The sequence below is a fragment of the Hyla sarda genome, chromosome 4, assembly GCF_029499605.1.
Source record: "Hyla sarda isolate aHylSar1 chromosome 4, aHylSar1.hap1, whole genome shotgun sequence".
In the NCBI taxonomy this organism is placed as follows: Eukaryota; Metazoa; Chordata; class Amphibia; order Anura; family Hylidae; genus Hyla; species Hyla sarda.
The window spans coordinates 22,218,588-22,290,676 of record NC_079192.1 but is presented as its reverse complement, the minus strand read 5'-3'; the positions used below and the strand labels follow the sequence as shown (position 1 = coordinate 22,290,676).

Here is a 72,089-nt window from a genome sequence, read left to right as displayed (position 1 = left end):
CACTTTGCACACTATTCTTGTACTGTGACGTCACTGTGCACACTATCTTTGTACTGTGACATCACTGTGCACACTATCCTTGTACTGTGACATCACGGTGCACACTATCTTTGTACCATGACATGACTGTGCACACTATCTTTGTACTGTGAGATCACTGTGCACAATATCCTTTTACTGTGACATCACTGTGCACGCTATCCTTGTACTGTGCCATCACTGTGCACACTATCCTTGTACTGTGAGATCACTGTGCACAATATCCTTGTACTGGGACATCACTGTGCACAATATACTTGTACTGTGACATCACCGTGCACACTATCATTGTACTGTTACTACTTTGTGCACACAAAATCTACAATTACTCTGTACTATGACATGACTATGTGCTGTCACGATTCGGCTTACGGGTTGTGGATCCGCTGTGTCAGCGAGGGATTGGCGTGGACCGTGCTAGTGGACCGGTTCTAAGAGGCTACTGGTTTTCACCAGAGCCCGCCGCAAAGCGGGATGGTCTTGCTGCGGCAGTAGCAACCAGGTCGTATCCACTAGCAACGGCTCAACCTCGCTGACTGCTGAGAAGGCGTGGGACAGAAGGACTAGGCAGAGGCTAGGTCAGACGTAGCAGAAGGTCGGGGGCAGGCGGCAAGGTTCGTAGTCAGGATGGATAGCAGAAGTTCAGGTACACAGGCTTTGGACACACTAAACGCTTTCACTGGCACAAGGCAACAAGATCCGGCAAGGGAGTGCAAGGGAGGAGATCAGATATAGCCAGGGAGCAGGTGGGAGCCAATTAAGCTGATTGGGCCAGGCACCAATCATTGGTGCGCTGGCCCTTTAAGTCGCAGAGAGCTGGCGCGCGCGCGCCCTAGAGAGCGGAGCCGCGCGCGCCAGCAAATGACAGCAGGGGACCGGGACGGGTAAGTGACCTGGGATGCGATTCGCGAGCGGGCGCGTCCCGCTGTGCGAATCGCATCCCCGACGGCCATAACAGTGCAGCGCTCCCGGTCAGCGGGACTGACCGGGGCGCTGCGGGGAGAGAGACGCCGTGAGCGCTCCGGGGAGGAGCGGGGACCCGGAGCGCTAGGCGTAACATGTGCATTATTCCTTTGCATAAGGTAGAAAGTAATCATATTGGGGGAGATTTATCAAAACATGTCCATGTCCAGAGAAAAAGTTGCTGTGTTGCCCAAAGCAACCAATCAGATTGCTTCTTTCATTTTTTAGAGGCCTTTTCAAAAATTAAAGAATGCACGCGCTCTGCCTGCGGTCAGCGCTCTGCATGCGGTCAGCGCTCCGGTTTTACAGATCAGCGGACATCAGATGACCACACAGCCAATCATCGGCCCCAGTAATCATGCTCTGTGGAGACATAACTCTTATTTTTCTATTCACAGACCCATATGAGGCTTGTTTTTTGCATGACCAACTGTACTTTGTAATGACATCACTCATTTTACCATAAAATTTACCAGGAAAAACTGCAATTTCACAACTTCTGACAACAGATCACAGCATCTGCGGCAATGCGGTCGTTAAAGTGCATAATTGGATCGCCCGCGGCACTGCCGCGGGGATCTGATCATCCGGCATAGAAGCCCTCCGGAGGTCCCCTTATCTGCTCTGGCCGTCATCCCGGGGTCTTCTCCTCTGGTCTAAAATCGAGCAGACCAGAGAAGAAGATCGCCGATAATACTGAACAATTCTATGCCTATAAAAAGTACAGATCACGGCACACAAAATGAGCCCTCATACAGCTCCGTATACGGAAAAATTTGAAAGTTATCGGTGGTCAAAATAGAGTGATTTTATACTTACTAATTTTGTTTAAAAAGTTTGAGATTTTTTTTAAAGCCACACAAAAATAGAAAAGCATAAAACGTGAGTATAATTTTAATTGTATTGAGCCACAGAATAAAGAAAACATGCTATTTTTACCCCCAAGTGTACAGCGTGAAAAGAAACCTTCCAAAATTAGCTAAATTGTGATTTTCTATTCAATTTCCACACACAAATAAAATGTTTTTGGTTGACCCATACATTTTATGGTAAAATGATTGATGTCATTATGAAGGAAAATTGGCTGCACAAAAAACAAGCCCTGACATGGGTATGTGGATGAAAATATAAGTGTTATGATTTTTAGAAGGCGAGGAGGAAAAAACAAAAATCCAAAAATAAAATTTGCTGTGTCCTTAAGACCAATATGGGCCGTGTCCTTAAAGGGCTTGTACTTTTTGATCAAAAATGTATACTAACAACCTGTTAGTTTTTGATATTATGCTGAGAAGCAATCAGATCATTATGCAAGATTGTAGATGTGCACCATGTCTGTTTTCTACCCGAATTCACCTTAAAGGGGTACTCCACTGGCCAGCGTTGGGAACATTTAGTTCCGAACGCTGTGTGTGCGCTGCAGGGGGGCAGCCACGCCCCCTCAATGCAAGTCTCCCATAGACTTTCATTGAGGGGCATGGCATGAGGGGGCGTGGCCGACCCCCCTGTAGCATGCACACAGTGTTCAGAACTAAATGTTCCGAATGCTGGCCAGTGGAGTACCCCTTTAAGGGGTTAAAAATAGCAAATACCTAGTAAATACAATCTAATGATTGCATATAAAAGTCCCCTATTGGGACTTGGAAATAAAAAATAAAAATTTTTTAAGTATGTTTGTAAAATTATATAAAACCCCCTCCCCTAAAAAATGAAATTACCCTTATATTCCCATTTTTCAAAAAAAAATTACATATTTGGTATTGCCGCATGCGTATTTGTCTATACGCATGCGATGTTTATGATCCCGCACGGTGAACAGCGTAAATGTGAAAAAATACCAAACACCAAAAATACAGATTATTAATCACATCAAATATCAGAAAAAACTAATAAAAAGCTATTTAACCCCTTAAGGACGCAGGGTTTTTCAGTTTTAGCATTTTCGTTTTTTCCTCATCACCTTCTAAAAATCATAACACCTTCAATTTTGCGCCTACAGACCCATATGAGGGCCTATTTTTTGCGCAACCAATTGTACTTTATATTGACATCAATCATTTCACCACAAAATTTACGGCGAGACCAGAAAATAATTGTGGGCAAAATTGAAAAAAAGAAACGCCATTTTGGAGCTTCCAATTCTATGGACACCATATATTTATTCTGTAGGTCCATACGGTTACAATGTATATAGATTTTATTTTACTACTTGAAAAAAATTATAACTACATGCACCAAAATTCGTATGTGTAAAATTGTCATCTTCTGACCCCTATAACTTTTTTATTTTTCCGTATACAGGATATATGAGGGCTCATGTTTTGCACCATGATCAGAAGTTTTTATCGGTGCCATTTCTTTTTTGATGGGACCTTTTAATCGACTTTTATAAAAAAAAATTTAGGGTATATAAAGTGACCAAAAAGACGCAATTTTGGACTTTGGAATTTTTTTACGTGTACGCCATTGACTGTGCGGTTTAATTAACATTGTATTTTCATAGTTCGGACATTTACGCATGCGGCGATACTGCATGTTTATTTTTATTTACATTTTTTTTTTTATGGGAAAAGGGGGGTAATTCAAACTTTTATTAGGGAAGGGGTTAAATCACATTTATTAATTTTTATTTTACACTTTTTTTTGGACTATAACTTCCAATACATTGATTGCAGACACTGGTCTGTACCAAGCCATAGCATTGTATTGATCAGTGTTATCGGTGCTCTGCTTCTCCAGCCTGGATCTCGGGCACGGAGCAGCAGAGTGACAATTGGACGGCAGGAGACAAGGTAAGAAGCCCCCTGTTGTCCTCTCAGCTGTTCGGGATGCCGCGATTTCCGTGCGGCGGTCCAGAACAGCCCACTGAGCTAACCGGCAAGGATTTTCTCCCATTTTAGATGCCGCGGTCAACTTTGATTGCGGCGTCTAAAGGGTCAATACCGGACATCAGCTCGATCGGCAATGTCCGGTATTAGCCGCAGGTCCTGGCTGCTGATAGTTACCCGGACCTGCCGGGTATGAAGCGCGCTCAGCTCCTGAGCGTGCTTCACATAACGGGAGCTGTCCACGAGCGTAAGTTTACGCTCGTGGTCGTTAGGGGGTTAAAAGTCCCATCAAAACAGAACTAGTATGGATAAAAACTAAAGATCATGATATTTTTCAAAATAAAAAATTTATAGGGGTCAGAAAAAGACAATTTTATGCATACCAATTTTGTAAAAAAAAAAAAAGTTTTCATTTTTTAAAGTACAGGGTGGGCCATTTATATGGATACACCTTAATAAAATAGGAATGGTTGGTGATATTATCTTCCTGTTTGTGGCACATTAGTATATGTGAGGGGGGAAACTTTTCAAGATGGGTGGTGACCATGGCCGCCATTTTGAAGTCGGCCATTCTGAATCCAACTTTTGTTTTTTTCAAAAGGAACAGGGTCATGTGACACATCAAACTTATTGGGAATTTCACAAGAAAAACAATGATGTGCTTGGTTTTAGAGTAACTTTATTCTTTCATGAGTTATTTACAAGTTTCTGACCACTTATAAAATGTGTTCAGTGTGCTGCCCATTGTGTTGGATTGTCAATGCAACCCTCTTCTCCCACTCCTCACACACTGATAGCAACACCGCAGGAGAAATGCTAGCACAGGCTTCCAGTATCCGTAGTTTCTGGTGCTGCAGAATGGGCAAAACAAAAATTGGAACAGGACCCTCAGTTTACGCAGAAGATTTTGTACAGTGATGAGGAAACTTTTATGTGAATGGTGAAGTTAACAAACAAAACCACCGCTATTGGTCTGACACTAACCCACATTGGATAGATCCCTCCAAGACTGTTGGAAACACAAAAATTGATGGTATGGTGTGGTATATGGGGTACAAAGATAGTGGGGCCATTCTTCATCAATGGAAACCTCAAGGCCACTGAATATGCAAAATTGCTCCATGATGATGTGTTTTCCTCTCTATTCACTGAAGCTGCACGTTCCCTGAGTTTTTCCAGCAAGATGGTGACCACCACATTATGGGTGTCAGGTCCGAGCATTCCTAGATGAACAGTTTCCTGTAAAGTGGATTGGTCGTCGTGGGCCAGTTGAATGGCCCCCAAGGTCTCCTGATCTGACCCCCTTAGACTTTTATCTTTGGGGTCATCTGAAGGTAATTGTCTATGCTGTGAAGATACGAGATGTGCAGCACCTGAAACTACAGATACTGGAAGCCTGTGCTAGCATTTCTCCTGCGGTGTATATAGTAGTATATAGCAGTGTATACGGATACTGGAAGCCTGTGCTAGCATTTCTCCTGCGGTGTTGCTATCAGTGTGTGAAGAGTGGGAGAAGAGGGTTGCATTGACAATCCAACACAATGGGCAGCACATTGAACACATTTTATAAGTGGTCGGAAACTTGTAAATAACTCATGAAAGAATAAAGTTATGTTAAAACCAAGCACATCATTGTTTTTCTTGTGAAATTCCCAATAAGTTTGATGTGTCACATGACCCTCTTCCTATTGAAAAAACTAAAGTTGGATTCAAAATGTCCGACTTCAAAATGGCCGCCATGGTCGCCACCCATCTTGAAAAGTCCCCCCCCCCCACATATACTAATGTGCCACAAACAGGAAGTTAATATCACCAACCATTCCCATTTTATTAAGGTGTATCCATATAAATGGCCCACCCTGTAGTACATTAATAAGCAAAACTATTTAAATTGGCTATCGTTTTAGTTGCATTGATCCACAGAATAAAGATAATGTGTCAAAACATACCCACTAAACAATTTTTTGTTAAACAGATTTGTAAATTACTTCTATTTAAAAATCTTAATCCTTCCAATACTTATCAACTTTCTTTCTGGAATTCTTTTCAGTCTGACCACAGTGGATAGCACTGAACCCTCTGTCCATGTAAGGAACTGTCCAGAGTAGAAGCAAATCCTCACCTCTACTGCACTGGACAGTACCTGATATGGACAGAGGTGTCAGCAGAGAGCACTGTGGTCACAAACTTTCTGGCACCAGTTGATTTAAAAAAAAATTCCCACCGGAGTACCCCTTTAACCCCTTAACGACGCAGGACGTATATTTACGTCCTGCGCCGGCTCCCGCGATATGAAGCGGGATCGCGCCGCGATCCCGCATCATATCGCGTGGGTCCCGGCGCTAATCAACGGCCGGGACCCGCGGCTAATACCACACATCGGCGATCGCTGCGATGTGCGGTATTAACCCTTTAGAAGCGGCGGTCAAAGCTGACCGCCGCTTCTAAAGTGAAACTGAAAGTATCCCGGCTGCTCAGTCGGGCTGTTCGGGACCGCCGCGGTGAAATCGCGGCGTCCCGAACAGCTGATCGGACACCGGGAGGGCTCTTACCTGCCTCCTCGGTGTCCGATCGACGAATGACTGCTCCGTGCCTGAGATCCAGGCAGGAGCAGTCAAGCGCCGATAATGCTGATCACAGGCGTGTTAATACACGCCTGTGATCAGGATGAGAGATCAGTGTGTGCAGTGTTATAGGTCCCTATGGGACCTATAACACTGCAAAAAAAAAGTAAAAAAAAAGTGTTAATAAAGGTCATTTAACCCCTTCCCTAATAAAAGTTTGAATCACCCCCCTTTTCCCATAAGAAAAATAAAACAGTGTAAAAAAAAAAAATATAAACATATGTGGTATCGCCGCGTGCGTAAATGTCCGAACTATAAAAATATATCATTTATTAAGCCGTACGGTCAATGGCGTACGCGCAAAAAAATTCCAAAGTCCAAAAAAGCGTATTTTGGTAACTTTTTATAACATTAAAAAATGAATAAAAAGTGATCAAAAAGTCAGATCAAAACAAAAATCATACCAATAAAAACTTCAGATCACGGCGCAAAAAATGAGCCCTCATACCGCCCCGTACGTGGAAAAATAAAAAAGTTATAGGGGTCAGAAGATGACATTTTTAAACGTATACATTTTCCTGCATGTAGTTATGATTTTTTCCAGAAGTGCGACAAAATCAAACCTATATAAGTAGGGTATCATTTTAACCGTATGGACCTACAGAATAATAAGGTGTAATTTTTACCGAAATATGCACTGCGTAGAAACGGAAGCCCCCAAAAGTTACAAAATGGCGTTTTTTTTCGATTTTGTCGCACAATGATTTTTTTTTCCGTTTCGACGTGCATTTTTGGTTAAAATGACTAATGTCACTGCAAAGTAGAATTGGCGACGCAAAAAATAAGCCATAATATGGATTTTTTGGTGGAAAATTGAAAGGGTTATGATTTTTTAAAGGTAAGGAGGAAAAAACGAAAGTGCAAAAACGGAAAAACCCTGAGTCCTTAAGGGGTTAACTAAATCTAAAATTGCCCTTTTCTGATCCATATAACTTTTTTATGTTTCTATATACAGTGCTGTAATAGGGCTCGTTATTTGCAACGTGAGTACTCAGTTCTGTTTTTGTTTTGATGGGACTTTTTATTGCCTTTTGTTCATGTTGTACATGTTGTACATTTATGCCTTAACATCAATGACGTAAATTTACACCTGATGTCCTTAATAGATTAAAAAAAATTATTGACCCCGACGTGATTTGAACACGCAACCTTCTGATCTGGAGTCAGACGCGCTACCGTTGCGCCACGAGGTCTTTTGGCATAGTTGACCCACAGTGGTAGCTATGCCTCTTAATTTGTTAGAGCAATCATATTTATGACTATATAGACATAATGTATCAACAAACAAAAAAAGCAAAAATGTTTATGGAAAAAAAAAAAAGTGGGAGTAATCAGGATTTGAACCCTGGATCTCTTGCACCTAAAGCATAAATCAAACCTCTACACCAACAAGCACCATGACTAACCTGATTTTGTTTTCATGTGGCGGATGCAACAAAATTAAGCCATAAAAAATTTCTTAAAAAAAAATATATATATATATTAGAGAATATGAGAGATATAATATATATGAGAAAAAAATTATATATAATTTTACAGAAATTACAGTAATTAACATTTAAATAACCTTCCTTTTCCCATTTTTCAAATAAGAGTCTAAATAAAAAATAAACAAAAAACATTTGGTATAGTCTGCGCACATATCTTAACTATTAAAATATAAAATTATTGATTCCAGTACAAATGAGCATCTCCAGAGCACTTAAGCCCGTTAATTTATCATTACCTGGTCCTTAAATGGAACCTGTCATTAGTAAAAAAAATTAAAAAAAATGTATATGTCATAGATGAGCCTATTTGAATTACCTTTGTAATATACTTTTAAAAATATTTTGTGATAAACACTTTTTGTGTTTGGCCACCAGGGGTCCTCCTTCTGGTCCTTCCTACAGTCCTGCTCACAAATTGTTTCCTGCAACAGCCTGGCAGGGACAAAATTCAGGAAATGCAGCTGGGACCTAAACTCAGCACAGTGTATAGAGCTAAATATTTCAATGGGCATGGTCAGAACTAAAAACTTTTTATATGTTGCAACTGATGAAAATTAAAGACCTTTTGAAATATGATTGTATAAAAATGTTCATTATTTAATTATGAAAATGACCCCTGAAAATCCCAACACTAGGGTGTTCCCATACCTACTGGGACACTAACCAGAAACCTACACTCTCCCACAGGAACCAATATAACAACAGGTAGAAGCAAAACACAAGAGTGGGATGGGCACTGCAAACACCTATATACTGAGATTAACAAAATGAGCCAGGCAAGGCTATTGATAATTTCTGGGTGTAGTAGAAATCTTGGGGTGCTAGACAATAATAGCAAGCAAGTATATAGATATCTTTATGCAAGAAGAAAAAATGTCTGCACTCACCAATATGCTTCAAAGGAAAATCGGACTTTATTCAGCATTGCAGCAATGCCCATAGAAAAATAAAATACATACACCCAGGTGAGCAGGGAGGGGGAGCAGCTTGCGGCTCTGCGGCCGTAGTGTTCCTTAACAACCCATTCAATATAAACCTATAAGTGCTACCTGAAATAATTACAATTCCAGTATGGTCCAAAAATATATACAATCTTTATTTAACAAATATCAAAAAAGACATAGACAGTATACCTAACCCACAAAAAAACATACACCCCAAGATAAGAGCACAAGGTATACCCATATGAATAAGTCTTTAATGGAATAGTTATGACCTTAGTACGACTCCAGCAGGAGTAGTTAAACTGACCTCACAGTGTTATAAAGAGCATAGGAATACAATAGTATGATATGAGACCTGTACCTGGATCACCTCCCACCACCACAAGGAGGGACATGCCCCCTCACCACACACCAATCACCTCACACCATCACAAGGGAGGGAAATGCCCCCTTCCCCTGAGAGGATTTCTAACACTGTGCGCTAATGAAAAGAGGTATTTGTATAATAAATATAGGGGATGGAGGCATACAAATTAGATGTACATGGTCAGGATTAGGTACTGAGTAACATTTTTTTTTGGGGGGGGGGGGGGGAATCTAACAGGTACGCTTTCAGCTCCCTTTCCATTTGAGCTGAGCTAGACTGTAGAATCATGATGCCTTAGGTGCATTGTGCTGAATATTGTGCTGAATATTTTAGCTCCCTTTGCAAGCTGCTGGACAGCACTGAGCACACAGTAGAGTTCAGAGCTGAGGTGTGTGTGCGGTCTCAGCCCATTACAGCTTATCTGACACTGAACTTCTCTTGACTGTGTGTAGCAGAGTGAGAGAGGAAGTTCTCCCTTGCAGGACTTCAGATGATATCACACCTGTTGGGTAATGCCCCCTCCCAGTCTGTCAAGCTCATTGATACTGAACAGAAGATACAGGACAATAATAAGGTAGAAAACAAAAAAATAATAAAATTAAAGGCAAGTGGTGGTTAATAGTGTTGCTCACGAATATTCGCAATTCGAATATTATTCGCGAATATCGCATATTCGCGAATTCGCGAATTTCGCGAATATAGCGCTATATATTCGTAATTACGAATATTCGTTTAATTTTTTTTTTTTTTTTCACAGTACACATCACAGTGATCACCCCTCTCTGCTTCCAGCTTGTGTGGTGTAAAGAAGGCTGTAATACTACTGTGTGAGACTGGCGTGCGAATATTCGCATATGCGAATATTCGTGTATGCTAATTTTCGTATATGCGAAAATTCCCGTATGTTAATTTTGTGTATGCTAATATTCACATATGTTAATTTTCGCATATGCGAATGTTCGCATATGCGAAAATAAAACGAGAATATAACGAGTATGCGAATATTCGCGAATATATGACGAATATTCGTCCATATATTCGCGAATATTCGCGAATATGGCCTATGCCGCTCAACACTAGTGGTTAATCATGATGCAACCAAAACAGTACCAGTCTTATAGATAGGCATGCAGTTCTTCTGCGCTGCATCCCTCATCTGCTAGGAGTGTGTAAACTGCCTATATATAGCTGGGTGAGGCTAGCTTTACATTAAAGGGGTACTCCGGTGCTAAGACATCTTATCCCCTATCCAAAGAATAGGGGATAAGAAGTCTGATCGCGGGGGTCGTCACGCCCCCTCCTATAGACTTGCATTGAGCGGACGGGTAGTGACATCACACAGGGATGGAGTCGTGAGTTTTCAGACTCGGAGCCTCCAGTGCTGCATACAGCTCACACAGGTGGGTGCAGTATGAGAGATTGCGGGGGTCCCCAGCAGCGTATAGGGGATAAGATGTCTTAGGGCCGGAGTACTCCTTTAAGTAGTGTCCATGGACACGCATATTAAGGGAGTTCCAGACATGAATGTCTGACATATGTCGGATGGCACTCAGTGTAGGGTCCCATATATGTCCTTTTGCTCCACCCAGAATTCTGCCCTTTTCCAACTAGCAGGCCCCACTGTATACATCCTGAAAGGAGGATGAATTGACACACTTCATTGGGTTTGTATTTCCTACACACAAGTCTGTGGCCTTATAAATAAACAAAATGCATCTGCTGAAGAGGGGATTCAAACCCACACATGCCGAGCAAAATGGATTAGCAATCCCTCACCTTAACCACTCTGCCACCTCATCCCTACAGCATGCTTGAGATGATGTCAAGACTATTCGAGTAAGTTAATTAGGTGCCATTTTGGTTAGGGCCTATACAGGGTCAAAGGATGGCCCTCTTCAAAGTATAGGCATTGGGGTGTGTTTATTTGAATGAACAGGTAGTAACCCAATCAGTTGTCTGATAAATCAAACCAAATTTATCTACTCTGCTAATAAGCAGATGAAAGGTTGGCACACAGACCGCTAATAATCTGCCTTGTAACACATTAGTATACTATGTATACTAGTATATGTCAACTCTCCCTAAGCTAGTTTGGGTGAGATCTCAGTGTGGTTACCGCCGCAGACTATACTCTTTATTATCAGTGAGGTTAATCCTTACCTGTTTCTCTTGGAGAAACAGATGTGATGAATGTAGGAGGCTGAGTGTGTGATTACATCAATTCTCTGCACCACCCTGTATGATAACTTGGGGTGTGTGACATTCTGAAATAGAATTTGCTGACAATGATGAAACTGTTAAATAGAAAAAAAAAGGTTTTGATGCCTTTAGTGTTAAATGGATTACGGTTAAGTTCAATATGTAAAAACAAAAGTTCTCAAAATTCTGCTTTTCCTTTCAAATTCCTGCCACAACTAATATTTATTTTCATTCCCCGATACATCTATGGTAAAATGGAAGGTGTCAACACAAAGTCCAATTTGTTGTGTAAAAAAACAAAAACCCTCATATAGGTCTGTGGATGGAAAAATAAAATATTTACGGCACTTAGAAGGTGAAGAGAAAAGAACAAAAATGTAAAAATGAACATTTTCTGTGTCCTCAAGACCAAAAACGTTGTGTGTCCTTGAGGGGATAAACATGATATAAACAGTGAAATAACAAAATATGAGGCATGGCTAAAACTAGATGAAGTCCAAGACTGAATGGTAAAGTAAAATAGGTTATCCAGTGACCTTGTGGCGCAACGGTAGCGCGTCTGACTCCAGATCAGAAGGTTGCGTGTTCAAATCACGTCAGGGTCATAGATTTTTTTGAATGTTGTTTTAAAAAATTTTTTACCATGTAAAATTCATTTCTTTTTAAACACATTTAAAACTAGAGTTTTTTTGTTAAGTAATATTCAAATGTAAATTCTAGTATATTCAAGGACATAACAATGGTGGAACCCTACAGCTCCCTTTGGGTTCTGTCTTGTCTGTAGATGAATAAGAAAGTTATAGGGATCAGAATAAGGTGATTTAAAGCATTTTTTTTTTTTTTTTAATTTTGTAAGTATTAAAACATAACAAAAATTATCTGACTTGGATATCGCACTGATCTGCAGAATAAAGATAACATGCCAGTTTTACTGTAAAGTGAACGTCGCAAAAACTAAATATCTGAAAGGTGCTTAAAAACAAAACAAAACACAACAAACTTCAAGTTATAGATCACGGGTGTCCGAGCGCTGGAACCCCCCGGGATCTCCTGGACGGGGCAGCGGCAGTCTGCAGGAAGTGGAGTTTTGTCCCAAGCAGAAAGCCGCGGCAGACACGCCCCCTCCATGTATCTCTATGGGGTATATGGGTATAGGGAGGGGGCGTGTCGGCCGCCGCGCCTTGGGAGGGTCGGAATGCCCCCCTTTCCAGAATATTTCTGCTGCCCCGTCCAGGAGATCCCGGGGGCCCCAGCGCTCGGACTCCCGTGATCTATAACTTATCCCCTATCCTTCGGATAGGGGATAAGTTATATTACATTACAGATGTCCTTTAAATAAACCAGAGAGCCGCCATCATTATGTACCTATAAAGTAGAGATATATCTTTGTATAGGGCCTCCTCCAGTAGAGATAACAGGGCATTTATCTATGGTTGCTGATTATGTACAGTATTTCTGCAGAATTTATGCAGAATTTTCTCGCACTCAACACAAAGATCCTGGTCAGAATTCAGTCTCATTGACTTCAATGGGAATCCACCATGGAATTTCGCAAAACTTAAAGACAGGTTCAGTGTTTTAGCAGAATCTGAAATGCGGAATTTCCAAAGCGGGACAGTGGAATCCCCATTCAATTCAATGTGCAGTGAATTTCCAAGCAAACCATCCTCCAAACCTTACAGGACAGCGGGCAGGTAGCCCTGTTTATCTGCACGTAGCAGAACTTGCAGCTTATTTTTTGAAGCGTGAAATACACTGCAGATGTGTTACGTGTGACCCTACCCTTACAAAAAAAAAATTCTTAACCCTTCTTAATTTAAGTTAAACATTTTTTAACTTACTATAAAATTTAAAAAGTGTGAAAAGTATCACAATTATAAAACCCAACAATAAGAGAACAATTACTGAACTCTCATAAATAACAGGCATATAAAACATCGACATATAGCTGTAGAGTATAGGACACATAATCCAAAGAGCTGATAGATATGTAGCCGCTACAAAATGTTGCGTTGTCTGTGGCTAAGTTGTGCACCCACTAGTTCAGTTTTGCCTTCCAGCCCTTGTGAATGGTCACTTCAAACTTCATGTGAAAATTCTTTAGAGCTTCCTCATTACTCAGCTGAACCCCCCTTCATGTACTGGATGACCAGAGAGAAATTTGGTTTTGACAGTCCAGTCCCTTTCATGAGGCGGACCATATTGAGGAGGGAAAGAAAACTTGATATGCTTAAAACATAACATTTATTGTAGACTATTAAAATAAATGCCGAATAGTAACCTCAAACGAATATAGATGTGAAGGTGATGGTTACAGTGCTCTAATTACTAGAGTCCACGAGGACCCTATGGTAGCTAAATGGACACTGAGCTCCCAATATGGTCAAATAATGACCACTGTACAGGCACATATAGCACCAACAAATATGCTCACAATAGTACCCCCACAACACCCAACGCGTTTCTGTCACACTTTAATTTATGACTTCTTCAGGGGTGAAACCGCTGGGGGGGTGAGCCGTAAAGGGTAATAAATGATAAAAAAAGTATCTGATTTATAATATCTTAATGTAAGTAGAGCTATGTATTGCATTAGTTATACCCCCAATTAACTCCTACAGAGTAGTAAGTGAAACTGTGTAAGCATCACAGGGGACCGATCCTGGTCACACCTAGCCTAGTGCACCTAATTTGTCAGGTGCCTGGTGCCCATATCCAGACGGTCGCCAACCTGTGCAATAAAGGGAAAGCAAAAACATAGACAGGTGCCCTTGTTGGCACGTCTCTGGGCGGCAGAGTATGCCCGCTGCTGTTGCTCCCACACATTTTCGTTGGAGGTATAATGATCCGCTCCACCCTGCTGCAATGGTCAGCCTTTTCACACAGCCATCAAAACCTATCAAACTTGAATTCATTGTGCGGCCACTTGTGCTGTATAGACTTGCAAAAAATCTGACGTCAGGATGAAGTCATACATGGACAAGAATGTGTCTATTATCCACTTGGAAAAGCTGTCTCGTCTCTCAGATCGTAATGTTACTGTGTCAATCTCCAATGCCAAGGACATAGGTTGCCACGCAATACCCTATGCAGGAGAGGGTGAACTCCTCCACAGCATGCTGTACAGTCTATCCAGGGTATTTTTTCCTTAACCAATTGAATGTCATTAAACTGCTTCTTCAATAAAAGCTAAAGTGATTTTTGTGCCACTGTCGAAAAGCAGCCATATAAAATCATCCTGAGGTCCTGGCCTTCTTATTTCCACAACTGGTCCATATATCCTCACACAAGTCATCACCACTCTTAAAGGTGATCCCATATTCACTTCCACTGTGTATATCGATGTTGTATTGGCCTTCGCTGCACCCATACACCCGTATCATGCTTAATAGCATTAATACACCTTTTTATATGCCAAAGTGATTTTGTTGTTTCACAATTTTTTTTGCTGTGCATCACATTTTTTCTTTCACTAATCTTCTTCCCGCCCTTTTTCCTTTCCCGCTTTCCATCTGCCCCCCCCCTTTCTTTCCCTGAGCTACACCTCACATTTTTTCACTTTGCATGTACTATATCACTGATTTTCACATTCAGTTTAATCACTGACTTCTAATTGGTACTTTTTGTTCCATCCCTCCCCTTTTTCACTTGTGCCTCCACAATCAAAAATATATATTTTTATTTCACTGTTGTCACTTCACTCTCACACTCACACACTCATATACTGTGTAGGACACATCCATGTTCTATTCACCATCCAATTCTTCTAGTGTAAGATTATCACCCGCTGGCCACGCATCTGCACATGCGCGCCCGGCGATTTTTCTTATTAACAGTCACACTAATTGTTTATATACTATATACAAATTTCCTGCATACACATTCATTAACTCTTGTATTTTTTTTACTTTTTTCCACTGGCCGTGCATCTGCGCATGCCCGCCCAGTCATCTACCTCAGTCTCCATGTCAGTTTTCACTCTCTGGGCCTTAGTGCCAGAAGAGTAAGATCTCAGAAGAAAATATAACTTACAACTTTCACAGAAAGTTTTGAACTTTTTCCGGTTACCCGAAAAACGATCCGAGACACTAACTTGCGGCTCCATGGGAGCGGAGACAGGAATAGATGAGACCTGGGACTCTAGCTCCTGGAATTCCTGAATTAACTGTTCCTGGGCTTGCAGCCTCTGAGTCAAGGTCTGGACTAAACCTGATTGAGACTAAGAAGACTCATATTGCTGAAGTCTCTCAGCTAAGTCTTGGACCTGCTGCCCATTTGCTGCACCAGAGCAGACATAGCTTTCATGTTATAGGAGAAAGGCAAATGCAGGTATTTTGGGCCTTAAAAAAAGGCATGTCTGGGCAAGGAAAGAGTGCAGCCCTGAACTCCCCCACAGCCTCTGTCCCTGCCTACTTACGTATCCGCCCCAAGGCAGTAGGTTGGTATCCATGGTGCCGGTCCCTTCCTATATAAGTGATGTCCAAAGCAGTCAACACAAAAAACTACAAAAAACAGACACAGAGCGGGAAGAGCCAGGAGGCACAAAAACTAACAGAAATAATACTAATAAAACACACAAAGTCAAAGCCAACTAGCCGAGTCTGCAACAGGAAATGTCGACATACCAAGATGCAAATACAGTAGACAAGTCAGAAAGACAAGCCGAGATCAAATAAATATTGGAATCACAATGCTAGTTACTGGAGACAAACTATTTCATAGGCAAAGCCTGGATGTGAAAGGCTTCATTAAATTCACCTGTGAATCTGCAGTATGTTTAACCCTTCGGGTCCTTACAGACAAGCTCTTGTCTGATAGTCCTACCTGAATGAATGAATGAATGAATGAATTAGTTCTATTATGAACAAAAACTTGCATCTGTTAGAGAGTGATCCAGATCTAGCTGATGTGGCGTCTAAGAGACCTATTGTGACTTATCATAAGAACTAATCACTAGGAGAACTGTTAAACCGTAAATGATTTAAACATAAGCAACAGGTTAACTGGCTTACTAAAACTGCCCCTATAGGCAATAATGATGTGGCAGCTGTCTGCAGTGTAAATTCAATGGCCAACATTTATCATTGCCTTTAGACAGTTTTTTTGTGTCTAGGAAAGGCACAAAAATGGCGCAAGCAGGGTTTATTTGCACCTTTTTTGCGCCTTTTAGTTTACACATTTCTGCTGATTTTGTCAGGCAATCCACTGATTTTTGCAATACACATGATATGGAAGGGTTTTATCAACTGCGCCTTTTTGTGAAAAGGCGCAAAAAAGGCGCAAAGCCACTGAAAAGTCTCTAAAATTACACCAGCCCAGACTTAGCTTAGCTCTATGGTGTATGTGAAGAGAGAAATTTCAGAAAATGTTTACCTGCACAAAATTTATCAAATACTCTTTGACCACTTAATAAATTTGGTGCTCCTACACTTTACCAGCACACAAAAAAAAGGTGTAGAAAAATGCTTCACTTACACCTACAATGATAAATGCCGGCCAATATTTATAATATATAAAGAACTTCTCACTTGTCAAACCTCAGTTTATTTTATTCTATGTCGTTGCATCAGATTCTGTATGGGGAAAACTGTTAGACAGTTGCGAATTAGAATCCGTGAACGCCTGTACTCGACCAAGACAGGTCAAGGAGCCTTCACCTTATTGAACACATCAGAGAAGTACACGGAGGAAGTGTTCACGGTTAAAAATTTGGGGGTCTTGAAATGATTAGAAGATTTTAGTCAGGCCAGAATAGGGGCACATTGTGATTAGGAGCAGAGGCCTGGATAGACCTTTACCCTATATCACGTGCACAGAGTAATGACGTAATCAAGCCTGGAAGAAGCACACTTGCGCAAAACAGCATGCAGTCACCTCTGAGCCCCCCACGCATTTCTGGAAGCCTGGTCTGCTGGTTACTCTAAGTAGGAGTTTCAAGTGGCATTCCTAGCAGTGAGTGTAGGAGACCGTTTTTAATCTCTTTGCATGCACATTACAGTCTTTGATCAGGGAGGGGTGTGGAATATATGGGGGTAGGGAAGGACAGATCACTGGGCCAAACTACTAAGCAAACACGTGGGGAGATGGAGAAGTAGAGGGGCATTAGTCCTCTTCTTCATCGAAGTCCGAACTGTTCAAGATGGAATAATCTCTAAGATGGCCGTGGGCAGCCTGCTTCAGTACTTAACGGACATGTCCTCCCTGTTGTAGATGAGGCGATTCCTGGACGGCCCTTAAAACTAGGGATGTCCCGATACCGATACTAGTATCGGGGCCGATACTAGCCATTTGCATGGTATCGGGGACTCGTTTAATGTCCCCGATACCATGTCCGATACCTGCTGCCACTCCGCTTCCCCATTCTCCCATCCTCCCGTGCGCATCATAGTGTTCCATGGAGGAGCATGTGACACACACGTCAGTCCACCTCCTCCCCTGCGCCCAGCGTAACGCTACGGAGCAAGCAGAGTGACATATATGTCACATGCTCCTCCATAGGACGCCATGATGCGGACGGGATAACGGGGCAGTGGAACGGCAGCACCCGACAGAGGACAGCCATAGGTGAGCTGTCTGCAAGGAGGGGGGCTGCTACTAATGTCTGCCGGGGGGCCCTGCTATCTACAGGGGGCTGCTGTCTAAAGGGGGGCTGCAGTAAACAGGGTGGCTGCTGCTAATGTCTGCATGGGGATACTACCTACTATTAAAGACAATCTTACAGCAGAGTCACCTGCACTAACTTGAATTTATAGGTAGATAGTGCAAGTGCCGATTTCTACCGCTGCTCACCATGTGGTCATTGGTCTCGCCGCCAATGCAAATTCCCTGTTCTGTCCAATGGAGAAGAGAGAAATCTTGGCTCATACTACAGCAACCACCTCCATTGTACACAACAAGGACCCACATATCATACGGTAAGCAGCGCCAGAGACCGCGTCACCCTGGTGTCAGAGTCCCTTTTAAATAAAAGTACCTGTAATTGGTATTGGCGAGTACTAGAATTAAAGTTACGGTACTCGTACTCGGTCTTAAAAAAAATGGTATCGGGACATCCCTACTTAAAACAGTTCACAAGGTGCCAGGCTTCCTGGATATTCTCCACGTCGTTAAACCCAGGAAATAGTCCATAAAGCAATAAATGGTGCAAACTTTTGTCCTTCATTGGGTGAATTGTGCCGTTTATGCTTAGAGGAGCTTGTTATACACGGCTTCAATGCAGTGTGAAATGAGCCTAGCACTGTACATTCAGTGGTTATATCATAGTATTATCCCACACACAAGTCTGTGGCCTTAAAAATAAACAAAAGTCTTCCGACGAGGATGGGATTCGAACCCACGCGTGCAGAGCACAATGGATTAGCAGTCCATCGCCTTAACCACTCGGCCACCTCGTCCTTACTCATGGTGTTGTCAGGACTAACATTAGCTGTTGGGTGCCATTTTGGTTAGGGCCTATACAGGGTCAAAGGATGGCCCTCTTCAAAGTTGGACATATAGGCACTGGGGGTATGTTTATTTGGATCCGATAAACCAGTCAAATTTATCTTCTATACTAATAAGTAGATGGAAGGTCGGGACACAGACCGCTAATAATCTGCCTTGTAAAACATTAGTATAATATGTATACTATTGTATGGCGGCTCTCCCTAAGCTAGTTCGGATGAGATCTCGGTGTGGTTGCCGGTGCCAACTATACCCTCTATTGTCAGTGAGGTTAATCCTTACCTGTTTCTCCATATGGGGAAACAGACATGATGAATGGAGGAGACTGAGTTTGTGATTACATCAATCTCCCACACTGCCTTGACTGACAACTCAGGGTGTGTGATGTTCTGACACCTAATCTGCTGACAATATTGAAATTGTTAAAATATTAGAAAAACTCTTGATTCTTTGTGTTTGAGGCATCTCATGGGGTATGAACCATCGTCAGTGAAATTTTTTATTTTCCGATAAGCAGATCCATGTGACTACTTCCCCACCTTTGTCTTATGTACTCCTTTTAAACCATTAGGGTACATTAACACACACGCAGATTTGATGTACAGGTTTTCCTGCTGTAGATTTCAATATAAACTAAATCACTGAGCACAGCTTCTAATCTGCAGTTACAAATCCTGAGCATCGACTCTGCACAGGATCCTGTATGTGTGAACGCACCCTTAAAGGGGTACTCTGGACGCCTAGACATCTTATCCCCTATCCAAAGGATAGGGGATAAGATGTCAGATCTCTGGGGTCCCGCTGCTGAGGGCCCCTGGGATCTCGGCTGCTGCACCCACCTGTACGGCTTCCACCTCACACCGGCAATGCTGGAGGCTTCGTAGCCTGACCACAATGGCCGACGAGCGTGACGTCACGACTACGCCCCGTGTGATGTCACGCCCCGCCCCCTCAATGCAAGTCTATTGGAGGTCCGTCACGCCATCATGCTCGTCCGCCATTGTGGTGGGGCTCCGAAGCCTCCAGCGTTGCCGGTGTGAGGTGGAAGCCGTACAGGTGGATGCAGCAGCCGAGATCTCGGGGGCCCCCAGCAGCGGGACCCCGACGATCTGACATCTTATCCCCTATCCTTTGGATAGGGGATAAAATGTCTAGGGGGTGCGGCGTACCCCTTTAAAGAGATTATCCAGACCTTTTTTTAATAGTATGCAGCTAGGTTGGTAAAATTAGCAGTGAGAAACTTATCGGACCACCCACAATACATTTGGTGGTGGTGCGGTGTGTCAAGATGGCTCCAGCGATCTTCTGTTGTCTGCCTTCTTGCAGACTGTACAAGCAGATCACCGATATCACTGATTATTAGTGCTATGCATATGAATAACACTGAACAGTAATAACAATCAATAAATTAATATAAATTGTCCCCTATGGGAACTTTAAAAAAGTAATTAAAAGTTTGTTTTTTTTAAATGTGAATCCTTCTCCCTAATAAAAAAAATTAATCACCCGCTTTTTCCATTTTACAAGTAAAAATAAATGAATCAATGAACATATTTGGTATCAACGTGTGCCAAAATGTTTGGACTATTAAAATATAATGTTTATGATCATGTAGTGTTGTAATGTTTACGTCCAAAATTGCTGATTTTTTATCACATCACATCCTAGAAAAAATTGAATAAAATGTGATTAAAAAAATACGATAAGCAGCAGTGGTACAGATAAAAACTCCCAAAGTTGGCACAAAAAATTAGCACTCATGCATGCAAATTTGATATAGGAGTCAGAATAGGCCAATTTTACTATTTTGATAAAGAAGTTAGAATTTTTTTTTTGAAGTACAGTAATAAAAAAAAGCATGTTACCATGAATATTACTTTAAACATATTGACTCACAGAATAAAGAGAACATGTCAGTTTTACCGTAAAGTGCACTGCATAAAGAAATGTTCGAAAAATTGCAGATTTTTTTTTTATTTCCAAACACAAAAGATATCCTTTTGCTTTCGCCATATATATATGGTAAAATAAAAGGTGTCATTACAAAGTACACTTAGTCATGCAAAAAAAAATCAAACCCTCACTTAATGAGTTACTCTTAGAAGGCAAGGAGGAAAAAACGAAAATGCAAAAATAAAATTTCCTGTGTCCTCAAGGCCAAAATTGTCTGTATCCTTGAGGAGATAAACATGATATAAACAGTAATATAACAAAATATGAGACATGGCTACAACTAGATGAAGTCCATTACTGAACTGTACTATAAAAATTATAAGAAAAAGGCCTTGTGGTGCAATGGAAGCGTGTCTCACTCCAGACCAGAAGGTTGTTTGTTCAAATCGTGTTGGGGGTCATAGAATTTTTTAAATGTAAATTTATAAAGTTGTTTTAAAGAGGCACTGTCATTATGAAAACATTTTTACATTTTGAAGTGCTATTGATAAGATGGCTTTTTTAACTATACATTTATTTAAAAAAGAATTAAATTTTACTAAAAATGAAAATAGCCTTTATGTCTTTATGCAGACAGACTACTCTGTATTTTGCAACATACTGGATAACGGCCGTAAAGTGTGTTGGTATCCAGTATAGGAGATCACCATTGCACCACTACTGCCTTCAGATGTTCCTAAACTACAACTCCCATGATGGGAGTTGTAGTTTTGCAACAGCTGGGGGTACAATCTTTGTAAAACTCTGTGTTAGAGATGTGTATTCTCCAGCTTTGTACCTCCAGCTCTTGCAAAACTACAGAGAATGTGTGGGCATGCTGGGAGTTTTAGTTTTGCAACAGCTAAAGGCAACACTGCTCTAACACAGTGCTTCACAAACACTGCAGCTCCAACTGTTGCAAAACTACAACTCCCAGCATTCTTGAACAGCCAAAGCTTTCTCTGACTCCTGAATGATAAAGAAGCTGATCAGAGTCTGTGAAAGCTGAATGACACACATAGTGACAGCTATATTGATTAGCATCCAGCTTTATTAAGGACAGATAGAAAATGTATGAATAAAAACTACTGTGCAGTGATTTGCAGACTACCAGGCTGCTCTGAGAGCAGATGAGTAGTCCATAGTGAGGGAGAGAGACAGACACGCCCCCTCCACAAGTCAAGAACACAAAGCAAGTGAGCAACAAGTTAATGCTATTTGTTAGGGATATATAGGTCCTAGACACATATAAATGATATGTACATAATCAGGATTAGGTACTGAGTAACATCACTTTTTATTTATTTATATATTTTTTTGCACTATGACAGGTACGCTTTAAATATTTTTCCCATGTAAAATGTTTTAATTTATAGCAAATTTAAAACTAGTTTCTTTGCTAAGTCATAATTAAATGTAATTTCTGGTATTTCTCTAATGGAGTGGGGATTCAAGGAAATACTGTAACAGAAGTAAAAAAGGCCATACTTGCCTACCTCATGTCACCAACAGTTCCCTTTTGGCTCCGTCTTGTTCATAGATGAATAAGAAAGTTATAGGAGTCCCAATATGATGATTTAAAGTATTTTTTTAAATTTAATTTAAGTTTTATGTATTTTTATTAAAGTAGTAGAACGTGACAAAAATTATATAAATTGGGTATTGCTGATATCGTACTGATCTGCAGAATAAAGAGAACATCAGTTTTACTGTAAAATGAAAATTTCAAATTCTAAATCCCTCAAAACTGCTAAAAAAGTTTGCTGTTTTGCAGTGCATTTTATAAAAAAAAAAAAAGAAGGGTGTCACACAAAAAAAACAACCTAATTTTACAAAACAGCAGGTCCTGGTCCGTAATTTATTGTAATGTGTTTAAAGTATTACTACATTTTTCTTTTCTTGTGGCCCCAGCTTTGCTTCTCTGGATAATCCATAACTGTCTAATCGTGATGATTCAACTAGTAGCATGATAACAGTGAAAAGAGTGCCCCTATATTAGTGACCAAACATGGATGCCCCCATAATAATTACAGCCAGAGTGCTAATATAACAGTGATGGTCACAGTACCCCCCATTACATTGACATCTACAATGTTTTATAGTATTAAAAGCCAGGGTTTAAAATAACTTAACTTAAACTTAAACTTTAACTTAAAATAGCTTAACATTCAATGAACTGCACAAAGTGAATTTGTACCTATTTGAAAGCAATCCAACCCCCCCCCTAGCCTATGCCAATCCCAACGTGTTTCTGTCACAGTATAAGACGACTTCATCAAGGTAGAAAATATATGAAGATCGTAGAAAGATGTATCCTAAGTTCTAAAATAAATTATTACCAGGTGGTGAAGCTATACAGTGGTCTCACTAAAAGAACACCCGTGATGCCAGAGAATATATAAATATATATATATATATATATATATATATATATATGTATACTTTTAGCACTATATACATAGAATATAATGAAATCCCATCCTGAATCACTGAAAGCCGCCATCATTATGTACCTATAAAGGAGAGATACATGTCTGTTAAGGGACTCCAATAGAGATACCAGGGCATGCATCTATAAAAAGTTAGGGTATGTTCACCGGCAGAATTTCTGTGATTCCACTCAAATTCCCGTCTGCAAAGCTGGCTGCGGAATTTTTGCAGTTTTGCACATTATGCATATAATTTGTGCGTTATTTCTCTGCGTTCAACACACAGATTCTTGATAAAATTCTGAGTACTATTAACTTCAATAGGAATCTGCTGCAGAGTTTCAATGTTTTTGCGGAATCACCATTCAACGGTAAATTGTTGGTGCAGGAAATTTTGCTGGATTTGCGAGTGGACCTACCTTCCAAACCTTATAGCACATATAGGTCTGTGGCAGGGTTTCTCTGTGTGTCTGCACGTAGCAGAACATGCAGATTATGTCCCGCAATGTGATATACGCTGCAGATGCTCTACATTTGACCCTACCCTTACCAAAAAAATAATTACTGGATTTACTCAATTTAAATAAACCAGAGAGCCACCATCATTATGTACCTATAAAGGAGATATATATATGTTTGTTCAGGGCCTCCTCCAATAGAGATACCAGGGCATTTATCTATGGTTGCTGATTATGTACAGTATTTGTACAGAATTTCCGAGCACTTAACACAAATATTCTGGTCGGAATTCAGAGTCTCATTGACTTCAATGGGAATCCACCACGGAATTTCGCAAAACCTAAAGAGAGGTTCAGTGTTTTAGCAGAATCTGAAATGCGGAATTTCCAAAGCGGGACAGCGGAATCCCCATTCAATGCAATGTGCAGTCAATTTCCAAGCAAACCATCCTCCAAACCTTACAGGACTGCAGGCAGGTAGCCCTGTTTATCTGCACATATGTTACGCCGAGCGCTCCGGGTCCCCGCTCCTCCCCGGAGCGCTCGCAACATCCTCGCTACGGCAGCGCCCCGGTCAGATCCACTGACCGGGTGCGCTGCGATACCGCCTCCAGCCGGGATGCGATTCGCGATGCGGGTGGCGCCCGCTCGCGATGCGCGCCCCGGCTTCCGTACCTGACTCGCTCTCCCTCGGTCCTGTCCCGGCGCGCGCGGCCCCGCTCCCTAGGGCGCGCGCGCGCCGGGTCTCTGCGATTTAAAGGGCCACTGCGCCACTGATTGGCGCAGTGGTTCCAATTAGTGTTTTCACCTGTGCACTCCCTATGTATACCTCACTTCCCCTGCACTCCCTCGCCGGATCTTGTTGCCCTTGTGCCTAGTGAAAGCGTTCCCTTGTGTGTTCCTAGCCTGTGTTCCAGACCTCCTGCCGTTGCCCCTGACTACGATCCTTGCTGCCTGCCCCGACCTTCTGCTACGTCCGACCTTGCTTTTGTCTACTCCCTTGTACCGTGCCTATCTTCATCAGTCAGAGAGGTTGAGCCGTTGCTAGTGGATACGACCTGGTTACTACCGCCGCAGCAAGACCATCCCGCTTTGCGGCGGGCTCTGGTGAACACCAGTAGTAGCTTAGAACCGGTCCACTAGCACGGTCCACGCCAATCCCTCTCTGGCACAGAGGATCCACCTCCTGCCAGCCGGCATCGTGACAACATAGCAGAACTTGCAGCTTATTTTCTGAAGCGTGAAATACACTGCAGATGTGTTACGTGTGGCCCTACCCTTACAAAGATATATATATATATATATATATATATATATATATTAAACGTATTAAAATTTAATTAACCCTCCTTTTACAATTTTTCAGGTTATAGAATCTCAATTTTGAAAAAACAAAACATATTTAGTATTGCCCCCTGCGGAAATATCTGGCACAAAAAAATAAGCCTTCATACAGCTCTGTGGACAAATAAGTTAAAACGTTTTAGGGGCCAGAATATGATTATATGATTATTTTAAGTATAATTTTTTTCAATAAAATTTGAACATTCTAACTGTTACTATAAAATTTACAAAGTGTAAAAAGTATCACAATTATAAAACCCAACAATAAGAGAACAATTAATGAACTTTCATAAATAACAGGCATATAAAACATTGACATATAGCTGTAGAGCAGGGGTGTCAAACTCAAATTCATCGGGGGCCGCATCAGCAGTTTGGTCACCATCAAAGGGCCGGTTGTATCTGTAGGACCCCTCCCCCCCCCACATACCGTATATGCAGGCGTATAAGACATCTGGGTGTATAAGACGACCCCCAACTTTTACAGTTAAAATGTTGTTGGCAGCATGTCCCCCCACATTAGGCTGGCAGTATAGTTCCCCCCACATTAGGTAGGCAGCATGTTCCCCCACATTAGTTGGCAGCATGTTCCCCCACATTAGTTGGCAGTATAGTTCCCCCCACATTAGGTTGGCAGTATAGTTCCCCCCACATTAGGTAGGCAGTATAGTTCCCCCCACATTAGGTAGGCAGTATAGTTCCCCCCACATTAGGTAGGCAGCATGTTCCCCCACATTAGTTGTGGGCATGTTCCCCCACATTAGTTGGCAGTATAGTTCCCCCCACATTAGGTTGGCAGCACCCCCCCCTCCCTCCCCACAGACATACAGCCTCCAGCCATATACAGTGTATGGCTGGAGGCTGTATGTCTGTGTGCTGCCCCCACTGTGATCCGGTCACTGCTCCTCCGGCCCGGGGTCACATCTACTGCTATGGCCTATGGACCATAGCAGTAGGTGCCAGGACCGGTCGGGCGGTGACCGGAATGCTGAAGAAGATAACGCGCCGCCGGTCACTTACCATGGCCTGCGCGCGTCCTCCTGCGATGATCCTGCCGTCCTCCTGTTCCTTCCGCGTTTCTATGGTTGTATGCACGGGACGTCACTGACGTCCCGTGCATACAACCATAGAGGCGGAGGACCGAAGAAGGATCGCCGCGCATGCACTGAAGAGGCGGCTTTCTTTTTTTTAAAAAGCGAGATTAAAGGTGAACGCTGGCGGACGGTGGCGGGCCACATGACGAGGTCTTGCGGGCCGGATTCGGCCCGCGGGACGGGTGTTTAACACCCCTGCTGTAGAGTATAGGACACATAATCCAAAGAGCTGAAAGATATGTAGCCGCTACAAAATGTTGCGGTTGTTTGTGGTTAAGTTGTGCACCCACTAGTTCAGTTTTGCCTTCCAGCCCTTGTGAATGGCCACTTCAAGCTTCATGTGAAAATTCTTTAGAGCTTCCTCATTACTCAGCTGAACCCCCAGAGAATCCTTCATGTACTGGATGACCAGAGAGGAATTCAGTTTTGACAGTCCAGCCCCTTTCATCAGGCTGACCATATTGAGGAACAATGTTTTGTTCTCCCACACAACACTATAAGCCTTTTCACACAAGAATCGAAACCTATCAAACTTGAATTCATTGTGCGGCCACTTGTGCTGTATGACTTGCAAAAATCTGACGTCAGGATGAAGCCAAACATGGACAAGAATGGCCCTCATTTACTATTCTAAACCCGACTAATTTTGTCGGGTTTTTTTGTCGCATCTTTGTCTGCGCCATGTCGCAGACATCGTGCGCCAGTCTGCGACACGATGCAACATTTTTTCCCGACGGACCCGATGTGGATTCTCCCAAACCCGAAAAGGGGCGTAACCCGACATTTCTGAGCTTTCCCACATATTTATAAAGGTTTCCAACCCGAATTTGTTGAATTGTTGTGGTTTTTTTCCCGACAACTCAGAGGAGTTGGAAACCAAAACCAACAAAACCTACGTGCGACAAACAGGATGCAACATAATAATAAATACCAGGGGAAAAAAGCAGTCGGGTAAGAAAGCAAGATAGACTTACAACCCGATTTTCTAAGTAAATGAGGGACAATGTGTCTATAACCCACTTGGAAAAGCTGTCTCGTCTCTCAGATCATAATGTTACTGTGTCAATCTCCAATGCCAAGGACATAGGTTGCCACACAATACCCTATGCAGGAGAGGGTGAACTCCTCCACAGCATGCTGTACAGTCTATCCAGGGTGTTTGTTCCTTAACCAATTGAATATCATTAAACTGCTTCTTCATTAAAAGCTAAAGTGATTGCTCTGTTGCTGCTGCCAAGATGGATATTTGTGATGGTCTCCAATTGCAAGACAGCTTCGATAAGGCCCATCTGTGCCACTGTTGAAATGCAGCCATATGAAATCATCCTGAGGTCCTGGCCTTCTTATTTCCACAACTGGTCTATATATCCTGACACAAGTCATCACTACTCTTTAAGGTGATCCCATATTCACTTCCACTGTGTACATCGGAGTTGTAAACCAACACGGCTTCATTTTGGAGTTTATAAAACTGCAGTGCTCCACACACATGTTCTTCAGGGTGACCACGGAGTTACACAGATATAATAGATTGCCGCTCTTATAGGGCCATTTCAAGTTCCTAATTTCTGATGTTGCTCCTGTAAACAAATTTACATCCTATTTATGGCCTGGGCCTGTTTTACAAGAATAATGTGTTGTAACACATTGATAGTAAGCCTCTAGGATTAGGGAGAACTGTAGATTCACTGGATCATTCATCGCTGACCATAAGAAACAGAATAGGTGGTGTCCAATTCTGTGTCTCATAAAGGCTCTGTCCAAGAGAAACACACTTACTAAATTATATAGATAAGGCTTGGTTTTTAGCACTTGTACAAATTGTAAGAGTAAACTGGAAGATTCTTCATTCAGCAACCTCCTTAGACATCTCATTTCTACAGAAAGGTTAAAGAGATACTCCGCCCCTAGACATCTTATCCCCTATCCAAAGGATAGGGGATAAGATGTCAGATCGCCGGGGTCCTGCTGCTGGGGACCTTCGGGATCTCCACTGGAGCACCCCGCTATCATTACTGCACAGAGCACACTCGCTAATGACGGGCGATACAGGGGCCAGATCATCGTGACATCACGGCCCGCCCCCTTAATGCAAGTCTACAGGAGGGGGCGTGATGGCCACCATGCCCCCTCCCATAGACTTGTATTGAGGGCGCGGGCCATGACGGCACGAGGGGGCGGAGCCATGATGTAACGATGCTCCGGCCCCTGTCATTACGCACAGAGCAAGTGTGCTCTGTGCAGTAATGATAGCGGGGTGCCACAGAGGAGATCCCGGGGGTCCCCAGCAGCGGGACCCCGGCGATCTGACTTCTTATCCCCTACCAGCTACCACCTAGCATATCCAGGGCGGATGAAAAAGAAATCTCTGATTAAGACTGTAATAGGTATTGAAAGAGCTTTATTGATCATTAAGTCATCAAAACAATTCATACAATAAATTATAATCATACAAAAACAGTACAATATAGGGCACAGGTTCCCTAAGCTATACACTATACCACATGCTACACTAACACTCTGCTCCATCAACCATTATAAAAGAAACCATGCTGAACAACAATACATTACAGTGTGTACGTGTCAAAGAAGGGGAATCGGGCGGCACCACTAAAACCTCACTCGGACGGATACAGCTCAATGGATTGACAATAGCACAAAGGTGCTAGGAAGAACCAAGGATACACCTCAGCAAATAGCATACAAAAAGATACAAACATTATCCTGCACTCTTTAAAAGAATGTGAAACTCCATGCAGGATCGGACCACTTGGTTTTTGTCCCAAAAAATCAACTGATGCCAGAAAGTTAAACAGATTTGTAAATTACTTCTTTTTAAAAAATCCTAATCCTTCCTGTACTTATTAATGGCTGTAAACTACAGAGGAAATTCTTTTCTTTTTGAATTTCTTTTCTGTCATGACCACAGTGCTCTCTGCTGACACCTGAGCATACAGCAGCTGATAAGTACTGGAAGGATTAACATTTTTAAATAGAAGTAATTTACATATCTGTATATCTTTCTGGCACCAGTTGATTTAAAAAAAAAATTCCCACCGGAGTAACCCTTTTAGGGGTTAAGTAAATTATGACATAGTGGGTATAAGAGAGACTTGGTTGGACGATAGCTGTGACTGGGCAGTCAACATACAGGGTTATAGTCTATTCAGGAAGGATCGGACAAAACGGAAAGGGGGAGGAGGTTATCTTTATGTGAAATCGAGTCTGAAGGCCGCACTGCGGGAGGATATTTGGGAGGGAGACGATAATGTGGAGTCATTATGGGTAGAAATATATGGAGATAAAAATAAAAAAATTCTGATAGGGTTTTGCTATAAGCCACTAAACATAATGGAAGAGGCAGAAGATCAATTACTGAGGCAAATAAACAAGGCAGCAAATCAGAATGCACTCTTTAAAAGAATGTGATACTCCATGCAGGATCGGACCACTTGGTTTTTGTCCCATAAAATCAACTGATGCCAGAAAGTTAAACAGATTTGTAAATTACTTCTTTTAAAAAAAATCCTAATCCTTCCTGTACTTATTAATGGCTGTATACTACAGAGGAAATTCTTTTATTTTTGAATTTCTTTTCTGTCATGACCACAGTGCTCTCTGCTGACACCTCTGAGCATACAGCAGCTGATAAGTACTGCAAGGATTAAGATTTCTAAATTGAAGTAATTTACATATCTGTATATCTTTCTGGCACCAGTTGATTTAAAAAAAAAAAAATCCCACCGGAGTAACCCTTTAAGGGGTTAACTAAAGCAGTATGTCTAAAATTGCCCTTTTCTGACCCCTATAACTTGTTTTGTTTCTATATACAGTGCTGTAATAGGGCTCATTCTATGCAACGTGATCTGTTACTTTTATCAGTACTATTTTTGTTTTGATGGGACTTTTTGATTGCCTTTTGTTCATATTGTAAGTCTTGTACATTTATTCCTGAACATCAAGGAAGTAAATTTACGCCTGATGTCCTTAATAGGTTTAAAAAAAGAATTGACCCCGACGTGATTTGAACACGCAACCTTCTGATCTGGAGTCAGACGCGCTACCGTTGCGCCACGAGGTCTTCTTGCATATTTGACACACAGTCGACTCACAGTTGTAGCCACGCCTTTTATTTTGTTATATCAATCATATTTATGATTATATAGAAATAATGTATTAACAAACAAAAAAAAAAAGCAAAAATGTTTATATAAAAAAAAATTGTGGGAGTAATCGGGATTTGAACCCTGGATCTTTTACACCTAAAGCATAAATCAAAATCCCTACACCAACAAGCCACATGAGTAACCTGCTTTTGTTTTCCTGTGGCGGATGCAACAAAAAGAAGCCATAAAAAATTTCTGTAAAAAAAATTTTTGTTTTTTTTCTCATATCACATGAGAGAAAACAAATTATATATAATTTTACAGAAATTACAGTAATTAACATTTAAATAACCTTCCTTTAACCATAAATAAAAAATAAACAAAAAAACATTTGGTATATCCTGCGGTCTGAACTATTAAAATATAATATTATTGATTCCTGTACAAAAGAGCATCTCCAGAGCACTAAGCCCATTCATTCATCATTACCTGGTCCTTAAATGGAACCTGTCTGTCATTAGTAAAAAAAAAAAATTCATATGTCATAGATTATATTTGAATTACCTTTCTAATATACTTCTTAATAATATATTGTGTTAAACACTTTTCGTGTTTGGCCACCAGGGGTCCTCCTTCCTGCCTACAGTCCTGCTCACAAATTGTTTCCTGCAGCAGCAGCCTGGCAGAGACAAAATTCAGGAAATGCAGCTGGGACCTAAACTCAGCACAGTGAATAGAGCTAAATATTTTAATGGACATGGTCAGATCTAAAAACTTTTTATATGTTGTAACTGATGAAAATGTTGAAATATGGTTGTATAAAAAATTTTCAATATTTAATTATGAAAATGGCAACAGAAAATCCCAACACTAGGGGTCTCCATACCTACTGGGACACTAACCAGAAACCTACACTCTCTCACAGGAACCAATATAACAACAGGTATCACAACCCAACTTCTACCTTTTGCATTCACTTCCAGACAAAGGAAGAGAAAGGTGGTATTTGGTAACTATAAAAGCAAGTACACTAAGCAATTGTTTGAGCTAGTGTCTGTATACAAGAGTGTGAAGTATACAAGTGAGTGTAAGTATAAAAGTGAGAGGGACTTAAAATTAAGGGACTTTAATTAAAATATTTGATTGTTTTTGTTTTACTGTTAATTTTTGCAATCCCCAAATCTAGTATGGCCTCCATGTTGGAAAAGGCAGTCCAGTGTGCATCTTGCACAATGTATGCAATCCTTGAACAGCAGTTTGAGGGTGCATATTGTTGTGTGAGATGTGTGCGAGTTGTTCATTTGGAAGCCCAGATCCTGTATCTAGAGGAGCAACTGGCAACACTGAGACGCATTGACAACTTGGAGAGGAGTCTCCTGCTCACTGAGCAAGTACTCTCTGGGGTAGATGTGGGTGAGGATAGTGGGACGCTGGTGCAGGACAAACAACCAGTTAGCTGGGTTACAGTTAGAAAACAGGGTAGAGGGAAAAGTGTCAAGGAGGCTAGTTCGGAACTGGTACACCCAAACAGGTTTGTCTGGTTGGCAGATGAGGGGGATGCCATTTCAGAGCTAGCAGTACAGCAGCAGGACTCTGCCTCTGACTGCCAGGGGAGTGTCTTCTCCAGTAAGGAGGGAGGGAGGAGTGCAGGGCAGGACAGACAGGCACTGGTAGTGGGGGGGACTCGATTATTCGGGGGACAGACAGGGCGATCTGTCAAAAAGACCGGGATCGCCGAACAGTGTGTTGTCTTCTTGGCGCTCGAGTTTGGCACATCGTGGATCGGGTTGAAAGATTGCTGGGTGGGGCTGGAGAGGACCCAGCAGTCATGTTGGCACCAATGACAAAATAAGAGGCAGGTGGAGTGTCCTTAAACATGATTTCAGGGACTTAGGCCGCAAGCTTAAGGCAAGGTAATATTTTCTGAAATATTACCTGTAACACGAGCCACACCAGAGAGGCAGCGGGAGATTAGGGAGATAAACAAGTGGCTCAGAAGCTGGTGTAGGAAGGAGGGGTTTGGGTTCATGGAGAACTGGGCCGACTTTGCTGTCAGTTACCAGCTCTACCGTAGGGACGGGCTGCACCTCAATGGGGATGTTGCAGCTGTGTCTGGGGAGAAGATGGCTAGAAGGGTGGAGGAGTGTTTATACTAGGGACTGGGGGGAGGGAACCTACAACATAGAGGGGGAAGATAGTGTAGATAGAGAGGGGGGACTTATCAATATATGTTGGGATGGAGTGGAGGGAGGGGTTAGAATTAGAGATGAGCGAACTTACAGTAAATTTGATTCGTCACGAACTTCTTTGCTCAGCAGTTGATGACTTTTCCTGCATAAATTAGTTCAGCTTTCAGGTGCTCCGGTGGGCTGGAAAAGGTGGATACAGTCCTAGGAGACTCTTTCCTAGGACTGTATCCACCTTTTCCAGCCCACCGGAGCACCTCAAAGCTGAACTAATTTACGCAGGATAAGTCATCAACTGCCGAGCCGAGAAGTTTGTGACGAATCGAATTTACTGTAAGTTCGTTCATCTCTAGTTAGAATAGTTAATAGGGATAGGCTTTATAGGAAGAACAAACATACACCATTGAATTGCATGTTGACTTATGCCAGAAGTCTTTCCAATAAAACAGAGGAACTGGAGTGGTTGATGTCTGAGGAGAATTATGACATAGTGGGTGTAACAGAGACTTGGTTGGACGATAGCTGTGACTGGGCGTTCAACATACAGGGTTATAGTCTATTAAGGAAGGATCAGACAAAATGGAAAGGGGGAGGAGTTTATCTTTTTTTTTAAACATATTTTATTTATTTTCACAATGTAAACAACCAAATATGATTCACATTGCAGTTGGGTCATAAGGAAGGTAAATACAAAAGCCAACACGTAAGAACAATATCCAAAGTACAGTCGAGGTAATGCCATGTGGAGACCATCATAGCTCATGGAGAGTTGACCTTTAGACATGGCGGTACAACTGTCACACAAAACACTTATATATTATATTATTTGGCTACTGAAGGTGAACCAAAAAACTAGTTGTCACGATGCCGGCTGGCAGGTAGTGGACCCTCTGTGCCAGAGAGGGATTGGCGTGGACCGTGCTAGTGGACCGGTTCTAAGCCACTACTGGTTTTCACCAGAGCCCGCCGCAAAGCGGGATGGTCTTGCTGCGGCGGTAGTGACCAGGTCGTATCCACTAGCAACGGCTCACCTCTCTGGCTGCTGAAGATAGGCGCGGTACAAGGGAGTAGGCAGAAGCAAGGTCGGACGTAGCAGAAGGTCGGGGCAGGCAGCAAGGATCGTAGTCAGGGGCAACGGCAGAAGGTCTGGAAACACAGGCAAGGAACACACAAGGAACGCTTTCACTGGCACTAAGGCAACAAGATCCGGCAAGGGAGTGCAAGGGAAGTGAGGTAATATAGGGAAGTGCACAGGTGAAAACCCTAATTGGAACCACTGCGCCAATCAGCGGCGCAGTGGCCCTTTAAATCGCAGAGACCCGGCGCGCGCGCGCCCTAGGGAGCGGGGCCGCGCGCGCCGGGACAGAACAGACGGGGAGCGAGTCAGGTAGGGGAGCCGGGGTGCGCATCGCGAGCGGGCGCTACCCGCATCGCGAATCGCATCCCGGCTGGCAGCAGGATCGCAGCGCCCCGGGTCAGAGGACGTGACCGGAGCGCTGCAGCGGAGGGAGTGAAGCGAGCGCTCCGGGGAGGAGCGGGGACCCGGAGCGCTCGGCGTAACAGTACCCCCCCCCTTGGGTCTCCCCCTCTTCTTGGAGCCTGAGAACCTGAGGAGCAGACTTTTGTCAAGGATGTTGTCCTCAGGTTCCCAGGATCTCTCTTCAGGACCACAACCCTCCCAGTCTACTAAAAAAAAATTTTTCCCTCTGACCTTTTTGGCAGCCAAAATTTCCTTGACCGAGAAGACGTCCGAGGAGCCGGAAACAGGAGTGGGAGGAACAGATTTGGGAGAAAAACGGTTGAGGATGAGTGGTTTGAGAAGAGAGACGTGAAAGGCATTAGGGATACGAAGAGAAGGAGGAAGAAGAAGTTTATAAGAGACAGGATTGATTTGACACAAAATTTTGAAAGGACCAAGATAGCGTGGTCCCAACTTGTAGCTAGGGACACGGAAGCGGACATATTTAGCGGAGAGCCATACCTTGTCTCCAGGGGAAAAAACGGGGGGAGCTCTTCTTTTCTTATCCGCGAACCTCTTCATGCGTGAAGAAGCCTGTAAGAGAGAATTTTGGGTCTCTCTCCATATAATGGAAAGGTCACGAGAAATTTCATCCACAGCGGGCAGACCAGAGGGCAAGGGGGTAGGGAGGGGGGGAAGAGGGTGACGGCCGTACACCACGAAAAATGGGGATTTGGAGGAAGATTCAGAGACCCTGAAGTTATACGAAAATTCGGCCCATGGAAGGAGATCTGCCCAGTCATCCTGGCGGGAGGAAACAAAATGTCGCAAATAATCACCCAGGATCTGGTTAATTCTTTCTACTTGTCCATTGGACTGGGGATGATATGCAGAGGAAAAATTTAATTTAATCTTGAGTTGTTTACAGAGAGCCCTCCAGAATTTAGACACGAATTGGACCCCTCTATCCGAGACAATCTGCGTAGGCAACCCGTGAAGACGAAAAATGTGTACAAAAAATTGTTTAGCCAACTGAGGCGCAGAAGGAAGACCAGGAAGAGGGATGAAATGTGCCATTTTGGAGAATCGATCAACGACCACCCAAATAACGGTGTTGCCACGGGAAGGGGGTAAATCAGTAATAAAATCCATACCAATCAGAGACCAAGGCTGTTCGGGGACAGGCAGAGGATGAAGAAAACCAGCGGGCTTCTGGCGAGGAGTCTTATCCCGGGCACAGATAGTGCAGGCTCGCACAAAGTCCCCAACATCCGTCTCCAGAGTCGGCCACCAATAGAAGCGGGAGATGAGTTGCACAGATTTCTTGATGCCCGCATGACCTGCGAGATGGGAGGAGTGACCCCATTTGAGGATTCCGAGGCGTTGGCGTGGAGAAACAAAGGTCTTTCCTGGAGGAGTCTGCCTGATGGAGGCAGGAGAAGTGGAGATCAGGCAGTCAGGTGGAATGATGTGTTGCGGAGGGAGATCAACTTCTGAGGCATCCGAGGAACGAGAGAGAGCATCGGCCCTAATGTTCTTATCGGCAGGACGAAAGTGAATCTCAAAATTAAATCGGGCAAAGAACAGAGACCACCGGGCCTGGCGAGGATTCAGCCGTTGGGCCGACTGGAGGTAGGAGAGGTTCTTGTGGTCGGTGTAGATAATAACAGGAAATCTTGATCCCTCCAGCAGATGCCTCCATTCCTCAAGCGCTAATTTAATGGCTAGAAGCTCTCGATCCCCGATGGAGTAGTTCCTCTCCGCTGGAGAGAAGGTCCTAGAGAAAAAACCACAAGTGACAGCATGCCCGGAAGGATTTTTTTGTAGAAGAACAGCTCCAGCTCCTACTGAGGAGGCATCAACCTCCAATAGGAAGGGTTTGGAAGGGTCAGGTCTGGAGAGCACGGGAGCCGAAGAAAAGGCAGACTTGAGTCGTTTAAAGGAGTCTTCTGCTTGAGGAGGCCAGGACTTGGGATCAGCATTTTTCTTGGTTAAAGCCACGATAGGAGCCACAATGGTAGAAAAATGTGGAATAAATTGCCTGTAATAATTGGCGAACCCCAAAAAGCGTTGGATAGCACGGAGTCCGGAGGGGCGTGGCCAATTTAAGACGGCAGAGAGTTTGTCTGGATCCATCTGTAGTCCCTGGCCAGAGACCAAATATCCTAGAAAAGGAAGAGATTGGCATTCAAACAGACATTTCTCAATTTTGGCATAGAGTTGGTTGTCACGAAGTCTCTGAAGAACCATACGGACATGCTGGCGGTGTTCTTCTAGATTGGCAGAAAAAATTAGGATATCGTCCAGATATACCACAACACAGGAGTATAACAGATCACGAAAAATTTCATTGACAAAGTCTTGGAAGACGGCAGGGGCATTGCACAGTCCAAAGGGCATGACCAGATACTCAAAGTGTCCATCTCTGGTGTTAAATGCCGTTTTCCACTCGTCCCCCTCTCTGATGCGGATGAGGTTATAGGCGCCTCTTAAGTCCAATTTAGTGAAGATGTGGGCACCTTGGAGGCGATCAAAGAGTTCAGAGATGAGGGGTAAGGGGTAGCGGTTCTTAACCGTGATTTTATTAAGACCGCGGTAGTCAATGCAAGGACGTAGGGAGCCATCTTTTTTGGACACAAAGAAAAATCCGGCTCCGGCAGGAGAGGAGGATTTACGGATAAAGCCCTTTTTTAGATTCTCCTGGACGTATTCGGACATGGCAAGAGTCTCTGGGGCAGAGAGAGGATAAATTCTGCCCCGGGGTGGAGTAGTACCCGGGAGGAGGTCGATAGGGCAATCATAAGGCCTGTGAGGAGGTAGAGTCTCAGCTTGTTTTTTGCAGAAAACATCCGCGAAGTCCATATAGGCCTTAGGGAGACCGGTTACTGGAGGAACCACAGAGTTACGGCAAGGGTTACTGGGAACCGGTTTTAGACAGTTCTTGGAACAAGAGGACCCCCAACTCTTGATCTCCCCAGTGGACCAATCCAGGGTTGGGGAATGAAGTTGAAGCCAGGGAAGTCCAAGGAGAATCTCCGAGGTGCAATTGGGGAGGACCAAAAGTTCAATCCTCTCATGATGAGATCCGATGCTCATAAGAAGGGGCTCCGTGCGGAAACGTATGGTACAGTCCAATCTTTCATTATTTACACAATTGATGTAGAGGGGTCTGGCGAGACTGGTCACTGGGATGTTGAACCTGTTGACGAGAGAGGCCAAAATAAAATTTCCTGCAGATCCAGAGTCCAAGAAGGCCACTGTAGAGAAGGAGAAGGCAGAGGCAGACATCCGCACAGGCACAGTAAGACGTGGAGAAGCAGAGTAGACATCAAGGACTGTCTCACCTTTGTGCGGAGTCAGCGTACGTCTTTCCAGGCGGGGAGGACGGATAAGACAATCCCTCAGGAAGTGTTCGGTACTAGCACAGTACAGGCAGAGGTTCTCCATACGGCGTCGTGTCCTCTCTTGAGGTGTCAGGCGAGACCGGTCGACCTGCATAGCCTCCACGGCGGGAGGCACAGGAACAGATTGCAGGGGACCAGAGGAGAGAGGAGCCGAGGAGACGAAACGCCTCGTGCGAACAGAGTCCATATCTTGGCGGAGTTCCTGACGCCTTTCAGAAAAACGCATGTCAATGCGAGTGGCTAGGTGAATAAGTTCATGTAGATTAGCAGGAATTTCTCGTGCGGCCAGAACATCTTTAATGTTGCTGGATAGGCCTTTTTTGAAGGTCGCGCAGAGGGCCTCATTATTCCAGGACAATTCTGAAGCAAGTGTACGGAATTGTACGGCATACTCGCCAACGGAAGAATTACCCTGGACCAGGTTCAACAGGGCAGTCTCAGCAGAAGAGGCTCGGGGAGGTTCCTCAAAGACACTTCGGATTTCCGAGAAGAAGGAGTGTACAGAGGCAGTGACGGGGTCATTGCGGTCCCAGAGCGGTGTGGCCCATGACAGGGCTTTTCCGGACAGAAGACTGACTACGAAAGCCACCTTAGACCTTTCAGTGGGAAACAGGTCCGACATCATCTCCAGATGCAGGGAACATTGGGAAAGAAAGCCACGGCAAAACTTAGAGTCCCCATCAAATTTATCCGGCAAGGATAAGCGTATCCCAGGAGCGGCCACTCGCTGCGGAGGAGGTGCAGGAGCTGGCGGAGGAGATGACTGCTGAAGCTGTGGTAGCAACTGTTGTAGCATAACGGTCAGTTGAGACAGCTGTTGGCCTTGTTGCGCTATCTGTTGTGACTGCTGGGCGACCACCGTGGTGAGGTCAGCGACAACTGGCAGAGGAACTTCAGCGGGATCCATGGCCGGATCTACTGTCACGATGCCGGCTGGCAGGTAGTGGACCCTCTGTGCCAGAGAGGGATTGGCGTGGACCGTGCTAGTGGACCGGTTCTAAGCCACTACTGGTTTTCACCAGAGCCCGCCGCAAAGCGGGATGGTCTTGCTGCGGCGGTAGTGACCAGGTCGTATCCACTAGCAACGGCTCACCTCTCTGGCTGCTGAAGATAGGCGCGGTACAAGGGAGTAGGCAGAAGCAAGGTCGGACGTAGCAGAAGGTCGGGGCAGGCAGCAAGGATCGTAGTCAGGGGCAACGGCAGAAGGTCTGGAAACACAGGCAAGGAACACACAAGGAACGCTTTCACTGGCACTAAGGCAACAAGATCCGGCAAGGGAGTGCAAGGGAAGTGAGGTAATATAGGGAAGTGCACAGGTGAAAACCCTAATTGGAACCACTGCGCCAATCAGCGGCGCAGTGGCCCTTTAAATCGCAGAGACCCGGCGCGCGCGCGCCCTAGGGAGCGGGGCCGCGCGCGCCGGGACAGAACAGACGGGGAGCGAGTCAGGTAGGGGAGCCGGGGTGCGCATCGCGAGCGGGCGCTACCCGCATCGCGAATCGCATCCCGGCTGGCAGCAGGATCGCAGCGCCCCGGGTCAGAGGACGTGACCGGAGCGCTGCAGCGGAGGGAGTGAAGCGAGCGCTCCGGGGAGGAGCGGGGACCCGGAGCGCTCGGCGTAACACTAGTCAGACATTTGATATAGCTAGCAGTAATATACATAGAGGTCTTATACCATGCCTAACTAGTTGTCTTGGGGACAACAACCGGGTTGCTGTAATAACTCATGAACTAAGTGCATTAACCGTTTAGAAAAAGAAAAACCCCCCTTTCTCCATGTGAAAATGTGAAAAAATATTATACTAGACACCTATATTGCCTTTAATTTGGCCTCATGGTATCTTTAAAGCCCCTAGGGAGCCTGTCAATTCTTCTAGAGCGTACCATTGTGTACTAACAAACGGGCACATTATAGTTATCCTCTCAGTGCTAGAAAAGAAGTAGGTAAGAAACAGCTTCCATTTTATAAAAAACTTTTCTGCTAATTTTTCTTTACGCAATAATATTTTGCGATGCTCTATGTAGAAGAGCTGTTTCAGGGCCTCAATCAAGTGCAATAAGGTAGGGACCGATGGAGAAAGCCAGTCCTGTAAAAGGAGCAGCTTGGCTTGCATGAGAATTGTATGGACAATTGGCGAGAGATTTAGATAAGAGTAAGCCTCCTCTGAGCCCCTGACCAAAATATGTAATAGAGCTTCATTGTAGCCAATGTTCTGGAATGTACGACATCTATTCAGTAATGCTGAGACTCGCTCCCAAAAATCTAAAACAAGTGGTGATTGCCATATGCAGTGATAGAGATCAGCTTTGTAGGCGTTCCATTTCGGGCAATGATCTTTCCTGTCAGGTTTATGAATGGTTGGTGGCAGAGTGAAAGCGTAAATAGCGTTGTGTGAGAGTTTAAGCTGTGATTCCCTCCACTTCTCATTTTTGACATGTATCCTGAAATTTTCCCAACCTGCCAAGATATGTTTTGTAATATTGGGGGAATGCAATATAGATGTCCATTTGGCACCCAACGGCTTGCTAGAAGCCCGGGTAAACCACTTTCGTAAACATGAGTAGAGACTAGATAGGGATCTACTAGAGGTGGAAGTGAGAATTGAATCAAATTCATTGGAAGACTGTTCTTTAGTAACATCCACTAATCTAGAATTAAGGTAAGCTTTAATTTTACCATATGGAAGAAAATGTGTTTTCGGAATGCTGTATTTATCTTGTAATTCCTGGAAGGTTAACCATGTACCATTATCACCATGTATAAGATCTCCCACCTTGGTGATTCCGTTATGCTTCCATACTTGAAACAATACATTGTCCAAACCTGGTTCAAAATCAGGAGTATACCATGGGGACAGATGTTTGGAGCAAGTATAGGAGAGACCCATTTTGGTTCTAATTGCCTTCCAGGCAGCAATAGTGTCTTTGTAAAGTAGAGATCGTCTAATAACTAAGGGTAATTTTGAAAGTTTACAATGCAATAATGCCATTGGATGCCATGGTGCTGCGTATTGAGATTCAAGGAGTGTGTTAGAGTAATACGAAGTCCCATGATACCAATCCATCACATGTCTCATTATACATGACATGTTATATCCTCTGAAGTCGGGAAAGTTCACCCCTCCCTCCCAGGCTGATAGCTTAAGTGTATCCAGCGCGCGATTCTAATTTTTTTCCCCCGCCCAGATGAATTGTGTGAACGTAGATTGAAGAGTTTTAATATCATCATGCTTTAGGAGTAAGGGGATTGTTTGTAGTGGATAAAGAAGTTTTGGAAAACTACACATCTTGATAAGATGGCAGCGGCCCAAAAGTGAGAGAGGCAAATTATGCCAGTGATGTAGTTCAGTTTGTATCTTATTGATTATTGGTGAGCAATTCAGGGTATACAAGGAGCTCTGTGATTTACCTTTTTACCAAATATGTGATGGCTTGCGTGGCTATCGGTATACCCAACAATTTTACACCGCTGAGATATGGACTAGGCGGTCGCACAAGGGTGCATTAATGTGATAACAAGAGTATTGCCCAAAACTCTCCAATATAGCCAATATTTTAGGGATTGAGGCAATGGGATCTGCCAAGTATAAAAGAATATCATCAGCAAATAATGATAATTTGGATTCCCCCTCACCGACTTTTATGTCCTTGAATACCCCAGGAGAGGCTAAATATCTTGCCAAGGGTTCTAAAGCTATATTGAATAGTAAAGGGGAGAGTGGGCATCCCTGTCTTGTGCCATTAAAAACGGGAAAAGCCGGGGACAGGAAACCTAGTAAGTAAAGTCTAGATTTCGGAGAGGTAAATAAAGCCTGCAGGAGACCCCGAAACTGTCCCGTAACATTCATGCTGTCCAACACCGCTCCTAACCAGGGCCAGCTAACGTTATCAAACGCCTTCTCGGCATCAAGAGTTAGTAATGTGGGGCAGCCAGCCCGGTGAGAGCAGTGCTGAACAGTGCCCAGTACGGTTAATACTGTCCGAATATTAAGAACAGCGGAGCGGCCCCGGATGAAACCCACTTGGACTGGGGATATGAGGGCAAGGAGGAACACTGAAAGTCTGTCCGCCATAATCTTCGAGATTATCTTACAATCCACGTTTATTAAAGAGATGGGTCTGTAGGAACTTGGGTCCAGTAAGTCTTTGTTAGGTTTGGGCAGTAATCTAATATAAGAGCTCATTGCCGATTCCGGCATAGTGCCCTCCTCCAGTATTTTATTATAAAGGATTGAAAGAGTGAGTGAAACCTGATCTTGTAGTAGCTTATAAAATTCACCTGGTAATCCATCTGGGCCTGGTGCTTTGGAATTTTTAAGACCTCGCATGGCCTGTGTTACAATATCTGGGGTGATAGGTGCATTCAGGGATTCCAATTCTTCCCCCAATAAACGGGGCAGGTCAACCTTTTGAAGTAAGGAGTCAATTGGTATACTGAGTGGGGTAGTGTTTGCATAGAATTTGGCGTAGTAATGACCCATGTAGTTTACTATGGCCCAGGGATCTCTCAATATTCCTCCCGCTGAATCTCTGAGGGAAAGAATATGTGGAAGAGGACGCTGTCCTCTCGCCAGGTTCACCAGTAATCTAACAGACTTATTTCCAAACCTGTGTAATAGGGATGTGATAGAGGCGTTCTCTCTGCGTTAACCAGTTGTCAAATTCCTTCCTAGACTCAATCCAAGCTTGTTTATGTGTCTGCTTCGGAGAAGCCAGGAATGCGGTGTAGGCCTGCCTCAATTTTTCACTCGCTTTTGAGTATTTAATAGTCAGTTCCTTCTTTTTACCAGCTACATAAGAAATCATGCGTCCTCTCAATACGGCTTTTGCTGTGTCCCATAATAAAAATGGGTCATTGTAATGCTGACTATTGTCCGACATAAACTCCATCCACCATCCCTGTATGAGCTTTGCAAAATCATCATCTTTATATAGTGCAGCTGGGAACCGCCACACAAAGTCGCTACCCCTAGGATATGTCTCTGCAAGTACTATACAAACTGGTGAATGATCAGATATTATCATATCTTCTATGTGCGATTCTAATATGCAGGATGCCATGCCAGTGTGGGCAAATATGTAATCGATGCGTGACCATGAGGACTGTGCATGTGAGTAAAATGAATATTGTCGTTCAGTAGGGTGGTGAGTGTGCCATGTGTCAAACAGAGAGGTATTAGTCAGCAGAGTAGGTAAGACAGTGTCCTGTCTATTGCCCCTTGACATTGAAGAGGGAGTATTAACATTGGAACGTCTATCTTCCTCCCGACAAACCACCGAATTAAAAGTCCCCTGCCACTATTTTCTCGGGAATAGGGTCTGCCAAGATTTGAGTCTCCAATTTGGAGAAGAAATCCGAGTTGTTAATATTAGGGCCATATACATTATAAATTTTAGTGGCACCACTGGTTGTTGGGGAGGAGTTTATCTTTATGTGAAATCGAGTCTGAAGGCCGCACTGCGGGAGGATATTTGGGAGGGAGACGATAATGTGCAGTCATTATGGATAGAAATATATGGAGATAAAAATAAAAATATTCTGATAGGGGTTTTCTATAAGCCACCAAACATAATGGAAGAGGCAGAAGATCAATTACTGAGGCAAATAAACAAGGCAGCAAATCAGAATACACTCTTTAAAAGAATGTGATACTCCATGCAGGATTGGACCACTTGGTTTTTGTCCCATAAAATCAACTGATGCCAGAAAGTTAAACAGATTTGTAAATTACTTCTTTTTAAAAAATCCTAATCCTTCCTGTACTTATTAATGGCTGTATACTACAGAGGAAATTCTTTTCTTTTTGAATTTCTTTTCTGTCATGACCACAGTGCTCTCTGCTGACACCTCTGAGCATACAGCAGCTTATAAGTACTGGAAGGATTAAGATTTTTAAATAGAAGTAATTTACATATCTGTATATCTTTCTGGCACCAGTTGATTTAAAAAAAAATAAAATAAAATTCCCACCGGAGTAACCCTTTAAGGGGTTAACTAAATCAGTATGTCTAAAATTGCCCTTTTCTGACCCCTATAACTTGTTTTGTTTCTATATACAGTGCTGTAATAGGGCTCATTCTATGCAACTTGATCTGTTACTTTTATCAGTACTATTTTTGTTTTGATGGGACTTTTTGATTGCCTTTTGTTCATATTGTAAGTTTTGTACATTTATGCCTGAACATCAAGGAAGTAAATTTACGCCTGATGTCCTTAATAGTTTAAAAAAAGAATTGACCCCGACGTGATTTGAACACGCAACCTTCTGATCTGGAGTCAGACGCGCTACCGTTGCGCCACGAGGTCTTCTTGCATATTTGACACACAGTCGACTCACAGTTGTAGCCATGCCTCTTATGATGATGAGGAAGAAATTATAAATGTGGATGAGGAAAAAACAAATATGTTAAACAAATTCTTCTCCACTGTATTCACCGAGGAAATTGAAATGCCAGGTGAAATACAGCGAGATAAGGTAAGGTAAACTCCCCAGTACAGGTCACCTGTCTAACCCAGGAAGAAATACAGGTCACCTGTCTTACCCAGGAATAATTAGTGCCGCCTACAAAAAATCAAAATAGACAAATCGCCCGGTCCAGATAACATTCACCCCCGTGTTCTAAAGGAATTAAGTAATATAATAGACAGACCCTTATTTTTAATATTCAGGGACTCTATAGTAACAGGGGAAATTAAAAAGAAAACGGCAATTTTGCTAATTTTGGAAGGTTTCGCTTTCACGCCGTACAATTTATGGTAAAAATGACATGTGTTATTTATTCTTTGGGTCAATACGATTAAAATGATACCCATGATAACATACTTTTGTATTACTGTTGCGCTTAAAAAAATCAAAAACTTTTTAACCAAATTAGTGCGTTTAAATTCCCCCTATTTTGAAGACCTATAACTTTTTCATTTTTCCGTATAAGCGGCGGTATGAGACCTTTTTTTTTTTTACGCTCACACCGTTCACTGTACGGTATCATTAACATTTTATTTTAATAGTTCCGATATTCATGCAGGAGTCCTAAATCTCCAACTGCAGCCAGAACACAGACAAACTCAGCACTGCTCACTGCCAGGGAGCAGTGCTGTGCTTGTCTGTGTCCCGGCTGCAGTCTGAGATTTAGGACTCCAGCATGAGTCTGAAATCTATAAAAAAAGGACTGGTAGGGAGACCCCTAGTGGTCATTTTTTTAAAGTGGAAAATTGAATAGAAAGAAGCATATTTTTTAATAACATGCTATTGGAAAGTTATTCTGCATACATTAATCTATAATATATCAAAAGTTTTTTTGATGAAAGGTACCCTTTAATAGTAAATTTAGCTGTAGTGACCAGTGTCGGGCAGCTGCTGCCAAGGCTAATAAAATCATGGGGTGCATCAATAGGGGCATAGATGCCCACGACAAGGAAATAATTCTACCGCTGTACAAATCACTAGTCAGACCTCACATAGAATACTGTGTACAGTACTGGGCACCAGTGTACAAGAAAGATATAGTGGAGCTGGAGAGGGTTCAAAGACGGGCGACCAGGGTAATACGGGGAATGGGAGGACTACAGTACCCAGAAAGATTATCAGAATTAGGGTTATTTAGTTTATAAAAAGAAGGCATAGGGGCGACCTAATAACTATGTATAAATATATCAGGGGACAGTACAGAGATCTCTCCCATGATCTATTTATACCCAGGACTGTATCTATAACAAGGGGGCATCCACTAAGTCTAGAGGAAAAAAGGTTTCTACACCAGCACAGATGGGGGTTCTTTACTGTAAGAGCAGCGAGACTGTGGAATTCTCTGCCAGGAGGTGGTCATGGGGAACTCTGTAAAATATTTTAAAAGGGGTCTGGATGCATTTTTGGAGAATAATAACATTGCAGGTTATGGATTCTAGATCTATATCAACTCAGTGGGGACTCATTAGGGTTATAGGTTGAACTTGATGGACTCTGGCCTTTTTTCGACCTTATGAACTATGTTACCTGAAATAACTACAATTATAGTCCAAAAATATATACAATCTTTAACAAATATCAAAAAAGACATAGACAGTATCCCTAACCCACAAAAAACATACACCCCAAGATAAGAGCACAAGGTATACCCATATGACTAAGTCTTTAATGGAATAGTCATGACCTTAGTACTACTCCAGCAGTAGTTAAAATGTCCTCACAGTGGTATAAAGAGCATAGGAATACAATAGTATGATAAGAGCCCCGTACCTGGAGCTGACATCATTGCGGCGATCCTGAACAGCTCCCTGAGCTAACCGGCATTAGTTTACTTTCACTTTAGATGTGGCGTTCAACTTTGAATGCCACGTCTAAAGGGTTAATAGTGCACGGCACCGTGATCAGAGCCGCATGCTATTAGCTATGGGTTTCGGCCGTTGCTAGACGCGGGGCCACGGCGTCATAGAATGGGAGCCGAGCCATGACGTACACGTATGTCATGGGTCGGGAAAGGGTTAAAGGCTAGTGGTGGTTAATCATGATGCAACCAAAACAGTGCCAGTCGTATCGATAGGCATTCAGTTCTTCTGCACTGCATCCCTCATCTGCTAAGAGTGTGTAAACTGCCTATATATAGCTGGGTGAGGCTAGATTTACATCAAAGGGGTACTCTGGCCCTAAGACATCTTATCCCCTATCCAAAGAATAAGATGTCTGATCGCGGGGGTCGTCACGCCCCCTCCCATAGACTTGCATTGAGGGGACGGGGAGTGACGTCACATCTGGCCCTGTGGTCGTGGGACTTCAGACTCATAGCCTCAAGCACTGCATGCAGCTCACACAGCTGGGTGCAGCATGAGAGATTGGGGGGGTCCCGAGTAGCGGATAGGGGATAAGATGTCTTAGGGCCGGAGTACCCCTTTAAGTAGTGTCCATAGACACACATATTAGGAGAGTTCCAGACATGACTATCTGACATATGACGGCAAGACCACCATGAAACACAGTTACAGACACTATATTTTTATCTACACTAATTTTATAGCCTCTGTATCACAGTCAAATAAAAAATAATACCTGGAATACCCCTTTAGGGTACGTTCACACATACAGGATCCTGCGCAGATTTGGCGATTAGAAGCTGTGCTCAGTCATTTAATTTACATTGAAATCTGTAGCAGAAAATCCTGTGCATCAAATCTGCATACGTGTGAACGTACCCATAACCTGTTGGGGACAGAGGGTGTACCTATACGCCCTCCGCCCACTCCCTTTCTATAACGCAGGTCAACGCCGTGATCCCGTGTCATAGCGGGTTGGGCCCGGCTTCTAACAACGGCTGGGACCCGTGGTTAATAGCGCACGGCACTGATCGCGGTGCCGCACGCTATTAACCCTTTAGACCCTGCGTTCAAAGTTGAACGCCACGTCTAAAGTGAAAGTAAAACATTGCCGGTTAGCTAAGGGGGCTGTTCGGGATCGCCGCGATAAAATCGCAGCATCCTGAACAGCTTGCAGCACAGCAGGAAAGTCCTACTTTCCGCCTCGCTGTCCGATCGCCGAATGACTGCTCAGTGCTTGAGATCCAGGCATGAGCAGTCAAGCGGCAGAATCATTCATCAATGGTTTCCTATGAGAAACCATTGATCAATGTAAAAGATCAGTGTGTGCAGTGTTATAGCCCCCTATGGGAGCTATAACACTGCAAAAAAAAAGTGAATAAAGATCATTTAACCCCTTCCCTAATAAAAGTTTGAATCACCCCAATTTGTTTCCCAATTAAACAAAAAAACTGTATAAACAAAAATAAACATATGTGGTATTGGCACATGCGGAAATGTCTGAATTATAAAAATATATAGTTAATTAAACTGCACGGTAAATGGCGTACACGCAAAAAAACTCCAAAGTCCAAAATAGCGTATTTTTGGTCACTTTTTATATCATGAAAAAAATTTATAAAAAGTGATCAAAAAGTCCGATCAATACATAAATGGTACCGCTAAAAACTTCAGATCACGGTGGAAAGAATTAGCCATCATACCACCCTGTACGCGGAAAAATAAAAAAATTATAGGGGTCAGAAAATGACAATTTTAAACGTATACATTTCCTGCATGTAGTTATAATTTTTTCCAGAAGTACGACAAAATCAAACCTATATAAGTAGGGTATCATTTTAATCATATGGACCTACAGAATAAAGATAAGGTGTAATTTTTACCTAAAAATTTACTGCGTAGAAACGGAAGCCCCCAAAAATTACAAAATGGCGTTTTTCTTCAATTTTGACGCACAATGATTTTTTTTGCCATTTTGCCGTAGATTTCTGAGTAAAACGACTGACGGCTTTACAAAGTAGAATTGGTGGCGCAAAAAATAAGCCATCATATGGATTTTTAGGTGCAAAATTGAAAGGGTTATGATTTTTAAAAGGTAAGGAGGAAAAAACGAAAGTACAAAAACTGGAAAACCCTCCGTCCCCAAGGTGTTAAGAAGTATCATGAGGTATGAATTGTCAGCAGTTCAATTTGCTTGTTCTTATTAGCTGGGCCATGTGACTCCCTTCCCACCTAAAGAGATTATCCAGACTTCATTTTTTTTCTTTAAATGGTGTGTAGCTTGGCGGGTAAAAATAGCAGAGAGAGACTCATCTGATGACCCACAGCACAACCGATTCCGGCGATCTTCTGTTGCCTTCTGGCAAAATGTACGAGTAGATCACCGATATCACTGATTAGTGGTGTGCATATAAATAGCACTAAAAGCAATCAATAGATAAATAGACCCATTTTGGGGTCTCAAAAATTAAAAAAAGTAATTTAAAGATTTTTAAAATAAGAATAATCTCCTCTCCCAATAAATTTTTTTTATCACTACCATTTCCCATTATACAAGTACAAAAAAATGAACAAACAAACAAATTTGTATATACGTGTGTGGAAATGTATGAACTATTAAGATAAAATTTTCATAATAATGACATATAATAATCACATCTTAGTACAAATTTAAAAAAAAAGCTGATCAAAAAATCTCGTATACGCAAAAGTGGTACCTATAAAAACTTCATAACTTGGCGCAATAAAATTACCCTCATACATCCCTGTATATGGAAAAATGAGAAAGTAATAGGGGTCAATTTTAAACATACGTATTTGGTTAAAAAATAGAAAACCATGTATCCATGGTTAACGTTTTAAATGTATTGACCCACAATATAAAGAAAACATGTTATTTTTACAGTTAATTTCAATACATAAATTTCAATACATAAAAACAACCCCCCCCCCCTCAAAATTCTGGTTTTCCTTTCAAATTCCTGCCAGAAATAATATTTATTTTTGTTCCCCTGTACATTTATGGTAAAATGAAAGGTCTCATTATAAAGTCCAATTTGTTGCGTAAAAAAGAAGCCCTCATATAGTTCTGTTGATGGAAAAATAAAATATTTACGGCACTTAGAAGGTGAAGAGAAAAAAACAAAAATTTAAAAATGAAAATTTTCTGTGTCCTCAAGACCAAAAACGGTTTGTGTCCTTAAGGGGATAAATATGATATAAACAGTGAAATAACAAAATATGAGGCATGGCTAAAACTAGATGAAGTCCGAGACTGGACGGCAAAGTATAACAGGTAACCCAGAGGACCTTGTGGCGCAACGGTAGCGCGTCTGACTCCAGATCAGAAGGTTGCGTGTTCAAATCACGTCAGGGTCATAGATTTTAGTTTTATGTAATTTTAAATGTTGTTTCAAATATTTTTTTTACCATGTAAAACTAATTTCATTTATGACACATTTAAAACTTTAAGACTTTTTTTGTTAAGTCATATTCAAATGGAAATTCTGGTATTTCTCTAAGGGAATAAAAAGTGGGAATTCAAGGACATAACAGCTTCCATTGGGTTCTGTTTTGTCTGTAGATAAATAAGAAACTTATAGGGGTCAGAATATGGGGATTTAAAGCATTTTTTTAATTTAAGTTTTACCTTTTTTTTAAAGTATTAAAACATAACAAAAATTATATAACGGGTATCGTACTGATCTGCAGAATAAAGATAACATGCCAATTTTACTGTAACGTGAACGCAGCAAAAACTAAATATCTGAAACGTGCTTTAAAAAAAAACAAAAAAAAAAAACTTCTATTTAATTGTTTCTCAATGTATTCCATGATAAAATGAAGGGTGTCTTTAAAAAGTGCAATTGGTCCTTTGATGTGGCTCTGTATGTGGAAAAATAAGAAGAGGAGTTACAAACATGGCAAAGATAGTTGATGGGGAAGGGGTTAAGGTTGGGACCCCTCTTTATTAGCCAGAATGGAGGGTCCTGGTCTTTAATCTATTTTAATGGGTATAAGGTAATACTGTTTTCTTTCCTCTGTTGTGGTCTTAGCTTTGCTTCTCTAAATAAACCATAAATGTCTGATTGTGATGATTAAACTGGTAGCATCATAACAGTAAAAAATCAGAATGCCCCCGTAATAGTGACAAAACATGGGGCCCACAAAATAATTGTAGCCGGAGTGCAGAATACTAATATAACAGTGATGGCCACAGCACCCCCCATTATATTATCTTCTACAATGCCTTCATAAAAGACATCCAAATAATGGTACTGGAGGAGGTGCCTAAAACGTACCTTTTATACTTTTATTTATCTTTTAAGTTAAAATTAACATCACAACATATGTGTGCCTAATCCAACACAATATACCAAAATGGTGTAAAAAAATGAACTTCAAAAATATATCCAATAATCCTTGTGAGTCCAAATTAAACAAAAAATGCCAATAAAAATATGAGTTTGTTGAACTGAGCACATATAGTTATGCCCCCAAGTATCCTCTCTGTGTATAATCTAGAGGTGTCTCAGAGTAACCCTGTATGTAGCTGATTCAGCTCCAACCCCCCCATGCCGCTCTCAACGTGTTTGTGTCACCAGTATAGAGTGGGTATATTTCGGGTCAGAATTCAGAGTCTCATTGACAACAATGGGAATCCACCACAGAATTTCGCAAACTTTTCAGACAGGTTAAGTGTTTTAGCAGAATCTGAAATGCGGAATTTCCAAAGCCGGACAGTGGAAACCCCATTCAATGCAATGTGCAGTGAATTTCCAAGCAAACCATCCTCCAAACCTTACAGGACAGCGGGCAGGTAGCCCTGTTTATCTACACGTCGCAGAACTTTCAGCTTATTTTCTGAAGTGTGAAATACACTCCAGATGCGCTATGCGTGACCTTACCCTTACAATATATATATATATATATATATATATATATATATATATATGTTAAACGTATAAAAAAATTCTTAACCCTGCTTTTACAATTTTTCAGGTTATAGAATCTCAATTATGAAAAAACAAAACATATTTGGTATTGCCACCGGCAGAAATGTCTGGCACAAAAAATAAACCATCCTACAGCTCTGTAGACAAATAAGTGAAAACGTTTTAGGGGCCAGAATATGATGATTAAAATCTTTTTTATTTTAAGTTAAAAAATGTTTTAACTGTTACTATAAAATTTACAAAGTGTGAAAAGTATCACAATTATACAACCCAACAATAAGAGAACAATTACTGAACTCTCATAAATAACAGGCATATAAAACATTGACATATAGCTGTAGGACACATAATCCAAAGAGCTGATAGATATGTAACCGCTACAAAATGTTGCGGTTGTCTGTGGCTAAGTTGTGCACCCACTAGTTCAGTTTTGCCTTCCAGCCCTTGTGAATGGCCACTTCAAACTTCATGTGAAAATTCTTTAGAGCTTCCTCATTACTCAGCTGCACCCCCCTTCATGTACTGGATGACCAGAGAGAAATTCGGTTTTGACAGTCCAGATCCTTTCATCAGGCTGACCATATTGAGGAACACTGTTTTGTTCTCCCTCACAACACTATAAGCCTTTTCACACAAGCATCGAAACCTATCAAACTTGAATTCATTGTGCGGCCACTTGTGCTGTATAGACTTGCAAAAATCTGACGTCAGGATGAAGCCAAACATGGACAAGAATGTGTCTATAATCCACTTGGAAAAGCTGTCTTGTCTCTCAGATCATAATGTTATTGTGTCAATCTCCAATGCCAAGGACATAGGTTGCCACACAATACCCTATGCAAGAGAGGGTGAACTCCTCCACAGCATGCTGTACAGTCTATCCAGGGTGTTTGTTCCTTAACCAATTGAATATCATTAAACTGCTTCTTCATTAAAAGCTAAAGTGATTTCTCTGTTGCTGATGCCAAGATGGATGTTTGTGATGGTCTCCAATTGCAAGACAGCTTCAATAAGGCCCATCTGTGCCACTGTCGAAATGCAGCCATATGAAATCATCCTGAGGTCCTGGCCTTCTTATTTCCACAACTGGTCCATATATCCTCACACAAGTCATCACACTCTTAAAGATGAACCCATATTCTCTTCCGCTGTGTACATCGGCGTTGTAAACCAACACAAGTGGCTTCATTTAGAATTTATAAAACTGCAGTGCTCCACACACATGTTCTTCAGGGTGACCTTGGGGTCCACAGAGTTACACAGATATAATAGATTGCCAGAATGTCTTTTTGGCTTCAGCCGCTTTTATAGGGCCATTTCAAGTTCCTCATTTCTGATGTTGCTCCTGTAAACAAATTTATTGAGGGCCTTCATCCAATCTATGGCCTGGGCCTGTTTTACAAGATTAATGTGTTTTAACATGTTGATAAAGCCAGTAAGCCTCTAGGATTATGGAGAACTGTAGATTCACTGGGTCATTCATCTCTGACCATAAGAACCAGAACAGGTGGTGTCCAATTCTTTGTCTTATAAAGGCTCTGTCCAAGAGAAACACACTTTCCCTTACGTCCTAACCAGTAGCACAGATGGGGTATTCCACCCCCCGCGAACTGGTTAGGACAGATGGAAGTTTTATTGAACCTAATTAAACAATCAGTGAAGACACACCCACAACACCCTGTATAAGTAAGAGGGTCACCCTCTGTCCCATTGTGTTATTTTCTGTCCTCCCGGACAGTGGGACAGATGGTGACCCCCTTACTCCTGTTATATGAGTAGGGGGGTTCTTTCTTACTTGCAAATTTGGGCATGGTTTGCACCTATCTGCTTCTGTACCACGGAGCCGCGACTCCAATCGCGGCCCCGGCCGGAAGTGCGTCAGCGGCGTCTGACGTCACTTCCTGTTTCTCTCTTCGCTTCCCGGCTCGGTTTTTTGCGCCGTTTTTTGCTAATAATGCGGCGAAACCGAGCGGGAAGCCTCTTTCTATAACCCTCTAACTTAGGGTTCCTTTTTTTCCTGTTTTTTTAAGCAAGATTTCTTTATCTCTCCGTAACTCCGCCTTGTGGGCGGAGTCTTGTTTTGGCGCCAGCCAGGGGATATTTAAACTCCCCCTAGGCTGTCATTCAGCCTCCTAGAGCGCAGAGCTGTTGGTACTTCCACAGTCCTGTCTTTTTGAGTTTAGTAGTGCATCCTTGCGGATACTACTGTTTCCCTATCTCTATCTCTTACCTGGTCTCTTGCTGAGAACTTTGGGTATTTTAAATTATCTAATCCTCCTCTCATATTTATCTAGATATGTCGACCGAGGGCTCGGGATCGTGAAGGCTTGGCAAAAAGATCCGCCAAGCGCAAGCACCTCTCTTGCCATAACTGCAATACTCCCCTTGAGGATAATTATGAATTTTCCAGGTGCCCTCCTTGTAGGGCTAAGTCTCTACCTTCCCACCAGACTGAGCCTACAGTCCAAGATATGTATGTGTGGGTCTCCTCTAACATGTCGGCCATGCAAGCCTCTATTGAGGAGCTGAAACACGTTGTCTCTCAGAAACGCGCCAGACCTTCTTCACCTCCCAGAATGGAGAGAAGATTCCAAGTCCTCCTCTTCGGATGAGGAGGTCGCTGCCTCCTATTTCTTTCCGCTGGAAAAGACCCAGCGTCTTCTGAGATACATCCGGTCGGGGGACCAGGATGTTGATCCCGGGGAAGCCTCTACCTCCGCCTCTAAGGGACCTAGGGTCTTTAAAGCGGATGATACCCTTCTGTCCGTGCTTAGAACGGAATGGAAAAAAACAGAAAAGGGTCCGGTCTTAACCAAAAGATTTAAGACCATGTTTCCTATACAGGAATCTCAGCTTTCCTCCTGGGGCCCTGTCCCTAAGGTTGATATGGCAGTTGCCAAACTGTCCAAGAGGACAGTAGTCCCTGCTGAGGATGGGTCTTCCTTGCAGGATCCAATGGATCGGAAGGCTGACTGTGCCATGAGGCGCTCCTACTACACTGCTTCTGCGTCTGCATCAGTGGCGATAGCTTGCTCAGAGGTAGCAAACTTTTTAAAGACCCGCCTTTCTAACATCCAGTCGGATTTGGACCAGGGGGTTCCTAGGGATGAAATTCTTTCATCCTTCAAGACGACCAATCTGACCGATGATTTTTTGTGCGATGCTTCCACCCAGCATCTTAAATTGGCCTCCAAGTCTATGGCCCTGGCTTCCGCTGGACGACGTCCTCTGTGGTTAAAACCATGGAAGGTCGACAACTCTTCCAAGAACACCTTATGTGCTATGCCTTACGAACCCGGCATTCTTTTCGGAGCTGAGTTGGACCGCATTATGGAGGGACTTTCTGACAAGAAAGGCAAGTTCCTATCTTATTCCTCCTTTCGTGGTCGAGGGCGGCGTTCTGGGGGAGGATCAGCCCCCCCAGCCTAAGCCTCAGAGAGACTGGAGTAATCAACGCCGGGGCGGAAAATGCTCCCGTGGCCCCAAAGACAACAGAAAGCTCTGACTGCCGGCTTCTACGAAGCTCTGGGTTCCTTGCCGAGGTGACCTTTCCAGTTTCCCATCCTGCCCCCCAGATTCCAGTTGGTGGTCGTCTTCACCATTTTTTAAGCGCCTGGTCCCTCCACATTCAAGACCCTTGGGTCCTGAGATTAAACTCGGATGGTTATTCGATAGACCTCGAATCAATTCCCCCATCCAATTATGTGGAGACAAGAGTTCTTTCACCAATCAAACAGGGGGCGCTAGAAACTTGCATTCTGGAATACATCCAGAAGAATGCCTTAGAGGAAGTTCCTCTTGCAGAGCGGGGGTCAGGAATTTATTCTCCAGTCTTCCTAGTTCCCAAGGTAACAGGAGACTGGCGGATGATTATAGATCTGAGATATCTCAATCAGTATGTAAAGCACAAACGCTTTCGTATGGAAACTATTCAATCTGTGGTCAACCTCATCTCGCCAGGGGATTACCTGGCTACTCTGGATCTAAAGGATGCTTACCTTCATATTCCTATTCATCCGGTATCCAGAAAGTATCTAAGGATCGCAGTTCAGGTAGGGGGAGTTCTAAAACACCTCCAGTTTGTAGCCCTCCCGTTTGGAATTTCTTCGGCCCCACACACATTTACCAAAGTGGTGGTAGCGGTAGTTGCTGCTCTAAGGCTCCAGGGGCTCAGCATCGTTCCCTACCTAGACGTTTGGCTCCTCAGAGCTCCTTCTTCTGCGATCCTGTCCCAACATCTGCAACTAGCAGTATCCTTCCTTCACCAGTTAGGGTAGATAGTCAATTGGGCCAAATCCAATTTCCTCCCAACGACCTCAGTGAGGTTCCTCGGCTTCATAGTCGACTCAATCTCCATGACACTTTACCTCTCTCCCGAGAGGAAATCTCGGGTTCAAGAATCGGCCCTTTTTCTCTCTGTACCCCGGAGAGTATCCATTCGCACTCTCATGCGGATGTGGATGCGGTTCCTTCGGCTCTTTGGCATCTACGCCCTCTTCAATCAGAGGTGCTCGCCACATGGAATCTCAGGCCCTCGGGCCTAAACAAGTGCCACTCCCTGTCTTATCGAGTCCGGTCCTCTCTCAGATGGTGGTCTCACCTCGAGGACGGCAAGTCAATGATCCAACCCTCTTGGATCATACTTACTACCGACGTGTCCCTTGTAGGTTGGGGAGCGCATCTCTTGGATCTGTCAGTGCGGGGATCTTGGTCTCCACAGGAGAGAGGGTTAACCTCCAATCTCCTCGAGATTCGAGCCATCAGATTAGCACTCCTCCACTTGGCTTCTCTTCTTCAAGGGAAAGCAGTAAAGATCCAATCCGACAGCATGACGGCTGTATTGTACATCAACAAGCAGGGAGGCACTCGATCACAAAGCCTCCTCAGAGAGGTGGGTCTGATCTTGGATTGGGCAGAGAGGAACCTAACCCATCTGTCGGCAGTTCACATTCGGGGATCTCTCAATGTGATCGCCGACCGCCTGAGCAGAGGACTTTCAACTGGAGAATGGTCTCTCCATCCAGAGATATTCAAACAAATAACACTTAGGTGGGGTGTGCCGGAAATAGATCTTATGGCAACAAGGTTCAACACCAAAGTGGTGAGATTTTGCTCCCTGTACAGGGAAGACAACCCAGTAGCAATCGATGCTCTCTCAATCCCATGGAGGTTCAGGCTGGCCTACATCTTCCCTCCAATTTCCTTGATCCCAAGGGTATTGATGAAAATCAGGCAGGACCAAGCCTCTGTCATAGCCATAATTCCATTTTGGCCCAAGAGAGCTTGGTTTACCCAACTCTTGTAAATGAGGCTTCCCCCAGAGCAAGCACTAGTGTCGGGGGACACTCACAGCTGCTCAAATCTTCAAATGTTCAACCTGACAGCCTGGAGGTTGACCAGTCCCTTCCACATCTAGAAGGGCTTTCTAGTGCGGTCTTGAATACCCTCTCGCATTCCAGAGCGGAGTCCACTAACAGAGCCTATAAAAGAATTTGGACAACTTTTCAGTCTTGGTGCTCCAAGAAACAACTACCTGGACAGAATCCAGCTGTTGCCACAATCCTCAACTTTCTCCAGGAGGGATTAGACAAGAATCTATCTCCTTCCACACTCAGAGTTCAGGTATCAGCCATCTCTGCCTTTCTCAATAAACCATTGTCTCAAGACCCACTAGTCAAAACATTCTTGAGGGGATCCTCAAGGTTAAAACCTACAATTATACAACCTGTCCCAGCATGGGACTTATCGGTGGTGCTCAAGGGGTTAGCATCTCCCCCCTTTGAGCCCTTGGAGGAGGTGGACATGAAATTTGTTACCATTAAAATAACTTTTTTACTGGCAATCACATCAGCCAAAAGGATTGGGGAACTTCAAGCGCTCTCGGCATTTGAACCATATACTAAATTTTTGCCAGATCGAGTGTTACTCAGATTTATGCCATCCTTTATACCTAAAGTTCCATCATTCCAAAATATTAATCAAGTTATATCCCTGCCAGTATTTTCTCCTCCTCCATCCTCCAATGAAGATAGTGCTCTTCATTGCCTAGATATCTCGAGATGTCTCCAGATCTATATAAGAAGATCTTTGGAGTTTAGGAAGGATGAAAATCTGCTAATTCTCTTTTCAGGACCCAAGAGAGGTCTTAAAGCTTCAAAGCCCTCCATCAGTAGATGGGTAAAGGATGCCATTCGTATTTCCATGGTATCCCAAGGTAAGGAGCCTCCTGAGTTTGTAAAAGCTCATTCCACCAGGTCTGTATCTACCTCCTTTGCGGAAAGGAGTCTTGTTCCCTTGGAACATATATGCAAAGCTGCTTCCTGGAGTTCACTCTCCACATTTATCACCCACTACAGACTTGACAGTAGATTGGCCGATTTCTCCTCATTTGGACGGACAGTATTATCTGCCGTCAGGCATGAGAGCCCTCCCTCATAGGGTTTCTGCTTGCCATTTCCCCATCTGTGCTACTGGTTAGGACGTAAGGGAATCGTTAATTTCTAACGATAATTTGTTTTCCCTTAGTCCTAACAGTAGCACAACTTTCCCTCCCTAGTTAAGTTATTTTCTTCTATTGTTTGCCTTTAGTTCTTCTTGTTACTACACAATGGGACAGAGGGTGACCCTCTTACTTATACAGGGTGTTGTGGGTGTGTCTTCACTGATTGTTTAATTAGGTTCAATAAAACTTCCATCTGTCCTAACCAGTTCGCGGGGGTTGGAATACCCCATCTGTGCTACTGTTAGGACTAAGGGAAAACAAATTATCATTAGAAATTAACGATACTTCATTATATAGATAAGGCTTGGTTTTTAGCATACATTGTAAGAGTAAACTGGAAGATTCTTCATTCAGCAACTTCCTTAAACATCTCATTTCTACATTTCTGCAGAAAGGTTAAGGAAAGCTACCACCTAGCATATCCAGGGTGGATGGAAAAAAAAAATCTCTGATTAAGACTATAATTTGTATTGAAAGAGCTTTATTGATCAATAAGTCTTCAATACAATACATACAATAAATTACAATCATACAAAAAATGACGGCACAATATACAGCACAGGTTTCCTAAGCTATACACTTTATCACATACTACTCTAACACTCTGCTCCATCAATCGTTATTAAAAAAAATCTGGAACAACAATAAATTACAGTGTGTACGTGTCAAAGAAGGGGAATCGGGTGGCACCACTAAAACCTCACTCGAGCCGATACAGCTCAGTGGATCCACAATTCCACGGAGGTGCTAGGAAGAACCAAGTATACACCTTAGCAAATGGCATACAAAGAGATACAAACGTTATCCTGCACTTGAAGCTATCCTGCAGGAATGTGATACTCCATGTCAGGAACTGTCCAGAGGAGGAGAAAATCCCCATAGAAAACATATGCTGCTCTTGACAGTTCCTAAAATGGATAAAACTCGTTACTGCATTATGGGAGATGCAAACCCGTGCATATAAAAAATTCCTTTTAGTCAATTCCTTTATCTTACATGGAATAATAGCAACCCCATTACAGATTTTGATTTGTCATCACAAAAAGAAAGAGTTACCCTCACCAAATTGTCCATCAAGCTTATCTAAAAGCGAATGAGAAAAATAGAGACAATGTCAAGTCTGGGCAAGGAAAGAGCCTTTGTCCCTGCCTACTTACGAACCCGCCCTGGGCAGCGGGTCCATAACCACGGTGCCAGTCCCTTCCTATATAAGTGATAGCCGTAACAGTCAACACAAATCACTACAATGAGTCAGGAGGCACACAAACTAACAGAAATAATACTAATCAAACATACAATAAAGTCAAAGTCAACTAGCCGAGTCTGCGACAGGAAATGTCGAGATACCAAGACGCAAATACAGTAGACAAGGCAGAATTTCAGGAATCACAGGGAACACAATGCTAGTTACTGGTGACAAACTCTGTCATAGGCAAGGCCTGAATATGAAAGGCTTCTTTAAATACACCTGTGAATCTGCAGGAGAACTCTGATATGCAGCAACTGATCACACCCAGAAGCACAGATGTGTAGCAATAAAAAAAATGAAAATAAACAAAAACTCTCAGGGATGTTTAACCCCTCAGGTTTTTCCGTTTTTTCAGTTTTTCAGTGTTTTTTAAGAGGGGCAACTGGACCCTTAACCTGGGAGTACAGATGGACCATCAATATTCTCATCTGTATCCTCGTCCTCAATGTCACACCATTCATTGGTGTCCTCACAATCATCCACCAAAATCCCATTACTCTCTTCTGACTCCAAGTCCATCTGAGCCCTCTCAAAACAGCATGTGATGAAGTGTGTGTCTTCTCCACAATAATAACACAAACCGTTTAGTTGACGAAATTTCTTGCGCTCTTCCAGGGTACGGATGGACCCTGTATGCATGGGTTCATCCTCAGGCACAGGTTGATTATTAGAGACCTAAGAGAAGTCAAGCAGGAAGGAGAGTTAGAAGAACACTCCCGTTTGCGTTCTCGCAGTTGTCTATCCAACGCACAGCTAACGTCATTGCTTGGTCAGGGGTATCAGGAGAGGGATAAGTTACTAACATATCCTTTAAAGTGTCAGATAACCCCAGTCTGAACAGACAAATTAAAGCTGGTGTGTTCCATTTGGAGGCCACACGCCACTTTCTGAATTCTGCACAGTATTCTTCCACTGGTCTGCATCCCTGTTTTAACGTGTGCAGCTGAGACTCTGCATACACAGCTCTATCAGGTTCTGCATACAAAAGTCCCAAACCAGTGACAGTGAATCCACAGAGGTGAAGTCAGGGGCATCGGGATCAAGGGAAAATACCCATTCCTGGGGACCCCCGTGCAGAAGGAACATAAAAATTTCCACTCTCTGGGCCTTAGTGCCAGAAAAGTAAGAACTCAGACGAAAGTATAACTTACAACTTTCACAGAAAGTTTTGAACGTTTTCCCGTTACCTGAAAAACGATCCGAGAGACTAACTTGCGGCTCCACGGGAGCTGAGACAGGAATAGATGACACCTGGGTACGGGCAGACTCTATCTCCTGGAATTCCTGAATTAGCTGTTCCTCAGAGCCTGAATTGCAGCCTCTGAGTCAAGGACTGGACTGAACCTGATTGAGACTACAAAGACTCATATTGCTGAAGTCTCTCAGCTAAGTCTTGGGCCAGCTGCCCATTTACTCCACCAGAGCAGACATAGCTTTCATGTTATAGGAGAAAAGCAATTGCAGGTATTTTGGGCCTTTAAAAAAGGCATGCTTGGGCAAGGAAAGAGTGCAGCCCTGAAATCACCCACAGCCTCTGTCCCTGCCTACTTTCGTACTCGCCCTAGGCAGCAGGTTGGTAACCACAGTGACGGCCCCTTCCTATATAAGTGATGTCCATAGCAGTCAACACAAAAAACTACAAAAAACACACAGATCAGGAAGAGTCAGAAGGCTCAAAAACTAACGGAAATAATACTAGCCAAAGATCATATAAATATTAGGAATCACAATGCTAGTTACTGGAGACAAACTATTTCACAGGCAAAAGCTGGATGTGAAAGGCTTCATTAAATTCACCTGTGAATCTGCAGTATGTTTAACCCTTGGGGTCCTTACAGACGACCTCCTGTCTGACAGTCGTACCTCTAATGCTTTAGAGAATAAAAGATTTGTGTTTGCCTTTAAAAACAGTCCAATGAATTACTGAGTTAGTTCTATTATGAACAAAAACTGGCATCTGTTAGAGAGTTATCCGGATCTAGCTGATGCAGCGTCTAAGAGACCTATTGTGAATTATCATAAGAACAAATCACTAGGAGAACTTTTAAACCATAAACGATTTAAACATAAGAAGCAACAGGTTAACTGGCTTACTAAAACTACCCCTATAGGCAATAAAGATGTGGCAGCTGTCTGCAATGTAAATTCAATAATTATAATATATAAAGAACTTATCACTTGTCACACCTCAGTATATTTTGGCCCAGCAAACACATGGGGAGATGGGGAAGTAGAGGGTCGTTAATCCTCTTCTTCATCAAAGTCCATACTGTCCAAGATGGAATAATCTCTAAAATGGCTGTGGTCAGCCTTCTTCAGTACTTGACGGACATGTCCTACCTGTTGTAAATGAGGTGATTCCTGGATGGCGCTTAAAACAGTTCACAAGGTGCCAGGATTCCTGGATGTTCTCCATGTCATGAAACCCAGGAAATAGTCAATAAAGCACCAAATGGTGCACACTTTTGTCCTTCATTGGGTCGCTTATGCTTCAATGCAGTGTGAAATGAGCCTAGCACTGTCAGTGGTCATCATAGTATTATCCCACACACAAGTCTGTGGCCTTAAAAATAAACAAAATTCTTCCGACGAGGATGGGATTCGAACCCACGCGTGCAGAGCACAATGGATTAGCAGTCCATCGCCTTAACCACTCGGCCACCTCGTCCTTATTTATGGTGGAAGGAGGTGACATAAAGTTAGCTGTTGGGTGCTATTTTGGTTATGGCCTCTTCAGGGTCAAAGGATGGCCCTCTTCAAAGTTGGGCATATAGGCACTGGGGGTATGTTTATTTGGATGAACAGTTATCTGATAAGCCAGTCAAATTTATCTTCTATACTAATTAGTCTGGACGCAGACCGCTAATAATCTGCCTTGTAAACCATTAATATAATATGTATACTAGTGTATGGCGGCTCTCCCTAAGCTAATTCAGATGAGACCTTGGTGTGGTTGCTGGTGCCAACTATACCCTCTATTGTCAGTGAGGTTAATCCTTACCTGTTTCTCCATATGGAGAACTAGACATGATGAATGGAGGAGACTGAGTTTGTGATTACATCAATCTCCCACACTGCCTTGACTGACAACTCAGGGTTTGTGACATTCTTACACTTAATCTGCTGACAATATTGAAGTTGTTAACCCCTTAAGGACCAAGGATGTACCAATACATCCTGAGTCCTTTCCCTTTTTATAAAACATGACGTGGCCCTGTGTCATAGCGGGTTGGGCCTGGCCTCTAACAATGGCCGGGACTTGTGGCTAATAGTGCGTGGCAGTGATTGCGGTGCCACGCTCTATTAACCCTTTAGACGCGGCGTTTAAAGCTGAATGCTGCGTCTATAGTGAAAGTGAAACCGTGCCGGTTAGCTCAGGGAGCTTTTCGGGATCGCCGTGGCATCCCGAGTAGCTGCAGGACACAAGGAGGGTCTCCTACCTGCCTCCTAGTGTCCAATCGCCGAATGACTGCTCAGTGCCTGAGATCCAGGCATGAGCAGTCAAGCGGCAGAATCATCGATCACTAGTTTCCTATGAGGAACCAGTGATCAATGTAAAAGATCAGTGTGTGCAGTGTTATAGGTCCCTATGGGAGCTCTAACACAAAAACAAAGTGAATAAAGATCATTTAACACCTCCCCAATTAAAAGTTTGAATCAACCCGCTTTTCCCATTAAAAAAAAAAACTGTGTAAATAAAAATAAACATATGTGGTATTGCCGCGTGCGGAAATGTCGGAATTATAAAAATTTATCGTTAATTAAACCGCACGGTCAATGGCGTACGCGCCAAAAAATTCCAAAGTCCAAAATAGTGTATTTTTGGTCACTTTTTATATCATGAAAAAATGATCAACAAGTCCTGTCAATACAAAAAGGGTACCGCTAAAAACTTCAGATCACGGCGCATCTTCTGATCCCTATAAAAAAGTTATAGGGATCAGAAGATGACAATTTTAAATGTATACATTTTCCTGCATGTAGTTATGATTTTTTTCATAAGTACGACAATATCAAACCGATATAAGTAGAGTATCATTTTAATCATATGGACCTACAGAATAAAGATAATGTGTAATTTTTACCGAAAAATTTACTGCGTAGAAACAGAAGCCCCCAAAAGTTACAAAATGGCGGGTTTTTTTTCAATTTTGTTTCACAATGATTTTTTTTTCCCGTTTCTCTGTAGATTTTTGGGTAAAATGACTGATGTCACTGCAAAGTAGAATTGGTGGCGCAAAAAATAAGCCATAATATGGATTTTTAGGTGCAAAATTTAAAGGGTTATGAGTTTTTAAAGATAAGGAGGAAAAAGTGAAAGTGCAAAAACGGAAAACCCCCATGTCCTTAAAGGGTTAAAATATTAGAAAAACTCTTGATGCTTAGTGTTTGAGGCATATCATGAGGTATGAACCATCATCAGTAAAGTTTTCACCTTTGTCTTATGAAGCCCATTTAAACAATTAGAGTTTCAGTACCCCCCCCCACCCTTTTTTAAGAGGGGCAACTAGACCCTTAACCTGGGAGTACAGATGGACTATCAATATTCTCATCTGTATCCACCTTTTTCAAGTAAAAAAATCTAAACTTGAAATTGCCGCCTACAGAAATGTCTGGCGGGGGGGTGTTCCTGTTTGATGCCAAACTTGGTTTAGAATTTTCCAAGAATGTGTCCATAATCTACATGGAAAAGCTGTCCCATCTCCCATATCATAGGGGGAGATTTATACAGCTGTTCTCGTCATTTTTTTTGGCTGTAAAAAGGCACAAATTTTGTGATCTTCTAAAAATAGACGTTTTTAGAAAAACTGTCTGTGGGTTGCAGGGCTGTGCAGTTGCCTATGCAGTGGACAGTTTTTATTAACTGAGCCTTTGTTAAAAACACCGCAAATGTAGACCATGACCAACTTGGCTTAATAAAATGTCAGACCCCGGTGAAATTACTTTCAAGCATGGGGGAACCAGTTATTTAGTAAGGAGTCATCTGTTCTAATAGAGTAAGCAAAATCAAAGAAGAACTAAATTTGAGATATATTTAAACCTGTCCAGAGGAAATGTTGATGAGTTGCCCATAGCAACCAATCAGATTGCTTCTTTTATTTTTCAGAGGCCTTGTAAAAAATGATAGAAGCGATCTGATTGGCAGAAAAGAACCTGCAACATACAAAAAGTTAAAAAAATAAGAGGTAGAAACACTTTTTAACATTAAACACTTTCAAGTAGGGCGACCTGCTATGACAGCACCTTCTGTACGGAGCCCAGGCAACTCAGTCTGAGGGAAATCAAAAGGAAACTTCCAATTTGGCAGCTCACAGCTGTTTGTGAGGGGAATTTAAATTTGTGTCATATTTATTAAAGTCCTTGCGCCTTTTTAATAAATTCGGAGCACGACAGCAAAAAACAGCACAAACTAAAACCACACTTAAAAGGACTTTGATAAACCCCCCCCATAATGATGTCACCATGTCGATCTCCAATGCCAAGGATGTAGGCTGCCACGCAATAACCTGCCCAGGAGAGGGTGAACTCCTCCAAGGCATGCTGTAAAGATTCCCCAAGGTGTTTGTTTCTTAACCAGGTAAATATGGCTTCTTCATCAAATGCTGCCGTCATTGCTCCTCTGCCGCTGCTGAGACGTAATGCAACCATATGAAATCATCCTTAGGTCCAGGCCTTCTTCTTTCCACAAATGGCCCATCATCTTCATGATGGGAAGTCATCACCGCTCGTAAAGATTATCCCAAATTTGCTTCCACTGTGTACATCTGTGTTGTAAACCAACAGAAGGGGCTTTATTTTGGAATTCATAAAACGAAAGCACCCCACACACATGTCCTTCAGGTCGACTTTAGGGTCCAGGGGACAACACAGATAGGATAGATTGTCAGAATGCCTTTCCCGCCGCTTCTGTAGGGCCATTTTAAGTTCTTTGTTTCTGATGTATCTTGTGTAAATACATTTATTCAGGGCCATCATCCTGTTTACGACTTGGACAGATGTGTTGTAACACATTGATAGAGTCAGTAAGCCTCTAGGATTATGGAGAATTGTAGAATCACTGGGTCATTCATCTCTGACAATAAGAGCCAAAATAGCTGGTCTCCAATTCTGTGTCTCATTAAAGTGGTACTCCCCTGGAAAAAATTTTAAATTTTTTTTTTTTAAATCAACTGGTGCCAGAACTGGTGCCAGAAATTTACAGATTTGCAAATTACTTCTATTTAAAAATCTTAATCCTTCCATTACTTATCAGCTGCTGTATGTTCCAAAAGGAAGTTCTTTTCTTTCTGTCTGACCACAGTGCTCTCTGCTGACATCCTCTGTCCATTTTAGGAATTGTCCAGAGCAGGATAGGTTTGCTATGGGGATTTGCTTCTACTCTGGTCAGACTGAAAGAAAATTCAAAAAGAAAAGAAGTATTTTACAAATCTGTACAACTTTGTGGCACCAATTGATTTAAAAATAAATAAACTGTTTTCCACCGGAGTACCCCTTTAAGGGGTTTACTAAATCAGTATGTCTAAAATTGCCCTTTTCTGACCCCTATAACTTTTTTATGTTTCTATATACAGTGCTGTAATAGGGCTCATTCTTTGCAACGTGATCTGTTACTTTTATCAGTACTATTTTTGTTTTGATGGTACTTTTTAATTGCCTTTTGTTCATGTTGTACATTTTGTTCATTTATGCCTGAACATCAAGGAAGTAAATTTATGCCTGATGTTCTTAATAGATAAAAAAAATATTTACTGACCCCGACGTGATTTGAACATGCAACCTTCTGATCTGGAGTCAGACGCGCTACCGTTGCGCCACAAGGTCCTCTGGCTAGTCCACCTACAGTTGCAGCCATACCTCTTATTGTTTCATATCATATTTAAAGTATGCTGAGACTGTCCAGGCATACTGGGATTTGTAGTTGGGCAACATCTGGCCTTTCAGATGTTGCCGAACTCTAACTCCCAGCATGCCTGGGCAGTCTGGCCATGCTTTGAGTTGAAATTTTGCAACATCTGGAGGGCTACAGCTTGGACACCTCTGTCCATGTGGACTGTCCATTTGGAACTGTCCAGAGGAGGAGCAAATCCCCATAGCAAACATATCCTGCTCTGGACAGTTCCTGATATGGACAGAGGTGTCAGCAGAGAGCATTGTGGTCAGACAGCAAAGAAATTAAAAGAAAAAAAATGAACTTTCTGTGGAGCATACAGCAGCTGGAAGGATTAAAAAATGTTTTTCCAACATACATAAGGTATGATAATTGTGATATACTGGTTGTCTGGGAGGGTGAAGAAACAGTTTTTAATAACTTTGTTACTTACCTGAATACAAATAAGCAAATGAACATGACATTCACAACCCAATTTGGTAAGAAAAGTCTTAAATTTTTATATCTGGTGCTTTATGTGGAGGATGACCATTTGTTGACTAAAGGTTACAAGAAGAGCATTGCAAAAAACTCGTTACTGCATTATGGGAGTTGCAATCCTGTGCATATCAAAAATTCCTTTTAGTCAATTCCTTTATCTTAAAAGGAATAATAGCGACCCCATGACATACTTTGAGCAATCTGCAGATTTGTCATCTCGACTGAGAAGAAGAGGTTACCCTCCCCAAATTGTCCATGAAGCTTATCTAAAAATGAATGAGAAAAATAGAGACAATGTCACGTCAGCCCTGAACTCACCCACATCCTCTGTCCCTGCCTACTTACGTATCCGTCCTAGGCAGCGGGTCTGTAACCATGATGCCGGTCCCTTCCTACAAAAAACATAAACAAAAATAAACAAAAAACTCTCAGGGATGTTTAACCCCTAGGGTTTTAAAGTATCCTCCCCCCTTTTAAGAGGGGGCACTGGACCCTTAACAACCTGGGAGTACAGAGGTACCAACTGGGATACAGATGGACCATAAATGTCCTCAACTGTATCCTCTTCGTCAATGTCACACCATTTATTGGTGTTCTCACAATTATCCACCAAAATCTCATTACTTTCTTCTGACTCCAAGTCCATCTGAGCCCTCTCAAAACACTTATTACCCATGCCATCGCTACACACTGACTCAGCCAGAGGCTGCTGAAAAACTGGCATAAGAACACTCTTAGATGTTAATACAGTTTGAACAGAAGATGAACTCTACCAGTAGTAGTTTTCTGTGGGGCACAACATACCTGTGCGTCCAAGTGGCCAGCACAATTACCACTTGGCCGCAGACACTTGAAACAGGATGTGATGAAGTATGTGTCTTCTCCACAATAATAACACAAACCGCTTAGTTGACAAAATTTCTTGCGCTCCTCCGGGGTATGGATGGACCCTATCTGCATGGGTTCATCCTCAGGCACAGGTTGATTATTAGAGACAGGAGACGAGTCAAGCAGGAAAGGAGAGGTAGAAGAATACTCCCCTTTGCGTTCTCGCAGTTGTCTATCCAAAGCACGGCTAACGTCATTGCTTGTTCAAGGGTTTCAGGAGATAGATAAGTTACTAACATATCCTTTATAGTGTCAGATAACCCCAGTCTGAGCTGGCAAATTAAGGCTGGTGTGTTCCATTTTGGGGGCCACATACCACTTTCTGAATTCAAGGGTATCAGGAAATGGATAAGTTGCTAACATATCCTTTAAAGTGTCAGGTAACCCCAGTCTGAACCGACAAATTAAAGCTGGTGTGTTCCATTTGGAAGCCACATACCACTTTCTGAATTCTGCACAGTATTCTTCCACTGGTCTGTATCCTTGTTTTAATGTGCGCAGCTGAGAGGAGGGTTTAAAATTCAGTTAGATAACACAGGAAAAAAAATGGGAGGGTTTAAGATTCAGTTAGGTAACACAGAAAAATGGGAAGGTTTAAAATTCAGTTAGATAACATAGAAAAAAAAATGGGATGGTGTGGAAAACATGGAAAAGGTGTCACTGTTGTCTACCTCTATTATTGAGTAGACAAATAGTCAGATTTTGTGTGATAAATATAGAATATAAAGGTGTAATTTATCGGAACAAGGGTAATACTGTTGATGTACCATAATAAAATAGTGATAGTATAGAATAGTGATGGTAAAAAATAAAAGAATGGCATTTAGTAGTAGAAGAGTATAATTATAATATGTGTAATGCTGATTACTTACAGTGCTAAAAAGGATAAATATGTAAATATACACATAAGTATAAATAATGAGGTTTTAGTGAATCTTGCGGTGTGGTGACATGAATGTGTGAAAAAATAATAATTGAATATAAGGATTATGTGAGTGATAGTACATGGACTAGTGGTGATGTGTGATTGGAAGATGTATGGATGTATAAAACAAAGCTGGGATCACCGAACAGACATATGTTTGGTTGTCGGAGTATGACTGTAAATGTATGAGGAAAGATAAGCATAAAATATATTACGCTTAAAGTATGTTGTGCATATGCATTTAAAAACTAAAAAATGGTATATTGAGTAGGGCCTAGTTGAATAATACAACTGGGATCGCAGGACCAATGAATTTGCGAAGGATGAATGCGTGTCTTGAAGTTATGATTATGTGGTCTGTATAGCATTCATTGAATTGAAGTTTTTTATACATTGAAACACTATACAAAAAACTAATAATCTAAAATTTAATATTTTTAATATTTTAAAATTTTGTAATAATTTTTATAAAAAAATGTTTTAATAAAAAATTCCATAAAAAACATTCTAAAAATGTTTCCAGAAAATTCTATTTGGTAATGGATATGATGGACAAGGCTCTAATCTAAAAACCCAAATATTTCCAATTCATTATTGAGTCCCTTAGGTGCTATGGAGTGAAATATTTTCCTTGACTCTGCCCTAGACATTTTGCTTATGTAATTGCCTCCTCTCCAATCTGGTTGTATGGATTGTAGGGCTATATATCTAAGATTGTTGAGATTACCCTGATGAAATTGTTTAAAATGGGCAGATAATGGGAGTTTGTCATTTTGTTTTTTAATATTGTACCTGTGTTCCAGTATGCGTGTTTTTAAAGCACGAGATGTACGACCTATGTAATGCTTATGGCATGGGCATTCTATTAATTAAATGACCCCTTTGTTAGCACAATTCAGAAATTCTTTAATTTTATGTGTATATTGGTTAACTGTAGATTGAATTTCCATGGTCCTTTTGTCAAACTGGGTTGCTTTACAGTATGGGCATTGTCCACATCTGAAAAACCCTTTTAGATCTATTATAGTAGATGATGGTTTGGGATTGGAGTTGGAAATTCGGACAGTTGGTGCTACTTTAATGCCTAAATTGGGGGCTCTCGTATAAATGATGGGTGGTTTATCTGGAAGAAATGCATTATCTTGTGCTTTATCTAGTGCCTTATTTTCACAGAGAATGGGCCAATATTTTTTGATTATGCTCTCTATTCTATGATGTTGTGTATTAAACGGAATAATAAATTTCGTGAAATCTTCAGTTTTTGATGGAACAGAAGGTCTGGGACTGAAAAAAGTTGTTCTGTCTAACGTTCTTACTGTATCAAGGGATTTTTGCAGATCTGCCAGTGGGTATTGCTTAGTAACAAATTGGTTGGTGAGAGAGATGGCTTCAAGTTCGAATTGATCATTATGCGTACAGTTCCAATCACACATCGCCACTAGTTCATGTACTATCACTCACATAATCCTAATATTAAAAAAAAAAAATTCACACATTCATGTCACCACACCGCAAGATTCACTAAAACCACATTATTTATACTTATGTGTATATTTACATATTTATCCTTTTTAGCACTGTAAGTAATCAGCATTACACATATTATAATTATACCCTTCTACTACTAAATGCCATTCTTTTATTTTTTACCATCACTATTCTATACTATCACTATTTTATTACTGTACATCAACAGTATTACCCTTGTTCCGATAAATTACACCTTTATATTCTATATTTATCACACAAAATCTTACTACAGTGGTCCCTCAACATACGATGGTAATCCGTTCCAAATGAATCATCATATGTTAAGGGATCCGTGCAATGTAAAGAATAGGAAGTTGTACTCACCTGTCCCCGCCGCTCCGGACCGTCACCGCTGCCCTGGATGTTGCGTTCCATCGCTGTCGCCGCGTCCCCGCCGCTCCGGAACGTCTCTGCTCGCTCTCACGTCGCTGTCATCATGTCACTAGGCACACGCCGCTCCTATTGCATGACATGATGATGACGAAGGAGAGCACCGGCGATGGAGGGGATCCCGAGGACAGGTAGTAGACCATCACCGGAGCACACGGTGCACTGTAAACAGCTATCCAGCGGCAGCTGAAGCAGTCAGCCATTTATGCGATGGCCCGACATACAAAAGCATCGTATGTTGATACTGCCTTCAACATGCAATGGCCTCTGAGAGGCCATCGCATGTTGAAATTATCGTATGTCGGGGCCATCGTAGGTCGGGGGGTCACTGTATTTGGTTACTCAATAATAGAGGTAGACAACAGTGACACCTTTTCCATGTTTTCCACACCATCCCATTATTTTTTCTATGTTATCTAACTGAATCTTAAACCCTCCCATTTTTCTGTGTTACCTAACTGAATTTTAAACCCTCCCATTAAAGGAGGAGCTACGTATATATATACCTCACAGTACACACCTTGTAACACATCTTATAGCTGCCAAAAAAAAGTCCTATGGAGGACTTGAAACGCGTCCAGCTCCGCTACTATCGCCACATATATCCAGCCTCTATATTGGAATACAGCTATTGCGCTTATACGGCATCCGCCAAGCCCCAGGTACTTATGCGCATTGTCACGGCCACGAGGAACCACATACCCTCTGACTGCATCGGGAATTACCTGTACAGCCTCAAAAAAAATGGATCTTTCATTATTGCTGTAACTTCTGAGAAGGCTGAGTCTCTATCAGCATATGCCACACATAATAGGCCTGTGAATTTGAACATTCTCTCCAGGCATTTTACGCGATTTGGAGAAATTCAAGGCTCATTGAAGCGCTGCAGTCCCCATCATTGAACCCCACTATCACCGCTATCCATATGAGACGGCCGAGTCTCTAAGTGGTGATCTATCCTTCAGCTCTTCAGTACTTCAAGTATACCTAACATTGCTACTGTTTGCTCATAAACACTGCTAGTATACCAGACATTGCTACATTGTTACCAACGGATACCACTCATTCTACAAACAGCGCATTAAACAGTACAAATTTTGCACTTTACATATTCGTTTCTATTCAAAAGACACGTGCACCACTATTTCATTCTTACAGGCTGGAATATCCACAGACGTGTGGCTTTTATATTGTATTTTATTACATATTTTTATATTATAATGTATTCTATGCTATCTTTGTAATTTTATAATTTATTAAATTGTATTTTGTGTCCCCGCTGACCCACAAGGGTCCTGAGCGTCACGGAACACATTACATATTTGAAACAATTCATTAATAAATGTCTATCCAGTATTCAAGATCCGGAGCCTCAATTTTCCTTTTAACCACTTTACTTTCCGACACCGTGGGTATATGTGCCATTTGAGTTGCTCGGATCAAGGTAACTAGCAGATAGGAGCCTCTCCTATTTTCTATATATTGTAATTTACAAATCTGTTTAACTTTCTGGCACCAGTTGATTTATAAAAAATAAAAAATCAACCGGAGTACCCCTTTAAAACAGTTCACAAGGTGCCAGGCTTCTTGGAGTGCCTCCACGTCATGAACCCCAGGAAATAGTCCATGAAGTGCCATATGGTGCATACTTTTCTCCTTCATTGCCAATTATGTGTAGAGGAGCCTGTTATACACGGCTTCAATACAGTGTGAAATGAGCCTAGCACTGTACAGTCGGTGGTTTTATCATAGTGTTATCCCACACACAAGTCTGTGGCCTTAAAAATAAACAAAACTCTCTCAACAAGGCTGGGATTCAAACCCACGCACACAGAGCACAATGGATTAGCAATCAATCGCCTTAACCACGCCACCTTGTCCTTAACAGAACACTTATGTTGGTGTCAGGACTATTCCAATGACATAACGTTAGCTGTTGGGTGCCATTTTGGTTAGGGCTTATACAGGGTCAAAGGATGGCCCTCTTCAAAGTTGGGCATATAGGCACTGGGGGGTATGTTTATTTGGATGAACAGTTATCCGATAAATCAGTCAAATTTATCTTCTATACTAATACGTAGATGGAAGGTTGGGACACAGACCGCTAATAATCTGCCTTGTAAACCATTAGTATAATATGTATACTAGTGTATGGCGGCTCTCCCTAAGCTAGTTCGGATGAGCTCTTGGTGTGGTTGCCGGTGCTGATTATCCCCTCTATTGTCAGTGAGGTTAATCCTTACCTGTTCCTCCGTATGGAGAAACAGACATGATGAATGGAGGAGACTGAGTTTGTGATTACATCAATCTCCTGCACCGCCCTGATTGACAGCTAAGGGTGTGTGACATTCTGACACCTAATCTGCTGACAATATTGAAATTGTTAAAATACTAGAAAAACTCTTGGTGCTTTGTATACTTAGTTTTTGATGCATATGAAGGGGTATGAACCTTCATCAATAAAATGTTCATTGTCTTATAAGCAGATCCATGTGACTATTTCTCCACCTCTGTCTTATGAACCCCATTTAAACATTTAGGGTACATTCACACGTATGTAGATTTCAATGTAAACGAAATGACTGAGCACAGCTTTGAATCTGCAGTTACAAATCTTGCACAGGATCCTGTATGTGGGAATGTACCCTTAAAGAGACTATCCAGACT

At 42.3% G+C, this 72,089-nt stretch overlaps 12 non-coding genes across 12 annotated transcripts; 6 read left to right on the top strand and 6 right to left on the bottom strand.

Moving 5' to 3' along the window:
* Positions 1–7,572: 7,572 nt before the first annotated feature.
* On the bottom strand, positions 7,573–7,644 carry TRNAW-CCA (transfer RNA tryptophan (anticodon CCA)). Its single transcript has one exon. It is a non-coding gene; the product is annotated as a tRNA-Trp (tRNA).
* A 3,745-nt stretch (positions 7,645–11,389) lies between these two features.
* On the top strand, positions 11,390–11,521 carry LOC130268155 (U8 small nucleolar RNA). Its single transcript, XR_008843512.1, has one exon. It is a non-coding gene; the product is annotated as a U8 small nucleolar RNA (small nucleolar RNA).
* A 463-nt stretch (positions 11,522–11,984) lies between these two features.
* On the top strand, positions 11,985–12,056 carry TRNAW-CCA (transfer RNA tryptophan (anticodon CCA)). Its single transcript has one exon. It is a non-coding gene; the product is annotated as a tRNA-Trp (tRNA).
* A 6,707-nt stretch (positions 12,057–18,763) lies between these two features.
* TRNAS-GCU (transfer RNA serine (anticodon GCU)) lies at positions 18,764–18,845 on the bottom strand. Its single transcript has one exon. It is a non-coding gene; the product is annotated as a tRNA-Ser (tRNA).
* A 308-nt stretch (positions 18,846–19,153) lies between these two features.
* On the top strand, positions 19,154–19,288 carry LOC130268147 (U8 small nucleolar RNA). The gene has a single exon (XR_008843506.1). It is a non-coding gene; the product is annotated as a U8 small nucleolar RNA (small nucleolar RNA).
* Positions 19,289–30,160: 10,872 nt separating this feature from the next.
* Positions 30,161–30,232, bottom strand: TRNAW-CCA (transfer RNA tryptophan (anticodon CCA)). The gene has a single exon. It is a non-coding gene; the product is annotated as a tRNA-Trp (tRNA).
* A 13,309-nt stretch (positions 30,233–43,541) lies between these two features.
* Positions 43,542–43,613, bottom strand: TRNAW-CCA (transfer RNA tryptophan (anticodon CCA)). Its single transcript has one exon. It is a non-coding gene; the product is annotated as a tRNA-Trp (tRNA).
* A 5,307-nt stretch (positions 43,614–48,920) lies between these two features.
* Positions 48,921–48,992, top strand: TRNAW-CCA (transfer RNA tryptophan (anticodon CCA)). Its single transcript has one exon. It is a non-coding gene; the product is annotated as a tRNA-Trp (tRNA).
* Positions 48,993–60,906: 11,914 nt separating this feature from the next.
* On the bottom strand, positions 60,907–60,988 carry TRNAS-GCU (transfer RNA serine (anticodon GCU)). Its single transcript has one exon. It is a non-coding gene; the product is annotated as a tRNA-Ser (tRNA).
* Positions 60,989–61,298: 310 nt separating this feature from the next.
* Positions 61,299–61,433, top strand: LOC130268153 (U8 small nucleolar RNA). The gene has a single exon (XR_008843511.1). It is a non-coding gene; the product is annotated as a U8 small nucleolar RNA (small nucleolar RNA).
* A 3,637-nt stretch (positions 61,434–65,070) lies between these two features.
* On the bottom strand, positions 65,071–65,142 carry TRNAW-CCA (transfer RNA tryptophan (anticodon CCA)). Its single transcript has one exon. It is a non-coding gene; the product is annotated as a tRNA-Trp (tRNA).
* Positions 65,143–71,642: 6,500 nt separating this feature from the next.
* On the top strand, positions 71,643–71,777 carry LOC130268152 (U8 small nucleolar RNA). Its single transcript, XR_008843510.1, has one exon. It is a non-coding gene; the product is annotated as a U8 small nucleolar RNA (small nucleolar RNA).
* Positions 71,778–72,089: the final 312 nt, after the last annotated feature.